The 72,089-nt window shown below is 42.4% G+C and overlaps 1 protein-coding gene across 2 annotated transcripts; it reads right to left on the minus strand.

Moving 5' to 3' along the window:
* Window positions 1-11,691: 11,691 nt before the first annotated feature.
* Window positions 11,692-30,083, minus strand: ccdc13 (coiled-coil domain containing 13). 2 transcript variants are annotated; one of them, XM_041896410.2, is made up of 16 exons: window positions 29,948-30,083; window positions 26,505-26,725; window positions 26,003-26,151; window positions 24,229-24,371; window positions 22,641-22,727; window positions 22,333-22,446; window positions 22,143-22,247; window positions 21,828-21,998; window positions 21,370-21,513; window positions 17,037-17,243; window positions 16,709-16,806; window positions 16,439-16,501; window positions 14,539-14,685; window positions 13,875-14,029; window positions 13,652-13,745; window positions 11,692-12,166 (listed from the first exon to the last, which is right to left on the minus strand). In XM_041896410.2, the coding sequence occupies exons 2-16, from the start codon at window positions 26,687-26,689 to the stop codon at window positions 11,992-11,994; spliced, it is 2,037 nt and encodes a 678-aa protein (XP_041752344.1). In that variant the 5' UTR covers window positions 26,690-26,725; window positions 29,948-30,083; the 3' UTR covers window positions 11,692-11,991. The 2 variants fall into 2 exon arrangements, with proteins under 2 accessions (XP_041752344.1, XP_041752343.1); XM_041896409.2 differs by having other exon boundaries at window positions 21,370-21,546.
* Window positions 30,084-72,089: the final 42,006 nt, after the last annotated feature.

Consider the following 72,089-nt stretch of genomic DNA (forward strand, 5'->3'; position numbering starts at 1 on the left):
TCTCACTTTAAATACACATCACTTAGATAACATGATGAGTTAATTGTCCAATAGAAACGCTTGCTGAGTTCACAGGGGCAATTAGTCACACCTCTGAAGCGACAAAATCAGGCCTGATTTTTCTGACAGTAAAGCCTTGTTCACACTGCAGGCCTTAATGCTCAAATCAGTTTGTTTTTCAAATCCGTTTTGGAGTACTAACTGTCCAAACAGCAAGTTACAAGTGGCCAAATCGGATATGTGTGTGTTCAGACAGCAGTCATTTGCTGACATGGCTACGCTAGTTGTCATTTACATTTACATTTTAGTCATTTAGCAGACGCTCTTATCCAGAGCGACTTACAGTTAGTGAATACATATTTTTTTATACTGGCCCCCCGTGGGAATCGAACCCACAACCCTGGCATTGCATCCCACAACCCCACAGCTCTATCAACTGAGCTACATCCCTGCCGGCCATTCCCTCCCCTACCCTGGACGACGCTGGGCCAATTGTGCGCCGCCCATGAGTCTCCCGGTCGCGGCCGGCTGCGACAGAGCCTGGAATGACGGGTGTGTGCGCAGTGGTGTAGGCTGATTGGTGGTGGTGCTCCTGCTTCCTATCACTCAGAAGTTATGTAGCAAGCTAAGGTGACAACAATGCCTGCCATGGACATTTCCCAGCTGCTTTGAATGTTCAAAATCATAGTGTAAGAACACTTTTAAAGCCTCAAAGGATAAGATGATCCAACTTTCAAAACAAGTATTTTTTTGGGCTAGCCACAGCAGTCAACTAGCTAGCTAGGTATCTGTTTAGCTTTCTAGCAAATGCACTAATTTGTTTGTAAACAATTAACAAGCTAGTTAGCTACCACATGTTCTTGTCAAACTGTCAACAGAGTAGCTAGCAAGCAACAAGATATGCCAATATCAGTCTAAAAACCACTTCAGGGCAAATCAATCTGATTTGACCATTCAGACATGTCACATGGCCAGGAATCAGATTTGTATCTGGCTTCAAACCCCCTACGAAGGTGATTTGAAATGTGTCTTGAAATATCTGATTCCATGTGCTTTTTGGCTGTTCAGACTGCAGGAAAAAGAACAGATTAGAATAGGATATGCCAAAAAATAGGATTTGAGTAATTTCAAACTGAAATGTGAACAAGGCTTTAGATGGGAGAATAACTGGGCTAAAATAATCTAAACGACACCAGCAGATTGGTTGAAGGGTCATTACCGGAGATTTTCATTTGTGGGACGGATCAAAAAACAACATCACTACTATGATTCAGTGAAATCTTCCCAACCCCATAATCCATTGTGTTCAATTCTGAAAACTGAAATAGATTTAATCAGATGAAACATGTAAAAGCATTACAGACACAAAACATTAGTCTACCTGCTATTGTAGGGCTGTCATAGGTTGATAAGCAAAAGCACAATGACAGTATGTCTGCCTGCTTCTCTCCCATCACCTCCTACTAACGCTTTCGGATAATAATTATATCTGCCGCTTGTCTACCTCACTTGAACTCAGACTGCATCTCTTGTTTAATAATTATTTCAAGGCATCATACAAACATTTCATCACCTAGTTTTATGACCCCCTGAGCTCTAAGATGATATGAGAGTCAATATCCACAGCATGAATATGGTATTTGAGGAAACATTTGTACATTTGCATGGATACTAGATGCAACAGCAGCAAAACAATTGAACGGATGTCAATGGTATATTTCATTCAGAATTGCTGTCGCGGCCAGTTCTCCACTCCAGGCCTGTGCTGTACTTTGTGTAGACACTAGACAGTGGACAGTCAGCCTTGTATCAAATAATCAGATATATGAATAGGAGGCATACTGTAGCACAGCTGATTTGATGTGTTGTTCCCAGTAATGCCAGCATGCTGAAGACTCCTTCCATTAAATCAAATCAAATGTTATTTGTCACATGCTTCGTAAACAACTAACAGTGAAATGCAGATCAATTTTTTTGAAGGTTCTAAATGGAACATTTATGATGCTATCAAGAACCCTTTCCTAAGGTCCTATAAAGAACCATTAATAAAAGGTTCTATATAGCACCAAGAAAGGGTTCTGCTATGGTTACAATCCTTTTTAGGGCTTCTGTATATAGAACCCTTTTTAATGGTTCTTTATAGAACCATTATGAAGAATGGTTCTATAAATAACCTTTCTCAATCTCAAATGGGGCGGCAGGTAGTTTAGTGGTTAAGAGCGTTGTGCCAATAACCGAAAGGTCGCTGATTCTAATCCCCGAGCCGACTAGGTGAAGAATCTGTCGATGTGCCCTTGAGCAAGGCACTTAACCCTAATTGCTCCTGTAATTCGCTCTGGATAATAGCGTCTGCTAAATGACTTAAATGTGAAGAACCATAAAGGGTTATTTTTTCTGCTTAGCCATATTATACAGTATTGTTAAAATTCCATAGGCTATATTATTGTGTTACTTGACAAGTTGAATCAGGTGTGCTAGATCTGGAACTGCTGAAGGTCCCTGAGGAGAGATTTGAGAACCATTGATTTAGACATCAGTTCTTAAACGACACAAGGCCATACATGTCTTTCACAAGACACTGACACTGGCCATAGTCATATTTAACATGTAATGGCATAACACAACAGATTACATTAACTGGAATGACATTCTCATGCACGGTTGAACAAATAGATCTGTGCGCAAACCATTCCCCCAAATATTCGAATGAGACGCCACACCTACATTTTCATTATCACTAAAACAGCAAAGAACCCTTTTGTGGACTGCAAAGAACCATTGAGAGTGTCACGATCGTCTGAAGAAGCGGACCAATACGCAGCGCGTGGAGTGAACATGATGACTTTATTAAATAAAGCAACCACAAAAAACAACAAATGACGATAGTGACAGAAAAACCCACCATAGAAGGACCAAGCAGCGTGTCCAGGAGCAAGACAGCTGGACATGGGAGGAAGCGCCTGGTAAGGAGCTCGAGAGGCTGGCGATGGCCCAGGTGGGCAAATCGTGGTCCTGGGAGGACATGCTCGGGGGCAAGGGACCTTGGGGGAAGATCAAGGCCCTGGCGAGAGAGGAGCAACGAGCGTCAGCAGGGCCATCATCGTTGGAAGGACGAGAGGCAACCCCAAAAAAGTTTTTGGGGGGCACATGGCTTAGGCGGCTGGGCAGCAGGAGGCTGCTACAGGGAGACGTGGAGAGAAGGCTATCGGATTACGGGAGCCATTGGCGAGTAGAGGAAGGGAAGTTGTTGCGGCACGGCGTGAGAGACTGATGTGTGTTACCAGTCCGGTCCGGCCCGTTCCTGATCCCCAGTTAAAGCCAGTGGTGTGTGTTCCCAGTACGGACCGGCCTGTTCCTACTCCACGCATCAAGCCCACGGTGTGCGTCGCCAGCCCAGCCCGGCCTGTTCCTGCTCCACGCACAGAACCTACGGTGTGCGTCACCAGCCCAGCCCGGCCTGTTCCTGCTCCGCGCACCAAGGATACGGTGTGCGTCGACAGCCCTGCCCGGCCTGTTCCTGCTCCACGCACCAGGCCCGCGGTGTGCGTCGCCAGCCCAGCCCGGTCTGTTCCTGCTCCACGCACAGAACCTACGGTGTGCGTCGCCAGCCCAGTCCGGCCTGTTCCTGCTCCACGCACAGAACCTACGGTGTGCGTCGCCAGCCCAGCCCGGCCTGTTCCTGCTCCACGCACAGACCCTATGGTGTGCGTCGCCAGTACGGACCGGCCTGTTCCTGCTCCACGCACCAAGGATACGGTGTGCGTCGACAGCCCTGCCCGGCCTGTTCCTGCTCCACGCACCAAGGATACGGTGTGCGTCGACAGCCCTGCCCGGCCTGTTCCTGCTCCACGCACCAAGGATACGGTGCGCGTCGCCAGCCCGACCCGGCCTGTTCCTGCCACCCGCACCAAGTCTACGGTGCGCGTCGCCAGCCCGGTCCGGCCGGTTCCTTCTCCCCGCACTAGCCCTGAGATGCGTGTCCTCAGCCCGGTACCTCCAGTTCCGGCACTACGCGCCAGGCCTAAGGTGCGCCTCAGACGGCCAGAGTCTGCCGTCTGCCCAACGGCGCCTGAACTGCCCGTCTGCCCAACGGCGCCTGAACTGCCCGTCTGCCCAACGGCGCCTGAACTGCCCGTCTGCCCAACGGGCGCCTGAACTGCCCGTCTGCCCAACGGCACCTGGACTGCCCGTCTGCCCAACGGCGCCTGAACTGCCCGTCTGCCCAACGGCGCTTGAACTGCCCGTCTGCCCAACGGCGCTAAAGCCGCCCGTCTGTACTGAACCTGCAAAGCCGCCCGTCTGCCATGAGCCTTCAGAGCCGTCCGCCAGACCGGAGCCGCTAGAGCCTTCCGCCAGACAGGAGCCGCTAGAGCCTTCCGCCAGACAGGATCAGCCAGAGCCTTCCGCCAGACAGGATCAGCCAGAGCCTTCCGCCAGACAGGATCAGCCAGAGCCTTCCGCCAGACAGGATCAGCCAGAGCCTTCCGCCAGACAGGATCAGCCAGAGCCTTCCGCCAGACAGGATCAGCCAGATCCGTCAGCCAGCCATGAGCAGCCAGATCCGTCAGCCAGCCATGAGCAGCCAGATCCGTCAGCCAGCCATGAGCCGTCCAGCCAGGATCCGCCAGAGCCGTCCAGCCAGGATCCGCCAGAGCCGTCCAGCAAGGATCCGCCAGAGCCGTCCAGCCAGGATCCGCCAGAGCCAGCCAGCCAGGATCCGCCATTCAGTCCGGTGCTGCCCCTTAGTCCGGTGCTGCCCCTTAGCCCGGTGCTGCCCCTTAGCCCGGTGCTGCCCCTTAGTCCGGTGCTGCCCCTGAGTCCGGTGCTGCCCCTTAGTCCGGTGCCGCCCCTTAATCCAGTGGGGTTTAGTTGGGGGGTGGTCATATGGAGGAGGCGACGTAAGCGGGGAGTGACTATGGTGGGGTGGTGGTCTAGGCCGGAGCCAGAGCCACCGCCGAGGAGGTATGCCCGCCCAGCCCTCCCTTGTTTAGCCTGGATTGAGGCGCGGTCGCAGTCCGCGCCTTTAGGGGGGGGTACTGTCACACTCTGGCTCTGGGACTTTGTATGTTGAGTCAGGGTGTGTTCGTTTTGTTGTGTTTTTGGGTATGTTGGCTTTGTAGTCATATGACTCCCAATCGGAGGTAACGAGTGTCAGCTGTCGGCTCGTTATCTCTGATTGGGAGCCATATATATACTGGGTGTTTTCACTTTGTCTTTGTGGGTTTTTGTTCCATGTTTCTGTCAGTGTTACAGAGGACTTCACTATCGTCATTTGTTGTTTTTCGTGGTTGCTTTATAAAATAAAGTCATCATGTTCACTCCACGCGCTGCGTATTGGTCCGCTTCTTCAGACGATCGTGACAGAGAGGCCAAAAGGGTTCTTTGAGTCATTATTGTTCCACATAGAATCATCACCCTTCTCAAAGAATACTTGAGGAACCCACTTTTCTTAGTGTGTAGGACGACTAGTAGAGCTTAAGAAGCCAAAATAACCAAAGAAAATATCAAGAGAAACATGCAAAAATGTAAAAATACCTCTATCCTATATTCTTAAAATACAAATGAAAATAACTTTAGACCTTGTCAACCACTTTGAAAAAAAGGTTGATGACATCTGCTCCTCATTCACTCAGCCTACTGGATCCACAGGTCCCACTCACACAGAACTACCCTACGCCTTGACCTTTTTCTCCCCTCTCTCTCCAGGTGAAATCCTGCTACTAGTGATGTCCAGCCACCTGACAACCTGCCCACTCGACCCCATCCCCTCTATCCTTCTCCAGACTATCTCTGGAGACCTTCTCCCATTCATCACTTCCCTCATCAACTCATCACTGACCATCTGACTTCCATATGGCCAGAGTTGCTCCCATCCTCAAGAAACCAACACTTGACAGCTCTGAAAACTACAGACCGGTATCCCTTCTTTCTTTTCTTTCCAAAATACTTGAGTGTGCTGTCTCTGACCAACTCTATCTTTTTTCTTGACCCTAACCAGTCAGGCTTCAAGATGGGTCACTCTGCTAAAGCTGACTCTCTCTCCTCTGTTCTCATCCTCCTAGATCTATCCGCTGCCTTCGACACCGTAAACCATCAGATCCTCCTCTCCACCCTCTCAGGGCTGGGCATCGCAGGCTCTACACACTACTGGATTGCATCCTACCTGCAGGTCGCTCCGACCAGGTGGCCTGGAGAGGATCTGTGTCTGCACCACATGCTCTCACTACTGGTGTCCCACAGGGCTCGGTTCTAGGCCCTTTCCTCTTTTCTCTATACAACAAGTCACTCGGCTCCGTCATATCCTCTCATGGTCTCTCCTATAATTTCTATGCAGATGACACTCAACTACTTTTCTCATTCCCCCCTTCTGACACCCAGGTGGCGACACACATATCTGCGTGCCTGGCAGATATCTCAGCATGGACGTCGGCCCACCACCTCAAGCTCAACCTCGACAAGACAGAGCTGCTCTTCCTCCCGGGGAAGGCCTGCCCGTTCAAAGACCTCTCCATCATGGTTGACAACTCCACGGTATCTTAAGATGAATGCACTAACTGTACATTGCTCTGGATAATAGCTCCTGCTAAATGACTAAAATGTAAATGTAAAAAAGAGTATTCCCTCAATGCTTCTCTTCCTGTCATTTGCTATAAACAAGGTAATACCACTGTATCTGTTTTGCCATGGCACCGTGATATAACACAACACCAGTCATATCCGCCATACATTTGTTGGTGTGGTGCCATGGAGCAGTGTGTAGAGGAGTTGAGCAAAAACAGGCGCTTGGCCTGATCCCCATCGATCCTGCTTCACTTGTTAAGAGATGACTCATGGCTGCTTTCACATGTCAACAGGGGTAAAAAGGACATCTGCCTCAGTGGCTATAGCTATTGCTGTGGCAGACATAAAGAAGTCAGTGATTCAGACTTCCAGGCAGCTTGAGCCCAGCCTGCTCATCCTTAAATCCTCAGCCATGAAAAGTACATGCCACTTTGACATGAGTGGGATTATTGGTAATAACGTGTGTGGAGTCTGCTCAGTGAAAGGTGAAATAGGTTAAAGGTAATTTTCTATAAAGATTGCTATGATAGTAGCTTCTGTGAAGGCTACTATGATAGAGTTGCGGTCAGCTGACAAGGTGTGCGCCCACTGACATCTAATAAAATAACTTTGAAAAACAGGTAGAACTAGAGGACAGGGTCATATGAGGACAGAGCAGAGGAACTGTCCAAGATAACAGACAGGTATATTGCAGCCTGGGGTTTGGTCACACACAATGTTGTGCTTCCATTCATTTTCAGAATAAATGTGTTTATTTGTAGACTGGCACATTTGCCATTGAGTGAATGCTCAGAAAACATATTATCTTTGATTATTTCAGAGAAATGTTTTCTTCCTGGAAATAAAAGCAGTGCATGTTGTACATGTTAAAATATTAGTCTGGAACACATAGCCCACTGGGCACACACTGGTTGAATCAACGTTGTTTCCACATCATTTCAGTTGATTTGACGTCTGGGCCCAGTGGGAGGCTATGAATAAAAAGTGACAATTGAAGGGATAATAATTGTATTGTTTAGAAAAAGAAAGCTGCACAAATGAATGTATTTTGTCTGTAGTGAAATCAGATTAAATTAAATGATAATTCATTGTCAACGTAGTTTCATCAGGGGTGGAAAATGAAAATACAGTATTGACCATACTGCCGTCTAGTGATATGCACTGAATGTAAATTGTGACCCTGCACGTTGTCAGCTAACCTGTCTACACATTTTAAGTTGATGGGGCACTATAACCACATAGGAGTTAAATTGGTACAGCATTCTCACTCACGGTTGCAACAAATATATTATCTTACAAGGCACGCCTCAAAATATGTTAATGAGACAGAATCAACAATACCATGCACCCACTAGTGGTCAAAAGGGTTTTGCCACTCCAAAGACACGGTACGGTACTGTATTCTGTGGGGAGGAATTACAGTACCATTCGAAATACAAACAATTTCCCACCATGCACCATCATTTACAGTATGCTGCAAGAAAACGTTAGTTTTTTAAACTGTTGATAATACCTAAAATTACCGTATAAATTAGTTTTAAGTTACAGTGTAACCTACACCTTTGTTGTAAAACCACGGCCTTGGCTTGCTTTCCTCCCTACTTACTGTAAATGAACAGATTAGGACTCAGCTGAAGCAGCGTGTTTATTTTCTTTCCATTGCATGTAAATGAGAAAGTTGCTACAGTGGGAATGAATGGACTCATAGAGGGGCACACATACTGTCCATTCGTTTTCAGGGCCTAGAGAAATGTTCACACACACACAGTATCCCTCAAATACTGATGGCTAACTTTAACCTCTGCGTTCACAGCTTGGGTTGTTGACTTTAGTTTCTGGATGCAGTCAATGGTCTGGAGGTAGCACTGGTCCAGAACGAGGGGGAATACCTCTGAGGAGAAGGATGGAGAAAGGAGTCATTGAAACCTGGAATGACAAATAGGTCAGCCTGTTTATGTACTTCTGTGTTTACACAAGTTTGTGTTTGGCTTGGTGGGTTATTAGGCATTTTGGAATAAATCTACACCTTTCTGCGTAATCCAACTTTCATACAACAATATAAAAACTGTTTGGTTAAAATGTAATTTATTTGAAAGTGATGACACCCCTTTAAGTACTAAAGTAATCAGGAATAGACATATTAATGCTAAGACTACATGGGGGTTTGTTTATTCCTTGGTGACACAGGCGTGACTGACAGCTCATATAAATTGCATATGAATACAATTTCATATTATATATAACTATATTCATATGCAACTTATATGAGCTAACTGAAGTGAGCAATTACTTTAGAGGAAATTATGGTTTAATTTGTACAGATTGACTTGAAAAGGGATCCCAACCACGATCATGCATGTTTGGTACAGCACAAGTGTCAAATGTAAATTGGTTATTGAGGGATATTCAGAATGCACACATCATCCATTGAGTAGTCTAGAAACATCATTTGAGGATGTTTCTATATTGTGATGATGCATTTATTGGATATAACAACTATTTGCTCCATCAACAAAAGCTGTGAAGTTCCTTTTATACAAAACCAGCACTGTTGCAGTGAGAGCCAAAAGTAAAGCCCTTTGCTTTCTTTGCTGTCTTACCTAGTCAAAGTCATAGCTAACTAAAACGCTGGTAGTAGAACACTACATAGAGAGAGTGCCTCACCTTCAATCCTAGGAGGTGTGCATTGCAACACAAGCAGTGTTTTGTTTCTCGCAGTATAAAGGCTTTTTTCATCACGTCCCAAAGTCTGATATTTTTGTCTTGTGGCACTTTTTCTCTCTTTCGCTCAGTCCAGCCGGGACCCGCCAATCTCCCACAGGGTTCTGGGAGAAATAGTGTGGTATTTCAAGCAGCACACTAACTCAGCCATGGGTTTAAATTAAGCGTGATGTGGAGGGGTGGAGGGAGGGAGGAAGAGTAGAGGGGGAGCAGGGGGTTCTGCTGAAATCCTTTTGGCTAACATAGTAAGAAAATAACTCGGATGTTAGGTTAGGGGTAGGGGCCACTCCCACAAGGATACACAGTCCAGTAGACAGCTTTTTGGAATCCACTAGTGGAATGAGATGCACAGGTCATATATATATATATATATATATATATATATACAGTGAGCTCCAAAAGTATTGGGACAGTGACACATTTTTTGTTGTTTTGGCTCGTGTACTCCAGCACTTTGGATTTGAAATAATACAATGACGATGAGGTTAAAGTGCAGACTGTTAGGTTTAATTTGAGGGTATTTTCATTCATATCGGGTGAACCATTTAGAAATTACTGTACTTTTTGTAACCTTCTCACTCATCATTATTCACGATTCATTCAGGACTATCCGTAATCATGGTAGCATCCACATTAATGTAGAAGTGTTTAGAAATATATTCTGTTCTTATTTACAATAAATGTGACTCCAAATTGACACAATACATTATTTACCATTCATTTCTATTAGGCACAGAATAATCTGAAACACAACCAAAACAAACAGCAAATGCATCCAACAAATTTGTAGAGTCACAAGCTTGATGTAATCATTGTGTGCTAGGAACATGGGACCAAATAGTAAACTTTGGACTACTTTAACACGCATATAATTGAATTTGTCCCAATACTTTTGGTCCCCTAAAATGGGGGGACTATGAACAAAAAGTGCTGTAATTTCTAAACGGTTCACCCGATATGGATGAAAATACCCTCAAATTAAAGCTGACAGTCTGCACTTTAACCTCAAAGTCATTGTATCATTTAAAATCCAAAGTCCTAGAGTACAGAGCCAGAACAACAACAAATGTGTCACTGTCCCAATACTATTGGAGATCACTGTATATACAGTATGCATTGGGAACATGCTCTAGGGAACCTAAAGAGTGGCAGAGTGGGGAGTTTGTGTAGCTTAAGGTCTGCATTCTTTTTCAACCACTATTCCCCCACATCTGGTTTTAAGTCAGAAGTGATTAGCCGCGATAGCTTTGAATAAGGTTGAACTATTGAGGGACTTTACTTTATTTACTATTTGGTTTGGGGCTGTCAAATATTTATGTGTGATACTGTAGCCAAGTTTAAGGACTGGATTCAAGTATCTCGGAGGATCAATGTTGAAATGTAAAGGTCATTTTAGATTGAGCCGACATATGCAGCGTTTACCATGAATGCAGTCTCCGAGACCGCGGGAACATTGCCTTTAATTGTCAATCGTGCTATAAAGCGGATCTTCAGCGCTATGGATTTAATAGAGCCTTAACTAATCATTAGCATCTTAGCTGTGACGGTGAAAAAAATATGTTATATTTGGGTGTCAAATGTCCTTTATTGTTACATGTTGATGACTCTATTAGTGGAATGCAAACACACTACGGCACTCTATACTATATCTTACAAACACAGGTGCTAAAACGAGGACACTATTTTGATATGACAGTGACATTTAGTCCATACATAAACATCAAATCATACAGACACATTCTATATGCACTGACCAGTCATGCAATCAACAGTAGGAACCACCGTGTGACATCTTCATGTCAAAGTTGATAAGCCTTTTGGTCCGCAGGTGCCTAGTTGGCTTTGATAGGCTTGCTCATATTCACTACATCAATAAATAAAATAAAAAATCTAACACATTTTATTGATAAAGCCCTTTTTACATCAGCAGATGTCACAAAGTGCTATACAGAAACCCAGCCTAAAACCCCAAACAGCAAGCAATGCAGATGTAGAAGCACTGTGGCTAGGAAAAACTCCCTAGAAAGGCAGAAACCTAGGAAGAAACCTAGAGAGGAACCAGGCTCTGAGGGGTGGCCAGTCCCTTTCTGGCTGTGCCGGGTGGAGATTATAACAGTACATGGCCTTTAAGGCCAGATTTTTCTCCAAAATGTTCAAACGTTCATAGATGACCAGCAGGGTCAAATAATAATCACAGTGGTTGAAGAGGCTGCAACAGGTCAGTACATCAGGAGTAAATGTCACTTGGCCTTTCATAGCCGGGCATTTAGAGGTTGAAATAGCAGGTGCGGTAGAGAGAGAGAGTTGAAAACAGCAGGTCTGGGACAAGGTAGCACGTCCAGTGAACAGGTCAGGGTTCCACAGCCGCAGGCAGAAGAGTGGAAACTGGAGCAGCAGCACGACCAGGTGGACTGGGGACAGCAAGGAGTCATCAGGCCAGGTAGTCCTAAGGCATGGTCCTAGGGCTCAGGTCCTCCGGGATGGCAATCAAAGCAGGTAATTGTCTTTTCGTGGTCAACAGAGTTCGCAGGAAGCAGTCAGGAAACCAGGAACCAGTAATTACATTGTATTGCTGAAACAGACAGGCCTGTTTCATTTCTGTCCTTCCTCAGAGCTGATATGACTGGACAAGAGGAACTAAAGCTTTTTTGGGGACATTGTTGAAGTCCAGCAGGTTCAGCAGCCAGGGCCTTTAATATAGCTAGCTAACTAACTCTCCTGGTTTGTGTCCTCTTCCTGCTTGTGTTGTCGCAGCGCCTGCAGGAAGACGTGGTTGACTCGGTTCATCATGTCACTGCAGAGCTGCAGGTCCTCAGCCTTGGCCTGGAGAGTGCTCCTCAGCTCAGCCCTCAGAGCCTCGTTCTCCCCCTGCAGCACCGCCAGCCTGGGGGACAGAGGGAAGGAAACACACAACAGCACTTACATCAACATGGTTGTGTGCTTCACTCATTTAGGAGTTTGTAAAGTTTGAATACCCTCTGCGTTTTTTCCAGCTGTTCTTATTCTTCATAGAAAGTAAAACTCCAATGTATACATGTACAATGTATCTGACTCCCAATTGGGCTTATACAGTACATGTGCAGTATTTCTAGTATGTCATACTCAGTATTCTTGTATGTTATACAGTGAGGGAAAAAAGTATTTGATTCCCTGCTGATTTTGTACGTTTAATTTTAATGGTAGGTTTATTTGAACAGTGAGAGACAGAATAAAAAAATAAAAAATAAAAAATCCAGAAAAAATGTTATAAATTAATTTGCATTTTAATGAGGGAAATAAGTATTTGACCCCTCTCAATCAGAAAGATTTCTGGCTCCCAGGTGCCTTTTATACAGGTAACGAGCTGAGATTAGGAGCACACTCTTAAAGGGAGTGCTCCTAATTTCAGTTTGTTAACTGTATAAAAAGGCACCTGTCCACAGAAGCAATCAATCAATCAGATTCCAAACTCTCCACCATGGCCAAGACCAAAGAGCTCTCCAAGGATGTCAGGGACAAGATTGTAGACCTACACAAGGCTGGAATGGGCTACAAGACCAACGCCAAGCAGCTTGGTGAGAAGGTGATAACAGTTGGTGCGATTATTCGCAAATAGAAGAAACACAAAAGAACTGTCAATCTCCCTCGGCCTGGGGCTCCATGCAAGATCTCACCTCGTGGAGTTGCAATGATCATGAGAACGGTGAGGAATCAGCCCAGAACTACACGGGAGGATCTTGTCAATGATCTCAAGGCAGCTGGGACCATAGTCATCAAGAAAACAATTGGTAACACACTACGCCGTGAAGGACTGAAATCCTGCAGCGCCCGCAAGGTCCCCCTGCTCAAGAAAGCACATATACAGGGCCGTCTGAAGTTTGCCAATGAACATCTGAATGATTCAGAGGAGAACTGGGTGAAAGTGTTGTGGTCAGATGAGACCAAAATCGAGCTCTTTGGCATCAATTCAACTCGCCGTGTTTGGAGGAGGAGGAATGCTGCCTATGACCCCAAGAACACCATCCCCACCGTCAAACATGGAGGTGGAAACATTATGCTTTGCCAAGAGTGTGCAAAGCTGTCATCAAGGCAAAGGGTGGCTATTTGAAGAATCTCAAATATAAAATGTATTTTTATTTGTTTAACACTTTGTTGGTTACTACATGATTCCATATGTGTTATTTAATAGTTTAATGTCTTCACTATTATTCTACAATCTAGAAAATAGTAAAATAAAGAAAAACCCTTGAATGAGTAGGTGTTCTAAAACTTTTGAACGGTAGTGTAGATTGACAGTTTGTATCTCCAGACTGTGACAGACAGGGTCACCACCCAGGACTTCCAGGAGAGAAAGAACAGAAGACAAAAAAACACTGTAAGTCAGACTCACTGGGTACTTAGTTCAATGACTTGGGCCTCCCTGGAATGGTCAGGAGGGCTTCGAGGGGATGATGATTCCCTCGGTCTCCCACTAGACAAGGCTCCTGGGAGGGTAGAAAATAAATAACAACAAAAATAAGACAGAAATAGCAGTTATGGATCAATATAAATCCCATTCTCAGCCTTGTCACTGTGTTACTGTTATAGATCAGTGTGCCTACCCTGAGACTTACCTCCAGTGCCCTTGTTGCTAGTTTTTCTGGGAGTCAATCCTTTGCCCAGATCCATCTTAGCCTTCTCTAGCTTCTGCTCTAGGGCTACGGCCCTTCTGCGTTCTCCTTGGAATTTCTGCTCTGCCCCTAGGCACCTCTGCTTCCCTTCCTCCTCCCTGTCCCATCAAACACACCAGCCCAGTCTCTTAGTACTATATCCCATTCATACCAAGACAAAAACCTGCCAACTTTAAAATGCTGTGTTCTTTTTATATATCTGTAAGGTGAAGCCAGTAACAAAGCCTGTACTTTTATTTCTGCCAACCGAAGGTAGTCATGATTGCGGTATTATGTTTAAAAACTGCATGATCATCATGAAAATTCCTATCAGGTACTGTAATCTGGTCATTACAAAGTAAGGAGGCTTACATTTCCATGCCGGAAAGATGTAAAAACACAAAGGTTAACAGAGAGGTTGAGAGAAAACACTCATACAATGGTTTGAAAGCAGTAATACATTTTTTAAAATCTGACAACAAAAGGAAAACACCCAATAATAGCAATCTAAACACCCACCCATATAATTTAGTAAAGGACAGGAAAGGAAACTAAACGAACATACTGTATACAATACACCCAGAAATGTGTGTTGTAGAAATGAAATCCATGGGAGTTGATGTAATACCTGGATTGCTGGAGCTTGACTAGCTCTAGGAGCCTATCTCTCTCCACACATGCAGCCTCACAAAGGGTCCGAAACGCTGTACACTCTGCCTTCAGGGACCTCACCTCCTCTGAACAGTTCTGACAACCCGAAGGAGCTGCTGCATCTCTGAGATAATAGTGGTAAATTGAATCAGTAGGTGTAGTCCACCAAAAACAGGTTTTATTGTACATCTAATAACAGTTATTATCATAGGACAGTTATTGAGAAAGATACAGTGAGGGAAAAAAGTATTTGATCCCCTTCTGATTTTATACGTTTGCCCACTGACAAAGAAATGATCAGTCTATAATTTTAATGGTAGGTTTATTTGAACAGTGAGAGACAGAATAACAACAAAAAAATCCAGAAAAACGCATGTCAAAAATTGTATACATTGATTTGCATTTTAATGAGGGAAATAAGTATTTGACCCCCTCTCAATCAGAAAGATTTCTGGCTCCCAGGTGTCTTTTATACAGGTAACGAGCTGAGATTAGGAGCACACTCTTAAAGGGAGTGCTCCTAATCTCAGTTTGTTACCTGTATAAAGGCACCTGTCCACAGAAGCAATCAATCAATCAGATTCCAAACTCTTCACCATGGCCAAGACCAAATAGCTCTCCAAGGATGTCAGGGACAAGATTGTAGACCTACACAAGGCTGGAATGGGCTACAAGACCATCGCCAAGCAGCTTGGTGAGAAGGTGACAACAGTTGGTGCAATTATTCGCAAATGGACGAAACACAAAATAACTGTCAATCTCCCTCGGCCTGGGGATCCATGCAAGATCTCACCTTGTGGAGTTGCAATGATCATGAGAACGGTGAGGAATCAGCCCAGAACTACACGGGAGGATCTTGTCAATGATCTCAAGGCAGCTGGGACCATAGTCACCAAGAAAACAATTGGTAACACACTACGCCGTGAAGGACTGAAATCATGCAGCGCCCGCAAGGTCCCCTTGTTCAAGAAAGCACTTATACAGGGCCGTCTGAAGTTTGCCAATGAACATCTGAATGATTCACAGGAGAACTGGGTGAAAGTGTTGTGGTCAGATGAGACCAAAATCAAGCTCTTTGGCATCTACTCAACTCGCCGTGTTTGGAGGAGGAGGAATGCTGCCTATGACCCCAAGAACACCATCCCCACCGTCAAACATGGAGGTGGAAACATTATGCTTTGGGGGTGTTTTTCTGCTAAGGGGACAGGACAACTTCACCGCATCAAAGGGACGATGGACGGGGCCATGTACCGCCAAATCTTGGGTGAGAACCTCCTTCCCTCAGCCAGGGCATTGAAAATGGGTCGTGGATGGGTATTCCAGCATGACAATGACCCAAAACACACGGCCAAGGCAACAAAGGAGTGGCTCAAGAAGAAGCACATTAAGGTCCTGGAGTGGCCTAGCCAGTCTCCAGACCTTAATCCCATAGAAAATCTGTGGAGGGAGCTGAAGGTTCGAGTTGCCAAATGTCAGCCTCAAAACCTTAATGACTTGGAGAAGATCTGCAAAGAGGAGTGGGACAAAATCCCTCCTGAGATGTGTGCAAACCTGGTGGCCAACTACAAGAAACGTCTGACCTCTGTGATTGCCAACAAGGGTTTTGCCACCAAGTACTAAGTCATGTTTTGCAGAGGGGTCAAATACTTATTTCCCTCATTAAAATGCAAATCAATTTATAACATTTTTGACATGCGTTTTTCTGGATTTTTGATGTTGTTATTCTGTCTCTCACTGTTCAAATAAACCTACCATTAAAATTATAGACTGATCATGTCTTTGTCAGTGGGCAAACGTACAAAATCAGCAGGGGATCAAATACTTTTTTCCCTCACTGTAAGATGATTTGTACCAGATGTTTGGAGGCTAAGACTTACCTGACCTCTAAACTGATCCCAGCTGCTGACTCCACTAGTTTATGTCCAAGTTTAGATACTGAACTACATGGGAGAGAAAAACATCAATTGAGATCAATAACACATCAATATAGTCATTGCACAATCAATGACACTATCAACTGATAATTGAATAATTTGTAGGCAAGGTATATGAGTCACATATACAGGAAATATGCATGATGTACTATAATATTTGACATTTATGACACAAGATTATCTTATATTTATGACTTCCACATGCACACATACCGGGCTGAGATGATCCTCTTACTGCTGTCTCCCCCTGCTGTCAATGGCCGGAAACTGCCAGTGGTAGTCTTGGGGCCTGATTGACCGCCATCCTCTCTCTGCAACACATTTACAAAATCCATTCTGTTTAAATTCCAACCCTGAATTCCATAGGTCAGTTGCATATGAAGAAATGCTACCATAAAGCATTATTGCTACATTTTTCTATATCGGAAGGGACTGGAAATAAATGGAACTTGCCCAAAACACTGAAGACAAAACTCTCAGTCAATAGCACTGACATCACTAGAAGTATTTTTATTTCCTTGCAGAATCACAGTCAGTTTACCATTAAGGACAGTTGCTGTATCTCGTCCTCCAGCTCTTTGACTTTGGCCTCCCTCTCGGAGACCATGTGTTTGAGCTGATGAATGAGGGATGTGTGTCTCTGGGCCTCACTGCTCAGCTGCTGCCCCAGGTTCTGCTGGCTCTCTTTGGTCTGCGCGTCCTGCTGGCTCAGCCTGCCCAGCACCTCCTGCAGCTGGCTCTGCTGCTTCTACAGTACCCACGACAGGACAGACATGGGGACAGGGTCAGGAGAGGGGGCAGGGAACAGGGGGACAGGATTAGGGGGACAGGGGGAGAGGGGACAGGATTAAGGGTAGAGTTAGGGGCAAGGAAGGGGACAGGGAGACAGGGTTAGGGGCAAGGAGGGGGAGGACATGTCAAGGGACACTTACATTTTAGTCATTTAGCAGACGGCTTACAGTTAGGGGACACTTCACTCTATACACTTCGGTGTACTACTGTATGTGTTGGTAAGTGAAGTGAAGCATCAGCATATTACTAACTAAAGAGTAACTGATGCATCAAACTGATGGATTACTCTGTGATATGAATATGTATTTGATGTTGGCAAATGAAGTAGGTCTACAGCATTATTTATTTACCTTTATTTTTAATTATAAAAATCCTCTGTCCGCTGCCTGAACTGCCTGAACTACACCAACACATCTATTTGAAATGTATTTAGGAGATCATTCCAAACATGTGGAATAAAGAAAACGAAATGCTGACTTACCTAACTCTGTAGACACCAAAGGAGTCACCAGACTTAACCAACCCTGTAAATAGGTCTGATAACTTGTAAATGTAAACCTTAACAGTGAACAGGGACCACCCATACGTAAAAATGTATGCGCACATGACTGTAAGTCACTTTGGATAAAAGCGTCTGCTAAATGGCATATTATTATTAAGTTAGGTAAGTCGGAAGCTTGTGGAGCAGGGCTTTGTAAATAAAGACTAATGATGTGATCTACGGAACTTCAAAGAGGTCCAGCGAAACTTTTAGTAAAGAATACAGTAATGAGTACTAAAACTCTCCCCGGATAAAAAGAAGGGCGCTATGAAAAAGGGCATCCAGGGGTTTAAGAGTAGAGGTAGAACAGGTAGAAATGTTGACTGCTTCCTGCTGACTAGTGAGAGACAATACCTGTTTCTGTAAAAAAAAAGAAATCTTTAAATCTTAAGTTTCTTAACAAGGTCATTTGTATGTTTTTTCAACGATAAATCATTGTCAATCCAAATACCAAGGTATTTGTATGCAGGGACTCGTTCAATTATAGAACAATCCGATGAGTGAACTTGAAAACATGAAGCTGTCATCAAGGCAAAGGGTGGCTATTTGAAGAATCTCAAATATAAAATATATTTTGATTTGTTTAACACTTTTTTGGTTACTACATGATTCCATATGTGTTATTTCATAGTTTTGATGTCTTCACTATTATTCTACAATGTAGAAAATAGTAAAAATAAAGAAAAACCCTGTCCAAACTTTTGACTGGTACTGTACTTCCCCAGAGTCAGATACCATAGACTTCCAGTCATTATGCTAACACTAGTCAGCAACTGCGCTAGCGCTAGTTAGCAACTCCCTTCAAACTGCACGCAGAGACATAAAAATGGTATCCATGAGTTCATCTGACTCTGGGGAAGTAGATAAAGAGCCTCATTGCTAACATACTGCGGTAAAGAGTACCTGATAAGTAGTGTTTATAACCAAGACTATTATCAGACATAATTATCCAGATGGTATTTTAATCAGGCTAGGGTAGGATTTCATTTACATTTATCCTGAAGGGAGCACCTAACCAGATGTCTCTAAACTTACTATACATACCCTAACAAACCATGATCATCTGGACTGAATACATCTAAATATTATGGGGCCTGATTCAGACTTAGTAAATGTACGCCTTTGCTACGCACGCCTTTCCTACATACTTCTCAGTAGCTGGTATTCAGACTTACCTTATGCAGGTGCGTAACAGGCTTTTCAGGCGTGGTTCCATTGCGTGCATTGAATAAATTGAATTCAACCGCTGAAAACACTCCCACTTGCTGGCCAACATATTTTTCCATGGAGTTTTCATTCAATAGGGTTTTCAGTACATTTACTGTATCTAAAGCCATTCCTTTAAATTTGGTGTACATTCAATTAAAATTTTCTCGACAGACTCACTAGCATACAATGAGTGTACAAAACATTAGGAACACCTGTTCTTTCCATTATATAGACTGACCAGGTGAATCCAGGTGAAAGCTATGATCCCTTATTGATCTAACTTTTTTAATCCACTTCAATCAGTGTAGATGAAGGGGAGGAGACAGGTTAAAGAAGGATTTTTCAGCCTTGAGACAATCGAGACATGGATTGTGTATGTGTGCCATTCAGAGGGTGAATGGGCAAGACAAAAAATGTAAGTGCCTTTGAATAGGGTATGGTAGTAGGTGCCAGGTGCACTGGTTTGAGTGTGTCAAGAACTGCAATGCTGCTGGGTTTTTCACGCTATACAGTTTCCCGTGTGTATCAAGAATGGTCCACCACCCAAAGGACATCCAGCTAACCTGACAAAACTGTGGGAAACATTGGAGTCAACATGGGCCAGCATCCCTGTGGAACGCTTTCGACACTTTGTAGAGTCCATGCATGCCCCGACGAATTGAGGCTGTTCTGGGTTCATAAGGGGGTGCAACTCAATATTAGGAAGGTGTATGTACAGTAAGAATGTTTTGTACAGTCAGTGTATATGGAGAGAACGGTTCAGAATATTAGTGATCAATGAAAGAAAACCATGAAAATACACGCATATTCATCTACTTTTTAGTACCAATTGGTAGATTTAAAAATACTCTGATCTTGTATATTATTTAGGGTTAGGAAAGTATTTATGAATAATTTTAAAAAACAGGGTTGGAGAGCCTTTACTCACAAAATATGTTGGTGAATAAAAAATACAGTGGTTTGATTCACCCTGAAATTGCCATATTTAATTGTTCAATCCATTAAATATTGGAAGGTGAGAAAAGTGTACAATAGGGGTTGAACAGTAGTCCTATAAATCTCCCCTAATCAACCTCACTAACCATGGAACTGTGATTACATTGGTCCAGTTGTTGTGAACCGTGCACTGGTTTAAACTGCTACGCATGGTCTGCATTCCATAATTATTCATATAGGCTACATTTACATTTACATTTTAGTCATTTAGCAGACATGTCCCAAATTATTGCTTGTAATGCGTTAGCCTAATATGATCCACTATTGCTAGCGATCCTCAGGAACAACCACACAAACGTGACAAGAGGAAAGAAAGGTAAACTAACGATGTAATGGAATGATGCAAAATGTAAGGATACTAACACTAAGGTGACAGTTATAAATATATATAATAATAGTATGTGGGTATAACTGACGGTGGCTACCGATAGTGGGTGATATTTAACACGATACAAATTGTAAAACATTACAGTGAAAAGTCAGGGCACATAATTAAAACATTCTCGAAATCATAAATCAACTCGGTAGGTTTGGCGCTATACTGGCATTTGCGTATGGCTACAGAAGCCTATAGCTTGGGTCTCCAAATTTCATCCCTGCAAGTTATAAGGCCAGCTTTTCATAAACTTCACTGTGGAAAAGGTGATATGTTGATATGCTTCAGTTAGCTGCCATATGACTGGTTTCACATTTGTCTCCAGCAATCATAAGGTAAAATAGATCAAAAAACAATTGTCATTTATATCTACAATTGCCTTATCCTAACAGCTAACTCATTTACTTAGCTCTTATCAATTTGTAAACTACAGTGCATGGAGAACGGTGTTATTTCTATCAGAAAAATTTAAGTAGATGTTGTTCCACTTTAAACCGATAGGTAGCGCAACCTTATTCATCACTTCATCGCGCGTAAAGGTGGTGGAATTATTAGGGAATTAAGTCAAGGTCAGAATATGGCGTATCAGTAGACACACCTCCGCCACACCTTCATTTCTCTGATCTCCACCCCAAACGAATAGCGGGTGAATAGCATGCTATTCTCATGCCTATATTCAAGGTCAGAATACGGGTAGAGAGCGAAAAGTGCATAAAAAGGCAATTATGTTCAATTTATGCGCGCTTAACTCGGGTCAAAATTCCTACCATGATGCACTCAAAGTTCTAATATGATATACCAATATACTGTACATGGGTTCATACTAGTATTTGAAACTTATCTTTAGAATGGAAAAGTCGCAAAAGTGCAAACCATGCCCATCTGGCACTCGAGACAGGCTCAATCAAACGCTCAAAGCAGTTCAAAGACAACTATTTGAACCCAGGTCTGCTTACATACCAGTAAGGCATCCACCAGTTCATCATCATGCTTTCCTTTGTCCAGCAGTGTGGAGATCTGGGCCTTCAGTGATTTCACCTCAGTGCTCAGGTTTTGGTTTCTGGCCTTGGAGCCCTCCAGCTTCTTCTTCACATCCTTGTGGTCCTTCATGAGGGAATCATAGTCCCCTGTCATCCTCTAACCACACGTCAGGAGGAGAGAAGCAGAACTAAGACTAGAGTTCAATTCAACCCATCGTAACGATGTTTAGTTTAAAAACTACTGCCAACGGACACATACATTCTGAAAACTGAAAGCATCTACCTATAAGGAGAGCCAACCTGGTAGTAGTGGAAGTAGGAGTCTACAGTACCAAAACCATTCTATGATTCTATCTCAAAAGAGCTACTGTGTAAATACCACAATGCAGGTTTGATTGAACTGTCAATCAATTGTCAATCAAGTCTGGCTCTTCCTACCTCCAGAGTTTCTCTCTTCTCCCTCTCCATATTGCGGATGTAGCTGAGGTTCCTGTCCTCGGGGGGTGTCTTCTGCATGCCCCCGCCCCCCAGTAGCTCCTCCTCCACGCTGACGACTGACGGCTGCTTCCTCTGAGCTGATTGGCTCAGCTGCTGCTCCAGGTCCCGAACCTGGGGACAAAAAAACAACGGAGAAACATTGAGATGGCTACACTGCAGTCTACAAATCACCTTGTATGTCAATTAACATCTTATTATGTGATCAATATTCTGTGCCTCGAAAGCTCTTCCAATGACAGCAGTCAGTCAGCGCACCCTGCTCTGGAGAGCCAGTATCTGCTGGGAGCGACCTCTCCAGTTCCCTGAGCTGGTCAGTAGCTGCTGGATATTGACTTCCTCTCCTACCTCACTGGATAACACCTACAGTAGGAACAAAAACAGGCCTGGAATTGTATGTCATAGCCTTTGAAATGTTTCAGCTTTTAACAAACGGCTCTATACACACCTTCTGAGCTATTTTCAATTCCTGCTTGACAGCTTGAATCTGGTTTCGATATTCTGTCATCTTGAATTGGGCAGCAGATAGTTTTTCCTGTAGAGATTTTACCACTGGACTGTTCTATTGGTGAGAGGAACACAGTCATAGCTGTCACTGAAAAGTCACAATATTGACACCAATACAATTAGCCAGGTTTCCTTAGAATAAACATGTACAAAAGTTTTGCTAAGCTGCATTTCAATCAAAGCTACAACAACATAAGCATTTCTAAGTTCATGGCTTAAAAATGATGATCAGTCATTAAGACTAATTACCTCCAGGAAGTCCTGAGATGACCTTATGTCTTGTGGCTTTACATCCATCTTTTTCCCAGGAGGACTAAGCAACAAAGCAGCCTGGAGCTAGAGGATTTAGCATAATTGCAATTATTTTAATTATTTATCCATTCAGTCAAGAGCTTACATCCTCAGTCTATAAAGCAATACCGCTGACACATGGCCGATTGAGTCAACAAGTGGAAAGTCTCTGGCATTTACAGTGCTATGAAAAAGTATTTGCCCCCTTTCTAATTTTCTCTACTTTTGCATATTTGTGATACTGAATGTTATCAGATCTAATATTAGATAAAGGGAACATAAGTGAACAAATAACACAACAATTACATATTTATTTCATTTATTTAGAATTCTCTGATACAGAGCAGAATTCATGGTTCCTTCTATTAAGGCAAGTCGTCCAGGTCCTGAGGCAGCAAAGCATCCCCAAACCATCACACCACCACCACGCTTGACCTTTGGTATGATGTTCTTACTGTGGAATGCAGTGTTTGGTTTTCGCCAGACATAATGGGACCCATCTCGTCCAAAATATTTACTCAAGTTTGCCAAAAAGCACCTGGATGATCATCAAGACTCTTGGAAGAACGTTCTATGGACAGATGATTCAAAAGTATAACTTTTTGGACGACATGGTTCCAGTAATGCCTGGCGAAAACCAAACTCTGCATTCCACAGTAAGAACATCATACCAAAGGACAAGCATGGTGGTGGTGGTGTGATGGTTTGGGGATGCTTTGCTGCCTCAGGACCTGGACGACTTGCCTTAATAGAAGGAACCATGAATTCTGCTCTGTATCAGAGAATTCTAAATAAATGAAATAAATATGTAATTGTTGTGTTATTTATAATTCTACACGAGAATGTCAGACCATCCGTCTGTGAGCTGAAGCTGAAGCACAGCTGGGTCATGCAGCAAGGCAATGATCCAAAACACAATCAAGTCTACATGAAAATTGCTAAAAAGCAACAAATTGGAAGTTTTGGAATGGCCTAGTCAAAGTCCAGACCTAATCCCAATTGAGATGTTGTGGCAGGACTTGAAACGAGCAGTTCATGCTTGAAAACCCACACGTCAATGAGTTAAAGCAGTTCTGCATGGAAGAGTGGGCCAAAATTCCTCCACAGTGACGTGAGAGACTGATCTACAACTACAGGAAGCATTTGGTTGGAGTCATTGCAGCTAAAGGTGGCACAACCAGTTATTGAGTGTAAGGGGGCAATTACTTTTTCACACAGGGGAATTGGGTGTTGCATAACTTTGTTTATGAAATAAATATATAATTGTTGTGTTATTTGTTCACTTATGTTCCCTTTATCTAATATGAGGTTTTGGTTGAAGATCTGATAACATTCAGTATCACAAATATGCAAAAGTGGAGAATTAGAAAGGGGGCAAATACTTTTTCATAGCACTGTATGTATAACATTTGGATTTTGTATCCAAATGTCATTGTCAATTAACAGACTGGATATGAGATGGAATTCTGTTTGTTAGAGTTGTTGATTCTTTGTTTTAGCAACGTGAAATGTTAATATTGATAAGTTCTTTAAACATCCCATTTACCTCTTTCTCAAGCTCTTTTACCCTGTTGCTGGTTTGCTTTGCTTTAACTTTTTCTCGTTCCATTTCAGAAGCAAACTCTCGATTCCTCTTAGAAAGCTCAACAATCTTGGTAGCTGCCGCATCACCCGCCAAGCCAGATGTGCCTTGGACAAGATAGTCATGAAGTTAATAAAAAAGGACATATGCCACTTTAGACAACATTCAAAGTCAAATGGAGCTCTGAAAGTAAAAATAAAACAAAGACAAAAACATATACAGTGAGGGAAAAATGTATTTGATCCCCTGCTGATTTTGTACGTTTGCCCACTGACAAAGACATGATCAGTCTATAATTTTAATGGTAGGTTTATTTGAACAGTGAGAGACAGAATAACAACAAAAAAATCCAGAAAAACGCATGTCAAAAATGTTATAAATTGATTTGCATTTTAATGAGGGAAATAAGTATTTGACCCCTCTGCAAAACATGACTTTTTCTATGGGATTAAGGTCTGGAGACTGGCTAGGCCACTCCAGGACCTTAATGTGCTTCTTCTTGAGCCACTCCTTTGTTGCCTTGGCCGTGTGTTTTGGGTCATTGTCATGCTGGAATACCCATCCACGACCCATTTTCAATGCCCTGGCTGAGGGAAGGAGGTTCTCACCCAAGATTTGACGGTACATGGCCCCGTCCATCATCCCTTTGATGCGGTGAAGTTGTCCTGTCCCCTTGGCAGAAAAACACCCCCAAAGCATAATGTTTCCACCTCCATGTTTGACGGTGGGGATGGTGTTCTTGGGGTCATAGGCAGCATTCCTCCTCCTCCAAACACGGCGAGTTGAGTTGATGCCAAAGAGCTCTATTTTGGTCTCATCTGACCACAACACTTTCACCCAGTTCTCCTCTGAATCATTCAGATGTTCATTGCCAAACTTCAGACAGCCCTGTATATGTGCTTTCTTGAGCAGGGGGACCTTGCGGGCACTGCAGGATTTCAGTCCTTCACGGCATAGTGTGTTACCAATTGTTTTCTTGGTGACTATGGTCCCAGATGCCTTGAGATCATTGACAAGATCCTCCCGTGTAGTTCTGGGCTGATTCCTCACCGTTCTCATGATCATTGCAACTCCACGAGGTGAGATCTTGCATGGAGCCCCAGGCAGGAAGGAGATTGACAGTTATTTTGTGTTTCTTCCATTTGCGAATAATTGCACCAACTGTTGTCACCTTCTCACCAAGCTGCTTGGCGATGGTCTTGTAGCCCATTTCAGCCTTGTGTAGGTCTACAATCTTGTCCCTGACATCCTTGGAGAGCTCTTTGGTCTTGGCCATGGTGGAGAGTTTGGAATCTGATTGATTGATTGCTTCTGTGGACAGTTGTCTTTTATACAGGTAACAAACTGAGATTAGGAGCACTCCCTTTAAGAGTGTGCTCCTAATCTCAGCTCGTTACCTGTATAAAAGACACCTGGGAGCCAGATATCTTTCTGATTGAGAGGGGGTCAAATACTTATTTCCCTCATTAAAATGCTAATCAATTTAGACAATTTTTGACATGCGTTTTTCTGGATCTTTTTGTTGTTATTCTGTCTCTCACTGTTCAAATAAACCTACCATTAAAATTATAGACTGATCATTTCTTTGTCAGTGGGCAAACGTACAAAATCAGCAGGGGATCAAATACTTTTTTCCCCTGACTGTATCATAATTTCACTTTGAATGTAGTCCAATCCAATGTTTATCAACCTAAAAGATGAATTGTTCATTCAAGTTTTGTAATATACTGTACAATACCTGCTAAGGCCAGCCTGTCTTCCTCCCTCTTCTTCTTCAGATGTTTAATCTCAAAGTCTTTCTCACTCACTAGTTTGAATAGTCGGCCATTTCCATCCCTCAGCTCCCTCACCTGGTCCTGCAACTGTTCATTTTCATTCTGTAACAGCCTGTGGGGATTAAAAACCCATTAAAGTCAACATTTTAATATGGAGGATGATTAATTCCCTCCAATTACAAACGACAATAACAACTCAGTCTTATTTCGGCTTATGAAAGTTCTCCCCTAAAGACCCACAACTTGCATTGTGCTACAATTGCTATTCCAAAGCTAATGAAAGCCTTAGTCCAAAATAATTGTTTCAAACACTAATCCATTTGGGTAATAATGAGATAGGTACATATAATGAATTCATAATGCTCCAATGCCTACGGTAAGCATAATGTTAGGCTGTATTGGAGAGGAAACTTTGTCTAACTTTAATAATATAGACCTAACTTTATAATATTTCATAGAGCTCACTTTATACTACGATCATCCGCGTGATGAATGTCTAGCTGGGACAGGTTCAGGTCGTGCAGGATCTCAGTGGCCTTCTGATCTTTCTTCTGTTTCTCTAGTCTTCTCTGGAGACGCTTCTCTTGCTGCTCCTGCAGAGCCTGGAACTGTAGACGGAGGTTATCCTTCAGTCCATCATCTTCCTCCATGTTGTACCGAAGTGTCCAACACAGCAATTGCAGTCCCTTGGTGTTGAAAATAAATATTAACACTTAATTTGGGTGACATACCAAAAAATGGTAGCTAGCTAACTAACACTGCTATTTTTGGGGCCATTTAAATTAGGTAATGCATTCTTAATTATATATATTTACATGGTAGTTACATAGGCAGGTACAGTTGAGATAGGCATGAATCTGAAATGTCAATGTGTAAGGTTACAGTTACATGCTAATTTCCATGAAACACAAACAGGAGCTAGAACAGATCAAGGTCAAATTAGTTTTATATTGGATATTCGGTTTTCTCTCGTCAATAGCTTTTGAATCAAGCATGCCATGACCATGAAGATGGTATATTCTAAATCAGGGGTGGATGGAGAAAAATCCACGGCTTTGTTTTGGGTTAAATTTCTTTTTTTACTATTATTTTTAGCTTCAATCTTCAATAGCTCTTCAACAAAGTGTGCCATGACTATGAAAATGATATATTCATAATTGGGGAGGATGCAAAAAAATCCACTGCTTTTTTCTCTCTAGAAATTGCATTTTTATTTAATTTTGATATTCAATAGCTCTTAGACAAAGCGTGCCATGACTATGAAAATGATATATTCCGAATCAGGGAGGATGGACAAAAATCCACGGCTTTGTTTTGGTTGAAATTTCATTTTTTATTATTATTTTTAGTTTTCAATCTTCAATATCTCTTACACAAAGCGTGCCATGACTGAGAAAAGTATACAGTGCAGTCAGAAAGTATTCATACCCCTTCCCTTTTTCAACATTTTGTTACGTTACAGCCTTATTCTAAAATTGATTAAATTAGTTGTTCTCCTCATCAATCTACACAAAATACCCAATAATGATAAAGCGAAAACTGTTTATGTATAAAATTAAATAAACTGAAATAACTTATTTACATAAGTATTCAGACCCTTTGCTATGATACCTGAAAATTGAGCTCAGGTGCATCCTGTTTACATTGATCATCCTTGAAATGTTTCTACTTGATTGGTAAATTCAATTGATTGGACATGATTTGGAAAGGCACACACCTGTCTATATAAGGTCCCACTGTTGACAGTGCATGTCAGAGCAAAAACAAAGCCATGAGATCGTGTCGAGGCACAGATCTGGGTAAGGGTACCAAAAAATGTCTGCAGCATTGAAGGTCCCCAAGAACACAGTAACCTCCATCATTCTTAAATGGAAGAAGTTTGGAACCACCAAGACTCTTTCTAGAGTTAGCCGCACGGCCAAACTGAGCAATCGGGGGAGAAGGGCCTTGGTCAGGGAGTTGACCAAAAACCTGATGGTCACTCTGACAGAGCTCCAGAGTTACTCTGTGGAGATGGGAGAACCTTCCAGAAGGACAACCATCTCTGCAGCACTCCACCAATCAGGCCTTTATGGTAGAGTGGCCAGACGGAAGCCACTCCTCAGTAAAATGCAAGTGACAGCCCGCTTGGAGTTTGCCAAAGGGCACCTAAAGGACTCTCAAGATTCTCTGGTCTGATGAAACCAAGATTGTAGCTCAGTTGGTAGAGCATGGCGCTTGCTTGGGTTCGATTCCCACAGGGGACCAGTATGAAAAAATTGATGCACTCACTAACTGTAAGTCACTCTGGATAAGAGCGTCTGCTAAATAACTAAAATGTAATTGAACTCTTTGGCCTGAATGCCAAGCATCACGTCTGGAAGAAACCTGCCACCATCCCTACGGTGAAGCATGGTGGTGGCAGCATCATGCTGTGGGAATGTTTTTCAGCTACAGGGACTGGGAGACTAGTCAGGATTGAGGGAAAGACGAAGGGAGCAAAGTACAGAGAGATCCTTGATGAAAACCTGCTCCAGACTGCTCAGACTGGGGCGAAGGTTCACCTTCCAACAGGACAACGACCCTAAGCACACAGCCAAGCCAACACAGGAGTGGCTTCGGGACAAGTCTCTGAATGTCCTTGAGTGGCCCAGCCAGAGCCCGGCCTTGAACCTGATCTAACATCTCAGGAAAGACCTGAAAACAGTTGTGCAGCGACACTCACCATCCAACCTGACAGAGCTTGAGAGGATCTGTAGAGAAGAATGGGAGAAACTCCCCAAATACAGGTGTGCCAAGCTTGTAGTGTCATACCCAAGAAGACTCGGAGGCTGTAATCGCTGCCAAAGGTGCTTCAACAAAGGACTGAGTAAAGGGTCTGAATACTTATGTAAATGTGATATTTCCGTTTTTTATTTGGAATACATTTGCTAAGAAATTCAGAAAACTGTTTTTGCTTTGTCATAATGGGGTATTGTGTGTATATTAATGAGGGGGGATTGAATCCATTTAAGAATAAGGCTGTAACGTAACAAAATGTGGAAAAAGTTGAGGGATCTGAATATTTTCAGAATGCATTGTATATTCTGAATCTGGGGAGGATGGACAAAAATCCACAGCATTTTTTTTTTTACAGGGAAGGTGTAAATCCTACACATTATTCTCGAAAAATAAATACATAATTAAATACTACATCCCCTGAAGATTTTATCAGCAGTTCATTTAAGTTCTTCAACACCATTACCTCTTAAATCTAATAACAATATCTCCCTTTCCCTCCCATATTGCTGGCACTGAAATAGAAGGCGTTCCACTAAATTAGTTATATATACACAAACAATAAGTTAATTTCTGTCCATCCTCCCCTGATTCTGAATATATCATTTTCATAGTCATGACACAGTTTGTATAAGAGCTATTTAAGATTGAAATCCAAAAATCTTATTATAAAAAATAAATAATAAAAAGGTGTGGATATTTCTCCATCCACCCGATTCAGAATATTCCATCTTCATAGCCATGGCATGCTTGGTTCAATAGCTATTGATAAGAGAACCCCGAATATTCACAAAATATCCTACATAAAACTAATTTTACCTCGGTCTACAACCGTTGTATAAACTGTAACTTAGTGGAGAGAGGAGGGGTGGGGTGGTTAAGGTTACAAGACACTAGACCTACATCCAAACAAAATATGTTTTAATAATTAACAATTCACTTCGTTTATAGTATGCTTAGGCCTAGTCTCAGAGGTGTTAAACCTCACTAGCATCATATTTTAAGATAGCAAGGTGCTGTAACTTAGCCCTGCTTGGCTAAGGACGGTGGACGTTAAGGTTAGCTAACTAGCTAGCTAAGTCAGCTAATTTAGCTAGCTAACGTTAGCTGTTATAACAGGCAGGGGATGTTGATGAATAGTTTCAACTCACCTTTGTAACAACGTTCTGCGTTGATCTACAACATAACAATAAACAGCTTGTTAAACATTTTAGATATCTGTGGTTATAAGCTTTACATGTCACAGTTCGCGAAACGTGTGTGCATCTGTTTTGGTATTCGTACACTTCCTTGTCCGATGAATGCTACTGTATCCATGGCAACGTGTTGCTCCTTGGAGGCACGTACCGCGCAACTGGTGGGGGAGCATGGATGTGGGGAATAAAGGTGGCACATGCAAGTCTGCCTCTGTTTTTGCCAGGCACACGGATGATCAAATCATAGACACACAGTAGAGTAGGCGCCTACATCATTGGATCTCAAACCCATATGTCAGTGTATTCATCAGTATTATCACACGTTAGTTTGTATGTATGTATGGCAAACCAGCACAGGTGGAACACATACTGACTAACGAGGTGACACCAATCAAATCAAATCAAATCAAATTGCATTGGCCACATGCGCCGAATACAACAGGTGCAGACATTACAGTGAAATGCTTACTTACAGCCCTTAACCAACAGTGCATTTATTTTTGGCGGAGTGGGTGGGGTTATATCCTTCCTGTTTGGCCCTGTCCGGGGGTTTCTTCGGATGGGGCCACAGTGTCTCCGGACCGCTCCTGTCTCAGCCTCCAGTATTTATGCTGCAGTAGTTTATGTGTCGGGGGGCTGGGGTTAGTTGGTTATACCTGGAGTACTTCTCCTGTCTTATCCAGTGTCCTGTGTGAATTTAAGTATGCTCTCTCTAATTCTCTCGTTCTCTCTTTCTCTCTGAGAACCTGAGCCCTAGGACCATACGTCAGGACTACCGGGCATGATGACACCTTGCTGTCCCCAGTCCGCCTGGCCTTGCTGCTATTCCAGTTTCAACTGTTCTGCCTGCGGCTACGAAACCCCTACCTGTCCCAGACCTGCTGTTTTCAACTCTAAATGATCGGCTATGAAAAGCCAACTGAGAGACCTGAGCCCTAGGACCATACGTCGGGACTACCGGCCGTGGTGACTCCTTGCTGTCCCCAGTCCGCCTGGCCTTGCTGCTATTCCAGTTTAAACTGTTCTGCCTGCGGTTATGGAACCCCTACCTGTCCCAGACCTGCTGTTTTAAACTCTAATGATCGGCTATGAAAAGCCAACTGAGATTTATTCCTGATTATTATTTGACCATGCTTGTCACTTATGAACATTTTTGAACATCTTGGCATGGTTCTGTTATAATCTCCACCCGGCACAGCCAGAAGAGGACTGGCCACCCCTCATAGCCTGGTTCCTCTCTAGGTTTCTTCCTAGGTTTTGCCTTTCTAGGGAGTTTTTCCTAGCCACCGTGCTTCTACACCTGCATTACTAGCTGTTTGGGGTTTTAGGCTGGGTTTCTGTACAGCACTTCGAGATATTAGCTGATGTAAGAAGGGCTATATAAAATAAAATTGATTGATTGATTGATTGATTTAACAAAAAAGTAAAAATTAAACAACAACAAAAAAAGTGTTGAGAAAAAAAGAGCAGAAGTAAAATAAAATAACAGTAGGGAGGCTATATATACAGGGGGGTGCCGGTGCAGAGTCAATGTGCGGGGGCACCGGCTAGTTGAGGTAGTTGAAGTAATACAGTGGGGAGAACAAGTATTTGATACACTGCCGATTCTGCAGGCCTTCCTACCTACAAAGCATGTAGAGGTCTGCAATTTCCACCATAGGTACACTTCAACTGTGAGAAACGGAATGTAAAACAAAAATCCAGAAAATCACATTGTATGATTTGCAAGTAACTAATTTGCATTTTATTGGTGCACCCTACGTGCTAAAATGCTATACATGCAAAAAGTCCAACCTCAAAACATAAATGGAAAAACCAAAGCCTAACAATATCCCTTTGAGCATGGTGCAGTTATTAATTACACTTTTGAAGGTGTATCAAAATACCCAGTCACTACAAAGATACAGGCATCCTTCCTAACTCAGTTGCCGAAGAGGACTGAAACAAGGCAGTGTAAAAAATACCAAAACAGATGCACACACGTTTCGCGAACAGTGACATGTAAAGCTTATAACCACAGATATCTAAAATGTTTAACAAGCTGTTTATTGTTATGTTGTAGATCAACGCAGAACGTTGTTACAAAGGTAAGTTGAAACTATTCATCAACATCCCCTGCCTGTTATAATAGCTAATGTTAGCTAGCTAAATTAGCTGACTTAGGTAGCTAACCTTAACGTCCACCGTCCTTAGCCAAGCAGGGCTAAGTTACAGCACCTTGCTATCATAAAATATGATGCTAGTGAGGTTTAAAACCTCTGAGACTAGGCCATTCCTAAATTTAAAAGAAACTGGTACATCATTCATAAAATTACATTGTAGCTTTGTACTGTAGTTATTGTAACTATTAAAGGGTAAAGTGTACATATAGCAACACAATTATGTCACATCTTTAGCGTGAGAAGCTTTAAGACTAAATGTATCAAAATAAATCTGTTTCTACAACTTGTGAGATCTGAATACCAGAATGGCGCCAGAGGAGATGGCTGCAATTTTATGGGCTCCTAACCAATTGTGCGTTTTTTTTTCGCGTTGTTTGTAACCTATTTTGTACATAATGTTTCTGCCACAGTCTCTTATGACCGAAAATAGCTTCTGGATATCAGAACAGCGATTACTCACCTCGAACTGGATGAAGATTTCTTCTTTAACGAGTCGGACGCGAAGGATTTACTCGAGATACCCGACCAGGACCAAAACTCTGTCATTCGCATGAAGAGAAAACGCCGATACAGGGGACGAAGGTCGGGGTGCCTTGTGAGAATTCGGCAGCGAGTGGGTAACCCGCCTCTACCATCCGTCCTATTGGCCAACGTGCAATCATTGGAGAATAAACTGGATCAGCTCCGTTCAAGACTGTCCTACCAGCGGGACATTAAAAACTGTAATATCTTATGTTTCACCGAGTCGTGGCTGAATGACAACATGGATAATATACAGTTGGCTGGTTTTTCCGTGCATCGGCAAGACAGAACAGCTGCCTCCGGTAAGACAAGGGGTGGCGGTCTGTGTCTATTTGTCAAGAACAGCTGGTGCGCAAAATCAAATATTAAGAAAGTCTCGGTTTTGCTCGCCTGAGGTAGAGTATCTCATGATAAGCTGTAGACCACACTATATACCAAGAGAGTTAGTATATCTTTCGTAGCTGTCTATTTACCACCACAAACCGAGGCTGGCACTAAGACCGCACTCAACGAGCTGTAACCAGAAAATGCTAATCCAGAGGCGACACTCCTAGTGGTCAGGGACTTTAATGCAGGGAAACATATCCATTTTACCTCATTTCTACCAGCATGTTACATGTACAAAAAAAACTCTAGACCACCTTTACTCCACACACAGACACACGTACAAAGCTCTCCCTCGCTCTCCATTTGGCAAATCTGACAATAATTATATCCTCCTGATTCCTGCTTACAAGCAAAAACTCAAGCAGGAAGTACCAGTGACTCGCTTAATACGGAAGTGGTCAGATGTCGCAGATGCTAAGCTACAGGACTGTCTTGCTAGCACAGACTGGAATATGTTCCGGCACTCATCCGATGGCATTGAGGAGCATACCACGTCACCGGCTTCATCAATAAGTGCATCAATGACGTTGTCCCCACAGTGACCGTACGTACCCCAACCAGAAGACATGGATTACAGGCAACATCCGCACTGAGCTAAAGGGTAGAGCTGCATCTTTCAAGGAGCGGGACTCTAACCCGGACGCTTATAAGAAATCCCGCTATGCACTCAGACGAACCATCAAACAGGCAAAGCGTAAATACAGGACTAAGATTGAATCCTACTACACCGGCTCAGACGCTCGTCGGATGAGGCAGGGCTTGCAAACTATTACGGACTACAAAGGGAAGCCCAGCCGCGAGCTGCCCAGTGACAAAAGCCTATCAGACGAGCTAAATGACTTTTTTGCGCTCTTCGAGGCAAGCAACACTGAAGCATGCATAAGAGCACCAGCTGTTCTGGATGACTGCGTGATCACACTCACCGTAGCCGATGTGAGCAAGATCTTAAAACAGATCAACATTCACAAGGCTGCAGGGCCAGACGGATTACCAGGACGTGAACTCAGAGCATGCACTGGCAAGTGTCTTCCCTGACATTTTCAACCTGTCCCTGGCTGAGTCTGTAATACCTACATGTTTCAAGCAGACCACCATAGTCCCTGTGCCCAAGAAAACCAAGGTAACCTGCCTAAATGACTACCAACCCGTAGCACACACGTCTGTAGCCATGAAGTGCTTTGAAAGACTGGTCATGGCTCACATCAACACCATTATCCCAGAAACCCAAGACCCATTCGCATACCGCCCCAATAGATTCACAGATGATGCAATGATTATTGCACTCCACACTGCCCTTTCCCACCTGGACAAAAGCAACACCCACGTGAGAATGCTGTTCATTGACTACAGCTCAGCGTTCAACACCATAGTGCCCTCAATGCTCATCACTAAGCTAAGGACCCTGGGACTAAACACCTCCCTCTGCAATTGGATCCTGGACTTCCTGACGGGCCGCCCCCAGGTGGTAAGGGTAGGCAACAACACATCTGCCACGCTGATCCTCAACACGGGGGCCCCTCAGGGGTGCGTGCTTAGTCCCCCCCGTACTCCCTGTTCACCCATGACTGCATGGCCAAGCACGACTCCAACACATTTACATTTACATTTGAGTCATTTAGCAGACGCTCTTATCCAGAGCGACTTACAGTTAGTGAGTGCATACATTATTATTTTTTAAATTTTTTCATACTGGCCCCCCGTGGGAATCGAACCCACAACCCTGGCGTTGCAAACGCCATGCTCTACCAACTGAGCTACATCCCTGCCGGCCCTTCCCTCCCATACCCTGGACGACGCTGGGCCAATTGTGCGCCGCCCCATGGGTCTCCCAGTCGCGGCCGGCTACGCCTGGATTCGAACCAGGATCTCTAGTGGCACAGCTAGCACTGCGATGCAGTGCCTTAGACCAACACCATCATTAAGTTTGCTGACGACAACGGTGGTAGGCCTGATCACCGGTAACGATGAGACAGCCTATAGGGAGGAGGTAGGAGACCTGGAAGTGTGGTGCCAGGACAACAACCTCTACCTCAACGTGATCAAGACAAAGGAGATGATCGTGGACTACAGGAAAAGGAGGGCCGTGCACGCACCCATTCTCATCGACAGGGCTGTAGTGGAGCAGGTTGAGAGCTTCAAGTTCATTGGTGTCCACATCACCAACAAACTATCATGGTCCAAAAACACCAAGACAGTCGTGAAGAGGGCACGACAATGCCTATTCCCTCTCAGGAGACTGAAAAGATTTGGCATGGGTCCTCAGATCCTCAAAAAGTTATACAGCTCACCATCGAGAGCATCCTGACTGGTTGCATCACAGCTTGGTATGGCAACTGCTCGGCCTCCGACCACAAGGCGCTACAGAGGGTAGTGCGTACGGCCCAGTACATCAATGGGGCCAAGCTTCCTGCCATCCAGGACCTCTATGCCAGGCGGTGTCAGAGGAAGGCCCTAAAAATTGCCAAAGACTCCAGCCACCCTAGTCATAGACTTTTCTCTCTGCTACCGCATGGCAAGCAGTATCGAAGCACCAAGTCTAGGTTCAAAAGGCTTCTTAACAGCTTCTACCCCCAAGCCATAAGACTGCTGAACAGCTAATCAAATGGCTACCCGGACTATTTCCATTGAACCTTTTTTACCTTGCTGCTACTCGCTGTTTATCTATTATCTTAGCATAGACAATTTACCCCTACCTATATGTACATATTATCTCGACTAACCTGTACCACTGCACATTGACTAGGTACCGGTACCCCTTGTATGTAGCCCCGTTATTGTTATTGATGCTCTTTTACTTTTTACTTCAGTTTATTTAGTTAATATTTTTCTTAAAACTGCATTGTTGGTTAAGGGCTTGAAAGCATTTCACGGTAAGGTCTACACCGGTTGTATTCGTCGCATGTGACATAACATTTGATTTTGATTTGATTAGTGGCCAAATCTGCTAAAACAGGAAAGGGCTTTCCCCAAACTGTTGCCACAAAGTTGGAAGCACATAATTGTCTAGAATGTCATTGCATGCTGTAGCGTTAAAGACTTCCCTTCACTGGAACTAAGGGGCCTAGCCCGAACCATAAAAAACAGCCCCAGACCATTATTCCTCCTCCACCAAACTTTGCACTATGCATTGGGGCATGTTGCGTTCTCCTGGCATCCGCCAAACCCAGATTCGTCCGTCGGACTGCCAGAGGGTGAAGCGTGATTCATCACTCCAGAGAGCGCGTTTCCACTGCTCCAGAGTCCAACGGCGGTGAGATTTACACCACTCCAGCCGACGCTTGGCATTGCGCATGGTGATCTTTAGGCTTGTGTGCGGTTGCTTGGCCATGGAAACCCATTTCATGAAGCTCCCGACAGACAGTTATTGTGCTGACATTACTTCCAGAGGCAGTTTGGAACTCTGTAGTGAGTGTTTTAACTTAGGACAGACAATTTTACGCGCTACGTGCTTCAGCACTCGGCAGTCCCGTTCTGTGAGCTTGTAAGGCCTACCACTTCGCAGCTGAGCCGTTGTTACTCCTAGACATTTCCGCTTCACAATAACAGCACTTACAGTTGACCGGGGAAGATCTAGCAGGGCAGAAATGTGACGAACTGACTTGTTGGAAAGGTGGCATCCTATTAAGGTGCCACATTGAAAGTCACTGAGCCCTTCAGTAAGGCCATTCTACTGCCAATGTTTGTCTATGGAGATTGTATGACTGTGTGCTCGATTATATACACCTGTCATTAACGGGCAAGAGTGTGCAAAGCTGTCATCAAGGCAAAGGGTGGCTACTTTGAAGAATCTCAAATATAAAATATATTTTGATTTGTTTAACACTTTTTTCCATATGTGTTATTTCATAGTTTTGATGTCTTCACTATTATTCTACAATGTAGAAAACAGTAAAAATAAAAACCCTGTAATGAGTAGGTGTGTCCAAACTTTTGATTGGTACTGCACACACATACATATACACACATATATATATATATATTTTAATATACACACACACATACACACACTGAACAAAAATATAAACGCAACATGGAACGTTTTGGTCCCATGTTTCATGAGCTGAAATAAAAGATCCCAGAAATGTTCCATATGCACAAAAAGCTTATTGCTCTAAAATGTTGTGCACACATTTGTTTACATCCCTGTTAGTGAGCATTTCTCCTTGCCAAGATAATCCATCCACCTGACATGTGGCATATCAAGAAGCTGATTAAACAGCATGATCATTACACAGGTGCACCTTGTGCGGAAGACAAAAGGTCACTAAAATGTGCGGTTTTGTCACACAACACAATGCCACAGATGTCTCAAGTTTTGAAGGAGCGTGCAATTGGCATGCTTACTGCAGGAATGTACACAAGAGCTGTTGCCAGATAATTTAATGTTCATTTCTCTACCATAAGCCACCTCCAACATCATTTTAGAGAATTTGGCAGTACGTCCAATCGGCCTCACAACCGCAGACCACGTGTAACCCCACCAGCCCAGGACCTCCACATCCGGCTTCTTCACCTGCGGGATCGGGGATCGTCTGAGACCAGCCACCCGGACAGCTGATGAAACTGAGGAGTATTTATTTCTATAATAAAGCCCTTTCGTGGGGAAAAACTCATTCTGATTGGCTGGGCCTGGCTCCCAAGTGGGTGAGCCTATGCCCTCCCAGGCCCAACCATGGCTGCACCCCTGCCCAGTCGTGAAATCCATAGATTAGAACCTAATGAATTTATTTCAATTGACTGATTTTCTTATTTGAACTGTAACTCAGTGAAATCTTTGAAATTGTTGCATATTGCGTTTATATTTTTATTCAGTGTGTATATATACAGATTTTAAGTTTTAATACCAGTGAGATGTTTCAGAAAGCAAGATCATTAAGTTAGCCTGCTAACTTTGATAAGCAGTCAAATATATCTCTAGATTTTCTGATTAATTTTGAAAGCTAAACTTGCAAATGCGTTGTTAGGATGTCGAGTCAATTATACCTAGTCTCGGAAATCCAGAACTAAAATATGTATAACTAAACTATGATGATATGGTGTGTGTGTGTGTGTTGTATACTAATCACCAATTGCGACAAAAGGATTCTCCATCATATTCAACTGCAGACATCTTGGCTGAAATCAGAAATAAAATATGAGAATTACTTTAGAACATGAATCTAGAATTCACAATGATTGTCTCACTACATCAATTACATTAAATAGGCTGCAAATCATATTCTTGGAAAATATTGGGACATAGGTCTCAGTATTTGAATTTGTAAAACCTACAACACCAAATTAATGATGAATAACTTACATTTTATTCATTTAGCAGACGCTCTTATCCAGAGCAACTTACAGTTAGCGAGTGCATACTTTTTTCATACTGGCCCCCCGTGGGAAACGAACCCACAACCCTGGCGTTGCAAGCGCCACGCTCTACCAACTGAGCTACACGGGACTTGAAATAGAAGTTTAGATATCAGTGACATGGTGTTCTCTTGGAAAGTACAGTAAAACCTCGATGTCATCTTTACATTAGAAATGATATCGGAGATTGTAACAATGTAGCAATAAATACATAACATCATTCAACCTTAGAAAAGCCAGTAGCCTATAAAATATAAGTCGAGGACACTTTCAAATGAAGGTCAAACAAAAGGAAATGTTTCTTATGAAAAATTATGTATAATTATTAGAGAGGGATATCTGAAATTAAAATAAATGTTTGTTACCGTTTAATTTTGTCAAACTTCTATTGAAGATAATGGACCACGAAAAATTATGTAGGTCTACACAGCGAGCAGACAGCATACTGTCCTTTCATTGAGCAACTCAGCAATCCAACAAGTGACGTAAGTAACATTCAACTTTTCCAATGAATTCTCTCATGCGTTTAGCCAAGAAAAACCTCAAACATCTCAAATGAATTGTTAAATCTATATATCTTACTATCCCTTGTTTATGGACCACTGTCAATTCTACTCCTGCTCCCTCCCTCCGGTGCTAAACATCACCGGTCTACTAACCATCGGTACTGGCAACCCATCTTTATGCACACCTGGCAACCTTCATTACGCACACCTGTGCCTCATCATTAGGCACACCTGGACTTCCCTGATTACTCCCCCTTTATCTAGCACTCTGTTGTTGTCACCCATCAGGCAGTATTGTTTCTGGTTTATGTTCAGACGCTACTCTTGTGCCTCTATCCATGCTATGTTTGTTCTTATTAAACTCACCGACTGCACCTGCTTCTTGCATCTTCGTTACAAACACTTTATTATGCCTTTCACGGGAGATATTGACCTTGCTGTGCAAATAAGATCAGTGTCCTCAGAGGAAAATCTACTACTCAATGACTAACTGTAGTTCGGGGGAATCTACAAAATAGATTGACAGAGCACATGCCTCCAAATAAAACGTGATTTACCCCATGAGATACATTTTTGTACGCATGTATTTCAAGATCAGGTTATAGATTCATTTTTGAGATAATACCATTTTAAACATTTTAATATTCACTGTAACACCATTTCCCAGAGTGCAAAACGATACACGGAGGAAGCGGGACAAGGGAGGCATGGCGTTCTATAACCAGTTGGCTCCACCAATGCGCCGCATGCACATAGAGAATGAAAGGCTGTTATAGGATGGGCAGCGCCATTGAGGGCTTCCACTATGTTGAAGTAGTCAAAGTAGTCAATTGGGTGGGGATTCCCATGGGTTCTAGCCTCAATGGAGCTCCCCATGCTGTCACATGCGCTATAATGGCACAGATCTCTATGGGCATGCACTGCTTGCTGGAACATAATGGGTTAGTGCTATAAGGGATCCTTGGGGCGTCCATACCCTAAACTCTAACCCTAACCTTAACCCCTACCTTTCCTTACCTAACCTTAACCATTTTAAATGTCAACTTCAGTGATGTCAGAGTTGGATGTCCCAAGGATGTTTGATAGCAAGGACCGAACAGAATGTACCAGAGTCAGTCGATTCAGATCTCGTGATATTAATAGATTTTCATGAATCTGATTATTTTATACAACTCACTTATCTATACTAGACCTACATATTCTACATAGATGGAACTGACTAACAGACTGATACACTTGGTTCATTAACAGTAAGCATTTCAATGTTAGTCTACACCTGTTGTCTACGAAGCATGTGACAAATATAATTAGATTTGATTTCATGCTATAATATTCTGAAATATCTATTTCTAGGCTATTTCATAATATTAATAACTTTTAGGATTAGAGGTGTATATATATATATATATATATATGATTTTTGCTGATTTTGTACGTTTGCCCACTGACAAAGAAATGATCAGTCTATAATTTTAATGATAGGTTTTGAACAGTGAGAGACAGAATAACAACAAAAAAACTTGAAAAACGCATGTAAAAAATGTTATGAATTGATTAGCATTTTAATGAGGGAAATAAGTATTTGACCCCTCTGCAAAACATGACTTAGTACTTGGTGGCAAAACCCTTGTTGGCAATCACAGAGGTCAGACGTTTCTTGTAGTTGGCCACCAGGTTTGCACACATCTCAGGAGGGATTTTGTCCCACTCCTCTTTGCAGATCTTCTCCAAGTCATTAAGGTTTCGAGCCTGACATTTGGCAACTCGAACCTTCAGCTCCCTCCACAGATTTTCTATGGGATTAAGGTCTAGAGACTGGCTAGGCCACTCCAGGACCTTAATGTGCTTCTTCTTGAGCCACTCCTTTGTTGCCTTGGCCGTGTGTTTTGGGTCATTGTCATGCTGGAATACCCATCCACGACCCATTTTCAATGCTCTGGCTGAGGGAAGGAGGTTCTCACCCAAGATTTGACAGTATATGGCCCCGTCCATCGTCCCTTTGATGCGGTGAAGTTGTCCTGTCCCCTTGGCAGAAACCCCCCCCCCCAAAGCATAATGTTTCCACCTCCATGCTTGACGGTGGGGATGGTGTTCTTGGGGTCATAGGCAGCATTCCTCCTCCTCCAAACACGGCGAGTTGAGTTGATGCCAAAGAGCTCGATTTTGGTCTTATCTGACCACAACACTTTCACCCAGTTCTCCTCTGAATCATTCAGATGTTCATTGGCAAACTTCAGACGGCCCTGTATATGTGCTTTCTTGAGCAAGGGGACCTTGCGGGCGGTACAGGATTTCAGTCCTTCACGGCGTAGTGTGTTACCAATTGTTTTCTGGTGACTATGATCCCAGCTGCCTTGAGATCATTGACAAGATCCTCCCGTGTAGTTCTGGGCTGATTCCTCACCGTTCTCATGATCATTACAACTCCACGAGGTGAGATCTTGCATGGAGCCCCAGGCCGAGGGAGATTGACAGTTCTTTTGTGTTTCTTCCATTTGCGAATAATCGCACCAACTGTTGTCACCTTCTCACCAAGCTGCTTGGCGATGGTCTTGTAGCCCATTCCAGCCTTGTGTAGGTCTACAATCTTGTCCCTGACATCCTTGGAGAGCTCTTTGGTCTTGGCCATGGTGGAGAGTTTGGAATCTGATTGATTGATTGCTTCTGTGGACAGGTGTCTTTTATACAGGTAACAAACTGAGATTAGGAGCACTCCCTTTAAGAGTGTGCTCCTAATCTCAGCTCGTTACCTGTATAAAAGACACCTGGGAGCCAGAAATCTTTCTGATTGAGAGGGGGTCAAATACTTATTTCCCTCATTAAAATGCAAATCAATTTAGAAATGTTTTTACATGCATTTTTCTGGATCTTTTTGTTGTTATTCTGTCTCTCACTGTTCAAATAAACCTACCATTAAAATTATAGACTGATAATTTCTTTGTCAGTGGGCAAACGTACAAATTCAGCAGGGGATCAAATACTTTTCCCCCTCACTGTAGCTTATAAAATAGGTACATAGAGATCAATTAAGTAACATTTCATAAGCCTGTATATATGAGTGAAGTGTTGAGTTCAAACCTAACTAAAATGTTAATTCAGATGTTTTCAAGAAGATTTAGAGTGGCTTTAAGGGATATAGGGTCAAAATTACAACCAGATATGAGATTGACACTAGGCCTAATGAAAAAGAGCCACCAACTGGTGGTGGACTCCAATACAGGTGCCGGTTTAATATATATAAGTACAACTGTCCCGGCGGCTCTGTTCGAAGGCGGATAATGACCAGTAGTAGACAGATGTACAGAACACGCTTTATTCCACACTCAAGACAGACAGGCACACTCACACACAGCGATAAGACTTGGGCTGATGGTAGTCGTGAAAGTGATCGTGTATGTGGTCGTATGGTTAGTGACACACTAACACACTGTCAGCTTTCATTTGAGGGTATTTTCATCCATATCGGGTGAACCGTTTGGAAATTACAGCACTTTTTGTACATATTCTTCCCATTTTAGGAGACCAAAAGTATTGGCACAAATTCACTTATGTGTATTAAAGTACAGTCGTGGTCAAAAGTTTTGAGAATGACACAAGTATTGGTCTTCGCAAAGTTTGCTGCTTCAGTGTTTTTAGATATTTTTGTCAGATGTTACTATGGTATACTGAAGTATAATTACAAGCATTCCATAAGTGTCAAAGGCTTTTATTGAGAATTACATGAAGTTAATGCAAAGAGTCAATATTTGCAGTGTTGACCCTTCTTTTTCAAGACCTCTGCAATCCGCCCTGGCATGCTGTCAATTAATTTCTGGGCCACATCCTGACTGATGGCAGTCCATTCTTGCATAATCAATGCTTGGAGTTTGTCAGAATTTGTGGGTTGTTTGTTTGTCCACCCGCCTCTTGAGGATTGACCACAAGTTCTCAATGGGATTAAGGTCTGGGGAGTTTCCTGGCCATGGACCCAAAATGTCTATGTTTTGTTCCCCAAGCCACTTAGTTATCACTTTTGCCTTATGGCAAGGTGCTCCATCATGCTGGAAAAGGCATTGTTCGTCACCAAAATGTTATTGGATGGTTGGGAGAAGTTGCGCTCGGAGGATGTGTTGGTACCATTCTTTATTCATGGCTGTGTTCTTAGGCAGAACTGTGAGTGAGCCCACTCCCTTGGCTGAGAAGCAATCTCACACATGAATGGTCTCAGGATGCTTTACTGTTGGCATGACACAGGACTGATGGTAGCACTCACCTTGTCTTCTCCGGACAAGCTTTTTTCCGGATGCCCCAAACAATCGGAAAGGGGATTCATCAGAGAAAATGACTTTACCCCAGTCCTCAGCAGTCCAATCCCTGTACCTTTTGCAGAATATCAGTCTGTCCATGATGTTTTTCCTGGAGAGAAATGGCTTCCTTGCTGCCCTTCTTGACACCAGGCCATCCTTCAAAAGTCTTCGCTTCACTGTGCGTGCAGATGCACTCACACCTGCCTGCTGCCATATTACTGGTGGTGCCCCAATCCCGCAGCTGAATCAACTTTAGGAGACGGTCCTGGTGCTTGCTGGACTTTCTTGGGCGCCCTGAAGCCTTCTTCAGAACAATTGAACCTCTCTCCTTGAAGTTTTTGTTTTTTTTGGGGGGAAGGGGGGCAAAGAGGGACTTTGCAATTAATTGCAATTCATCTGATCACTCTTCATAACATTCTGGAGTTATATATATATATATATATATATATATACACAGTGGGGGAAAAAAATATTTAGTCAGCCACCAATTGTGCAAGTTCTCCCACTTAAAAAGATGAGAGAGGACTGTAATTTTCATCTTAGGTACACGTCAACTATGACAGACAAATTGAGAATGTTTTTTCCAGAAAATCACATTGTAGGATTTTTAATGAATTTATTTGCAAATTGTGGTGGAAAATAAGTATTTGGTCACCTACAAACAAGCAAGATTTCTAGCTCTCACAGACCTGTAACTTCTTCTTTAAGAGGCTCCTCTGTCCTCCACTCGTTACCTGTATTAATGGCACCTGTTTGAACTTGTTATCAGTATAAAAGACACCTGTCCACAACCTCAAACAGTCACACTCCAAACTCCACTATGGCCAAGACCAAAGAGCTGTCAAAGGACACCAGAAACAAAATTGTAGACCTGCACCAGGCTGGGAAGACTGAATCTGCAATAGGTAAGCAGCTTGGTTTGAAGAAATCAACTGTGGGAGCAATTATTAGGAAATGGAAGACATACAAGACCACTGATAATCTCCCTCGATCTGGGGCTCCACGCAAGATTTCACCCCGTGGGGTCAAAATGATCACAAGAAATCACAAAAATCCCGCCCAGGGGGACCTAGTGAATGACCTGCAGAGAGCTGGGACCAAGTCTACCATCAGTAACACACTACGCCGCCAGGGACTCAAATCCTGCAGTGCCAGACGTGTCCCCCAGCTTAAGCCAGTACATGTCCAGGCCCGTCTGAAGTTTGCTAGAGTGCATTTGGATGATCCAGAAGAGGATTGGGAGAATGTCATATGGTCAGATGAAACCAAAATATAACTTTTTGGTAAAAACTCAACTCGGTCGTGTTTGGAGGACAAAGAATGCTGAGTTGCATCCAAAGAACACCATACCTACTGTGAAGCATGGGGGTGGAAACATCATGCTTTGGGGCTGTTTTTTCTGCAAAGGGACCAGGACGACTGATCCGTGTAAAGGAAAGAATGAATGGGGCCATGTATCGTGAGATTTTGAGTGAAAACCTCCTTCCATCGGCAAGGGCATTGAAGATGAAACGTGGCTGGGTCTTTCAGCATGACAATGATCCCAAACACACCGCCCGGGCAACGAAGGAGTGGCTTCGTAAGAAGCATTTCAAGGTCCTGGAGTGGCCTAGCCAGTCTCCAGATATCAACCCCATAGAAAATCTTTGGAGGGAGTTGAAAGTCCGTGTTGCCCAGCGACAGCCCCAAAACATAACTGCTCTAGAGGAGATCTGCATGGAGGAATGGGCCAAAATACCAGCAACAGTGTGTGAAAACCTTGTGAAGACTTAGAGAAAACGTATGACCTGTGTCATTGCCAACAAAGGGTATATAACAAAGTATTGAGAAACTTTTGTTATTGACCAAATACTTATATATAAAAAATCTTAGTCAAAAGTGTTTGTTCTCATATTCCTACCATGCAATGATTACATCAAGCTTGCTTCTACACATTTTTTGGATGCATTTGCTGTTTGTTTTGGTTCTGTTTCAGATTATTTTGTGCTTAATAGATATTAATGGTAAATTTATCATTGCGTCATTTTGGATTACATTTTATTGTAAATAATAACATATGTTTCTAAACACTTCTACATTATTGTGGATGCTACCATGATTACAGATAGTCCTGAATGAATTGTGAATAATAATAGTGAGAAGGTTACAGACGGCCAAATATGATATTTGTGCGTATTCCCAAGAGGTATTGGGTCATAATTGGTAACATAAAACAGGAAGCAACTTTGACCGATCAAACTTTCCACTCCAATTCCTGCCAGGACAGGACACAATCATTGATAAGTAGACGTAGACAGATTGGACTACTCTAAAATACCCCCTAGAAGACTGTCAATAGGCAAACAACATGGACCATTTTACTGTGACCCCTTTGTAAAGAAGAATGTATGGTCAATAGTGATGGGTCGTTTGCGAACGAATGGCTCTTTTTGAACAGATGTTTTTGGTGTCGGGAACTGAAGTCACTTCTAGGCAAATCCCGCCTTATCTTAGATCATTGGTCACTATAGCAACACCCACACGTAGTATGCGTTCCAGCAGGTATATCTCACTGGTCATCCCCAAAGCCAACACCTCCTTTGGCCGCCATTCCTTCCAGTTCTCTGCTGCAAATGACTGGAACGAACTGCAAAAATCTCTGAAGCTGGAGACACTTAGCTCCCTCACTAACTTTAAGCATCAGTTGTCAGAGCAGATTACCGATCACTGCACCTGTACACAGCCATTCTGAAATTAGCCCACCCAACTACCTCATCCCCATATTGTTATTTACATTGTTATTTATTTTGCTCATTTGCACCCCAGTATCTCTATTTGCACATCATCCTCTGCACATCTATCACTCCAGTGTTAATACTAAATTGTAATTATTTTGCACTATGGCCTATTTATTGCCTTACCTCCATAACTTACTACATTTGCACACACTGTATATAGATTTTCTATTGTGTTATTGACTGTACGTTTTGTTTTTGTTTATTCCATATGTAACTGTGTTGTTGTTGTATTTATCGCACTGCTTTGCTTTATCTTGGCCAGGTCGCAGTTGTAAATGAGAACTTGTTCTCAACTGGCTTACCTGGTTAAATAAAAGGTGAAATAAATAAAAAATAAAGTTAGAGCAATTAATTTGGCTCCCTGATTTGCATACTGCTATTACTTCTTTTTGATTTAAAAACAAAGTTTTCTGCAAATAACTTACAAAATAATTCTCCAAAGAGGGTGAATCCTCACTGTAGCAAAAATAAATTGTGAGAAAATCACGTTAATCTAGTCACGTTAATCTAGTAATTTGGCCAGGTAAACATTTATTTTAACGCGCATTTCACGATCTGACATAATGATAGCCTACCTTTTGGGCTTTTCATTGGATGTTAGAAAAATATTAATGGTTCTAGGCCGATTTTTAAGCATTTTGAACTAAGAGCTGGTTGGGAGCCAAATGAGCCGGAAATAAGAGCTGGTTGGGAGCCAAATGAGTCAGAAAGACTCGGAATGCCCATCACCAATGGTCAGTGGTGGTATAGTAAAACACATGTATACTATTATTGGCCAGATGGGGGCGGCATGAGGCAAGAGAAATTAACACTGTTATCCTGTAGTACACAGATCCTTAAAAATATATATATTCTAGGCTCCTCAGTGAAAAGATAAGGGATATTCTGTGCTTAGTGCTGTAGTAGGTTGCTGCCCTACAGTTACACTTAAGGTTTGAAGTCCATGGACTTTCACATATCCAAATGAGCCCATACTACGTACACTGTTTTTATCTTTTTAGAAAAAAAATATTTAGACTTTGTTACATTTACTGTGTCTACATTTCAACAGCACATCAAATCCTCTTTATAAATTGTTACCGCACTGACGTTTGTGAGGTTCAGAAAGACATTGTGGTATTAGAGACGGTAATAACAAATATCCAGAACATTCTTGTGCAATGCCTGAAAGTTTATGTCAATGGCCTAGAGTTAGTTGCCCTTTAGAAGGATAGCAGACAGTATTTCACAATACTCTTATCTTTTAGATAAAACATACTGCACCTTAAAGCAGGGATGTCAAACTCATTCCACGGAGGGCCGAGTGTCTGCGGGTCTTTGTTTTTTCCTTTCAATTAAGACCTAGCCAACCAGGTGAGGGGAGTTCCTTACTAATTAGTGACCTTAATTCATCAATTAAGTACAAGGGTGGAGCGAAAACCGCAGACACTCGGCCCTCCGTGGAATGAGTTTGACACGTGCCTTAAAGAGTTCACTTTTCCAGGCCAATTAAATGTTCAGAAGACCAGCTTATCATACACAATATTCTAATCATTAGATCTTTATCACTGACCTCTGACGTAAAATAAAAAAATATATATATATTTGTACTTTTATCACACCCAAAATAGAGATTTTAATGTACTGTAAGGCCTAGGGGTGTGTATGTAAATTCAATCTGGAGTGCCAGAGTGCGCTCAGAGTGTGCTCTGGACGTTGGTCAATTCAGAGCGTTTCGCTCTCAGAGTGTACAGAGGGCACACTGGATGCTCTGGAAAAGGAGTAGGGTTGATACGAGCGTTCTGACCTCACAACGGCAGTCAAGCACCCAAGCTAACTGGCTAACGTTGGCTAGCTTGCTAGCTACTTCCAGACACAAATAAGAGAACACCTCACTCTGACCATTTTACTCGCCCTAGCAGAGCTGGTTAGGCTGTTTTCATGTTTTCCAGAGCGTTAGTGACTGTAACTGTGCTGCTGGCAACAACTTAATTACGTTTTTTTGCCTACGTTTAACTGACACCAGTCATATTCAACAGGTGTTGAGCGTTTGTAAATTCATCAGTCATTTTGTGCTCTGGAACGTTCAGATGAGAGTGCTCTGAAATCAGAGTAGATAGCCAGAGTGAATTTACGAACGCACCCTAGATTGAATCCTTGGATGTACGTTTACTATAATATGTCTACTTTATGAGACCAGGCTGTTGATTCCGGAGGGTGGAAGATCAGCACTATAGCGAGATTTAAATTTAAAGGCAAAGTTCTGGCATTCCTGGAGACTGCATTCACCGGCAAATGCTGCAAATTTCGGCTAAATCGTAAATAACCCTTAAAATTTTAACATGGTTCTTCCGCCACTACGGATTCAATCTAGCCCAAAAGCTGCTTACTTATATTCCTTTCATACACAGACCAAAATCCCACTAATTGACCATGCCTGAATTTTTATAGCAGCTTTTTCATATATCTGAAATGGGTAGGGGGTATAAAAACATTTAAAAATAAAAGCCACAAATACCTAATTCATTGCGGTATGTTGTGTGAAAGGCATTCACTTTTTATATCGCCATTGCTTTTGCTGGGAAGGAACAAGAGACATTAAACTTTGACCATGTTGTTGTGATAGTTGTCATAGTAACCTGAGAGACAGCAAGCTCGTGACTCAGCGAACCGAAATATACCTTCGGAGAAGCTCCCAAGCCATCAAGACCCACGCCTCAATCTATTGGCTTTTTGATAGCCAATGTGCTCTCAGCAACGCTTTCACCGCCGCGTTTGAGGAGAAGCAGTCTGCCTGCCACAGTGCCGTGTCCTACCAGCTAGTACAGGCAAAGATTTTTATAACTAAACCAAGAATAGACCACAACCTGTCGTTTCAAAAGAGAACAAATCAGCCATAGTGGGCAGAACAAGCAAGGAGGTGGGCAGTGCCAAGCACGAGCTAGCTACATCCTATTGTCGTGTTTTAGCATACATTTGCATGTTTCCGTTGGGGAACGCCTACTCTGAAGTGCACGTGTACAATAACTCAATTTGCCTTTGCACTCCTAAACTATGCAATTGTTTTAAACTTTGAAAAAAGGGTAAAGTCTACAAAACTTAGTCCACTCTGTTTGTAACGGATTGTAGTTTTCGGAACAGAAAACTGTATTAAGATCAAATGTTTTATCGATGAGTAAGTTATCAGAATGTAGGCCAAAATCCATCTCATTCCATCTTCTCCCACTGCTGGCCACTGGGCTTCCTCTCACTACCATATTTGGTAGTGAGTGGAAACGCCAACCGGATCTGGTTAAATAAATATCTGTGGTACAGGGGTTCCCAAACTTTTTTGGCCCACAACCCCTTTTTGATATCTGAAATATCTAGCGACCCCAACCATGTGAAAAAAATTATGTAATTAACAGCCAATGTTTACTTTCTTATTTAGGGCTATGGCAGACAATTGAAAAACATTCTAACAGTATTTCTGACTGTCTTAACTCACCAGAACATAGGCTACTTTTAATGTGGGGCTATGACAGTCAATTGCAAATTAGTCTGAGATACTGTATCTTATTTCACCACCACTAATGAGATGGGTGTGCTTGATGCATGTCGCGTCAGAGCTTCTCAAAGTCAGGGTGTGGTCGACAGTGCGCACCTCATCTCTGCTATCACATCCAACCTGGATCGATATTTGGTTTTAATGCAGGCGAGAGCACTGAATCCAGATTCACACAGATATTAGCTGGCGAAGGGTACCATTAGTTTTATGGTGCTTTCAAGACAACAGGGAACTCTGAAAAATACGAGGTCAAATCATGACATCAGTGATCTTCAGGTCAGAAAGTCGGAGCTCTAGAAAGAGGCTTGAGTTCCCGAGTTGGATGACGTAAAAAAAAAATGTCCCAGCCGGAGCTAGTTTTTTTCTGTTTCCAGTTGTCTTGAATGCAGCATTAATGCTCAGAGGGAGACAGCATGGTATTATTCCCTTTGAGTCAGGAACCAAAACTCCTCCGTAGTGACCTGTGAATGCGTTATTTGCAGCATTCGGTCACATGACAGCTCGATCAGCTGTTCGATTTCACTTACCGGCATGTCAACTGAGCCAGGATCACAGTCAAACCGATTGGGAAGTAGGTCCCAAAGTGCTCTTCCAAGCATTGGAGGTGAGCAGTCATCACTCGTGTGGGACACTTACTGATGCTGTTTTCTGTTAGAAACATGCACAGCTGAGGGAAGGTGGCATGATTCGCTTTTGATAGACTCTCTCTCTCCAATAAGAATTATTTCCTCTGAATCTACTGATTCGGTCACTCATCTGTAGAATGTTTTTGTATTTCCCCTGCATGCTTGCATTCAGTTTGTTCAGTTTCCCAAATATGTATGTTACATAGACAAGGAGACATATTTTATTTTCATTACACAGAAAGTCAACCAAGTCTGTTTTTTTTTTTTTACATCCACTGTGAATGACAACAGTTCCTCTCTCAATGCGAACAATTTTTGCAAAACTCCCCCTCCATAACCACCAAGCCTCAGTGTGAAACAGAACATTGTCATGCTCTGATCCCATATCTTCACATAGTTTTGCGAACAGGCATGCATGCAGTGGATGTGGTTTGATGTAGTTTACAATCTGTTGTGGAAAATTCTATCCAAAGATCAAGGCAGAGACTATTTAATGATATAAAGGCAAAAGGCCTCCTGCGGGGACGGGGGCTGGGATTTTTATATATATATATATATATATATATATAGATAGGACAAAACACACATCACGACAACAGTTCCGGTACACAATGGCCTTGTGTTAGGGTGCAGACATACCAGGAGTCTATGAAAGGCATAATATCACAGTCCAACACAGAACATATCCCTTGAAGTTACAACCGCTCACCCCAAATTCTGCCACCACAATTCCCCTTCTGATGCCATGAAAACCATAGGCATCACCATACATGACATATCTGAGCTGTTGTCAGACAGAATTGAATACCTTCTGGTTTCTGAGAAATTGGCATTTTACACAGAAAGGGGTGGTCTGAGTGAAACTCTGAAAAGCTAAAATTAATAATAACAATCCAGGGAAAAGGGAGGTTCATAGGGATCGGGGTCATTTCGAGGGAAGTAGGTACTATCATATCCATTGGGGCAATTTGGATCCCCAATAAAGGGTGAAACAGTGACGAGGTCCATCAGGTCTTTGAAGTGGACTTCGGTGGTCATGACCATCTGGTGGGGAGGAGATATTGCTGTTTCACACAATCTCCTCACCAAGGTTGTCAGGCATGAGAACAGGCAGAATGATAGCACAAGGACTCCAACCAGGCCTAGGAGACCTTGCCACACGAGAGTTCCAATGTTCCCCAGGCTAGTTTTCACCCATGCAAACAGATCCCAACCCCACTCATTATCTTGCTTGTTTACAGTAGCTACCACCTGTCTGATAGTGGCCACAGACTCAGCAACCCCATTGGAGGAATCCGGAATGTAAGTACAACACTCTGCCCCCCCTTATCCGCTAGGTGAATATCCAAAGACAATCTATTTTGTAAGACCATGGTACGTGTAGCCAAATGTTCAGCAGTCAGTGCTTCCAAAGCAGTGGCAGTAGCATTCCCCATTCTTCTACTTTATTGGCTAGTTCTCGAATGGAATCAAGCACAGTTGTCATGCCGTAATTGGGAAGTAATGCAGAGAAAAAAAGTTTTGCAGGGCCGGCTATAATGGTCCTCCTATACAAGTGGGAGAAAGGGTGATTTGGGGGTACGGGGGTAGCACGCATAGCAGGAATATTATAGGCAGCATAGCAGGATCCTGACCAATTCGTAGGCAGATAATAGTAGGTTTTCCCCCCACACACATACATAGTTCCATTTACTGAGGAAGAAGGTTAACCATACACACTGACATTCTTAAGTTTATAATGTATTATAAAGACATGTTAGGGTGGAATGTAACATTTTTCAACAGTAAGAGCAGGGTTATGTTTGCTATATAACACAAATAACCAGGAGGAGATTAGGCCAGGGTGATGGCTTGCTTGGGCAGAGAGGTGGGATTATTAAAATATTCTCATATAAAACACCCTATCCTCCACCCAATCAAGCTTCCTGTCTGTAAGGTTACCTGCTTTGGTCCACATCAATATTTCATAAGCCCCAAGGGGTATAGCTAATAATGGCATAGTTTCAGCACTGTCTGGTAACAATCCACAAATCCAACAATCTGATACATTCTGTAGTATCTTGACATTACTAGTTATTGTAAGAAAGTGTTTGACCCAGGGAAAACCCCATAATGTTCATGTCCTCTTTTTCTCCTCTTCAAGTCGGCGGGGTCATCAGAGTCCAGGTTCAGGTCGGTGGTGTCATCTACTTCAGGCCTTCCCCCTGTGGAAGCCGGGCCTCGTTGGAGCAGAGAGGTCGGGGAGAGGTTACTAGCACGTTCACCCTCCTCTTGCTCTGAGTCTGCTACCACCCAGAGGATGCCCACAGCCACAATGGCTGCGAGTCCCAGGGTAAGCAGAATGCCCCTACTTGGTTGTAGGAGTAAAAGGAGTAACATCTTCTGGCTCTGCTACCTACTTACAGTGGGAGGTGTGGATCCAGGTGTCTTTCCTAAGCACTTTACCACTGTTGGGGTGGTGAGAGCGATCTGATGTGGTCCTTTCCACATGGGTTTCAAAGGTTCTTTACCTCTGTCGTGCCTCCTGACCATTACCCAATCTCCAGGCTAGAGATCGTGATGGGGACGGTCGTCTGGAGTTTGGGCAGCAGAGACCTGTGAGTGAACAGCTCGAATACAGTTAGTCAGAGGTATACAGTACTTCATCATAGTGTCATGCTGGTGGTGCTACAAAAGCACCTCATATGGACTGAAGCCAGATTTAAGGACTGGGGTGGAACGCATTCAAAACGAGGCTATGAGTACATATTTTTGCCAGTTTCTTTTTCAGAACGCCATTATAGCGTTCTACAAGTCCAGAACTTTGCGGGTGAAACGGTACATGCCAATTCCTCCTAACTTGCATCATGACACACAGTTCTTTCATTATCTTCGAGGTGAAATGTGTCCCCTTATCGCTATGTAAACTTTGTGGGACACCGAATCGTGGAACAATGTCTTGTAACAGGCCCTTAGCCACAGTCCTTGCTTCCTCATTTGTTGTGGGGAAGGTTTCAATCCATTTGGAGTAACTGTCAACCGTTACCAGCATATATATATTAAATTACAATTTGATTTGATTTGATTTGACTTACCATTACAAGCACTTAGCATTCCCCCTTTGGACACATTACACACACCGTGATTCATGCGTCCAAAAAAAACAACACTGCAAGCTAAATTAAAAATAAACGAATCAGAATAACAATTAGAATTACAACCCTTTAACTCCATAAGGAAATAATTTTATTCCATAAGGGAATTCAAGGAATAGTAAAATAGACTAGAGACAGGTTTCCCTCATTCAGGGGCAGCGCTCTCTCTCTCCTTCTCGTGGTCCGAATCACAATTAGAACTATTATATTATAAACTTCTTCCGAATTATCAGTGTTTACATATTACATTTAAATGTAACCAATGTCCCTAATCGTTCTAGTGAGGGTGATCAGACCTCACCAGAAAGTCAGAACAGAGGTAATTCAAAACCATTAAGTGAGTCTGTTCTTTCCCTTTACTTCAGACTCATTGTTTTAAGACATTTAAAGCATTCTCTATACCAGGTTGACATTGGGTTTTTCAGTACATTTCTCATCAGGAGAACTAACGTGTTCAACCAAAATTCAGACAATAGATGCCCTTTAAGGTGAATCCTTTTTAACCCCTGAAGAATCTACTAAAACAAAATAGAAAAAAAATCTAATAAATATTAATAAATATAGAAGGGTGGGGTGTGTGTGTATGCCCTACATTTTACCACCCACCCGGGTGGTAAAATGTAGGGCAAAAACAAAGAAATGGGCAGGCCTTACTTAATTTGGTAGCTCCCTTAACAGCCGGATCCGGGTACCTTTATACTGTATAGTACTATGGAGTGTCACTAACTGCTCTCCTAAAGCACCTGCCTCAGGAAGCCTTAAAAAAAGGGAGAGATACAGAATCATTGTTAAACTCATCAGCAAACTCAGTCGTGGAAGATTACATTTTTTTTACATGTACAGCTTTCACTATGCTACATCTTAATCAATCCTAAAAAAGTAATAATCTTAATCGAGTTTACTGCATTTTGGGCAGGAAGCCTTGATAAAAACATGCGTATACATCATCAAACTGGAGACATTTCAGATGATACAGGGTCCCATTAAGCGGAATAGGCACCTTCTAAAGTAAACAATCCCAGAGCCCCTTTCTTGTAATCTTATCATCTAGACCTGTCACATTGACATGTTCTGTACTTTCTGTCCCTGGGACAACAACTAGTCAAAATATGAAACCTGTTGTTTAACAAATCTGCTACGGCCTTCAAAAGGTTGGTGCTGGCTTATCAGCTCAATATTCAGTACTAAAACATTTACTTGGATCTATTTAAATTTTTGCATTGAAACCTTAGCTTTTGCAATTTACTAAGATATCGCATTATTAGAGTCTGAAAGCCACTAATAACATACAATGCATTCGGAAATTATTCAGACACTTTGAACTTTCCCAAATGTTGTTACGTTACAGCCGTATTCTAAAATTGATTCAATTGTTTTTCCCCCTCATCAATCTACACACAATACCCCATAATGACAAAGCATAAACCTTTTTTTTGTGTGCAAATGTATAATAACAAAAAAATTGAAATATCAAATTTACATAAGTATTCAGACCCTTTACTCAGTACTTTGTTGAAGCACCTTTGGCAGCGATTATAGCCTCGAGTCTTCTTGGGTACAATCTTCTTCCATTTAAGAATGATGGAGGCTACTGTGTTCTTGGGGACCTTCAATGCTGCAGAAATGTTTTGGTACCCTTCCCAGATCTGTGCCTCAACACAATCCTGTCTCGGAGCTCTAGGGACAATTCCTTCGACCTCATGGTTTGGTTTTTGCTCTGACATGCACTGTCAAATGTGGGACCTTCTATAGACGTGTGTGTCTTTCCAAATCATGTCCAATCAATTGAATTTACCACAGGTGGACTCCAATCAAGTTGTAGAAACAGCTCAAGGATTATCAATGGAAACAGGATGCACCTGAGCTCAATTTTGAGTCTCCTAGCAAAGCGTCTGAATACTTATATAAATAAAGTATTTCTGTTTTTAATTTTTAATACATTGGATTCTTTTTCTAAAAGCCTGTTTTCGCTTTGTCATTATGCGGTATTGTGTGTAGATTGATGAAGATTTGTATTTATTTATTCCATTTTAGAATAAGGCTAACGTAACAGAATGTGGAAAAAGTCAAGGGGTCTAAATACTTTCTAAAGGCACTGTATTACCATTCACAGACTGTTAAATTTGACATCAATCAATAGAGTACCATGAATCTTTCCATTTTACTGTCTTTATCACTTTCACTAATCTCCATATCTGTTTGCTTCAACTAGGACCCTTCTACTCTTTCCATTAGGCAAACCCTCTCAATCACTGCTGCTAATATGCACAGATCACTCTCAAACAATGTTCTGCTTTTACCCCTATTGTAAGGTTTAAAAACAAGCATGATAACTTTCTTCTCATTGGAAGGCATTGTTTGCATTTTAATCTACCCTAACAATGTTACTCTATATATTTATTACGAATTTCTGTTGGATAATCACTTTCTGTCTCTCACACATTCACTGTCTATTATTTTGAGGTTAATAAGCCTATGTAAGCCGCCAAAATTGTAAAATGAATCGGCCAATTCAGAAGGGGAGAGATACACTATAGAGGGAACTTCCTTTTTAAGGTATTGTAGCCCCTGGGTGGAGGAAATCCCATAAGCATTTATAGTTTTATTGGTTAGGGGTAGGTCAAGTCCCTTACCTTTACCAAAAGTGGAGGTAGTAGCACTGGTATCTACCAACATAGGAATTTCCTTCCCTTGAATTTTTACCATAATGTTTGGGCCAGATTGGTCTACTTTTACCTGCAGGCATTGCTGTATTAAAGATGTTGCTTCCCCTAAGGGGCCTCCCTATTCTGAACTAGCCACTCTCCTATGTGGTTCCCATCTCCTTGGACACTCATCTCTCCAGTGGCTGGGGTCGTGACAAAGGAAACAGCCTTCATCTTTATTATACATATTCCTATTACTCCTCTCTGCTCTGGTGTCACCACCCCTGCCACACCCGCGCCCACGGCCCCTGCCACACCCGCGGCCCCCAGGTTGGGAAACCCCTGTCATGTAAAACTGCAGCCGAGCTGCCTGTAAGCAACAGTCAGTTTTGGTGGATTTATCCTTAATAGTTTCCATGCAATGCTGAGCTAGGACAGTAACTTCCGGTAGGGTTTTAGCTTGCCAACCTGGATTAATTTACTTAAGTAGCTCAGAAACCTTCTTAGATAACCCACACACATATGTTGATACCAGGGGGCCATTAACCCCCTCCGCATCAGATACCATGCCAGAGTGCTTGAAAAAGAAGTCTCTCATTCTGCTCGAGAAACCATGGGCATCTTCCCCCTTGTTCATAACACTGAATGTTATTTTGGTCCGATCTACCCGTGTAGGGTAGCGGTGTAAGACTAGTACTTTTGATGCTTCTATTTTCTCTGGTAGGTGCTGTGGTGTCTTAGCCTGGTGCAGGTCTAAGCCTCCCGAGTGGCGCAGTGGTCTAAGGCCACTAGAGATTCTGGTTCGAATCCAGGCTCTGTCGTAGCCGGCCGCGACTGGGAGACCCTTGGGGCGGCGCACAATTGGCCCAGCGTCGTCTAGGGTAGGGGAGGGAATGGCCGGCAGGGATGTAGCTCAGTTGGTAGAGCATGGCGTTTGCAACGCCAGGGTTGTGGGTTCGATTCCCACGGGGGGGTATGATTTTTTTTTATTTATATATATATAATAAATAAAAAAACTATATAAATAAAATAAAAAATAAATAAAAAACTGTAAGTCGCTCTGGATAAGAGCGTCTGCTAAATGACTAAAATGTAAATGTAATGTAAAATGTCTCCAAATCAGCGTCCCTGGCCAATTGGGTCCAGCAACTACAGTGGGGAAAAAAAGTATTTAGTCAGCCACCAATTGTGCAAGTTCTCCCACTTAAAAAGATGAGAGAGGCCTGTAATTTTCATCATAGGTACACGTCAACTATGACAGACAAAATGAGAAGAAAAAAATCCAGAAAATCACATTGTAGGATTTTTTATGAATTTATTTGCAAATTATGGTGGAAAATAAGTATTTGGTCAAAAACAAAAGTTTCTCAATACTTTGTTATATACCCTTTGTTGGCAAAGACACAGGTCAAACGTTTTCTGTAAGTCTTCACAAGGTTTTCACACACTGTTGCTGGTATTTTGGCCCATTCCTCCATGCAGATCTCCTCTAGAGCAGTGATGTTTTGGGGCTGTCGCTGGGCAACACGGACTTTCAACTCCCTCCAAAGATTTTCTATGGGGTTGAGATCTGGAGACTGGCTAGGCCACTCCAGGACCTTGAAATGCTTCTTACGAAGCCACTCCTTCGTTGGCCGGGCGGTGTGTTTGGGATCATTGTCATGCTGAAAGACCCAGCCACGTTTCATCTTCAATGCCCTTGCTGATGGAAGGAGGTTTTCACTCAAAATCTCACGATACATGGCCCCATTCATTCTTTCCTTTACACGGATCAGTCGTCCTGGTCCCTTTGCAGAAAAACAGCCCCAAAGCATGATGTTTCCACCAACCTGCTTCACAGTAGGTATGCTGTTCTTTGGATGCAACTCAGCATTCTTTGTCCTCCAAACACGACGAGTTGAGTTTTTACCAAAAAGTTCTATTTTGGTTTCATCTGACCATATGACATTCTCCCAATCCTCTTCTGGATCATCCAAATGCACTCTAGCAAACTTCAGACGGGCCTGGACATGTACTGGCTTAAGCATGGGGACACGTCTGGCACTGCAGGATTTGAGCCCCTGGCGGCGTAGTGTGTTACTGATGGTAGGCTTTGTTAGTTTGGTCCCAGCTCTCTGCAGGTCATTCACTAGGTCCCCCCGTGTGGTTCTGGGATTTTTGCTCACCGTTCTTGTGATCATTTTGACCCCACGGGGTGAGATCTTGCATGGAGCCCCAGATCGAGTGAGATTATCAGTGGTCTTGTATGTTTTCCATTTCCTAATAATTGCTCCCACAGTTGATTTCTTCAAACCAAGCTGCTTACCTATTGCAGATTCAGTCTTCCCAGCCTGGTGTAGGTCTACAATTTTATTTCTGGTGTCCTTTGACAGCTCTTTGGTCTTGACCATAGTGGAGTTTGGGGTGTGACTGTTTGAGGTTGTGGACAGGTGTCTTTTATACTGATAACAAGTTCAAACAGGTGCCATTAATACAGGTAACGAGTGGAGGACAGAGGAGCCTCTTAAAGAAGAAGTTACAGGTCTGTGAGAGCCAGACATCTTGCTTGTTTGTAGGTGACCAAATACTTATTTTCCACCATAATTTGCAAATAAATTCATTACAAATCCTACAATGTGATTTTCTGGATTTGTTTTCTCAATTTGTCTGTCATAGTTGACGTGTACCTATGATGTAAATTACAGGCCTCTCTCATCATTTTTAGTGGGAGAACTTGCACAATTGGTGGCTGACTAAATACTTGTTTTCCCCACTGTACGTCCTAAGCAGCTCTGGAGGAGATGTACAACATCTCCAGTGGTGCAGGAGTAAAGGTCTACAATGGTTCAAGCCATTCCAACCATTTACTCCATTATGTAAATGTGATATTTCAGATATTTTTATTTGATACATTTGCAAACATTTCTAAAAACCTGTTTTTGCTTTGTCATTATGGGGTATTTTGAGGAAACAACATCTTTTTAAATCCATTTTAGAATAAGGCTGTAACATAACAAAATGTTGAAAAAGTGAAGGGGTCTGAATACTTTCCGAATGCACTATAGGTGTTAAATATACAAGTAGGTAATTTAACATTTGCTTTATTGGAATGTTAAGTTGAATAAGCTATATGAATGTAAAACAAAAACAGGGATGGACAGTTATGCTACCACGGGGGCAGCAACATAAAATGCTAAGTTAAACAGAGCTAGTTGGCTAGCAGATAGCTATCTCATACTATTATTGAGTCATAGAATATAGCTAGCTTGCTATGTCTCAAATATACCAGTAATTCAGCTCCCACTTGCTTAATCATAATATTTAGTTGAATAAACTATATGAACTTAAACATGGGAATGGACTGTTTTGCTTCCCAGGGGGGAAAAAACGTAAAATTCTATGCTAAACTGAACTAGCTGGCTAAGCAGATAGCTACTTCTTACTAATGTTGAATTCTAAAATACATCTAGCTAGCTAGCTAGGTCTCAAATATGCCAGTAAATGAGAACAATTATAAGAAGCAAAAGTTATTGGTATGATTAAGCTTAATAAACTAGAAATTGGAATGCACTGTTTATATTTATTTATTTATATCGCTTATTCAACTAAACTTAGAATAAAACAAATGTTAACTATATCCCATAATCTGATATTGCGCATTCTGATATTTATTTAATCAACATTTTCTTCTTCTTTCTTTTGTAATTTATGGGGGGGATTATTTGTGTATTAGTATTGTACTGTTAGACATTTACTGCACTGCTGGAGCTCGAAACTAAAGCATTTAGCTGCACCTGCTTTAAACTCTGCTAATCTGTGTACTCGACAAATAAACTTTGATTTGAACTGACCTTCTGGCAGATGTGAGACCTAAGTTGCTAGCTATTTCTATTTTATAATCCAACATTAGTAGGAGGTAGCTTTCTGCTCAGCTAAGCTACATTTAGCTTAGCATTTTCCGTTTCTGCCCCAGGGAAGTAGAACAGTCCATTCCAATGTTTAAGTTTATATATCTTATTGAACTAAATTTGTTGATAAAGTAAGTGGGAGATGATTTACTGGTATATTTAAGACCTACCTAGCTAGCTAACTCTATTATATGACTCAATATTAGTAAGAGACAGCTATCTGCTTGCCAATGGAGCAGCATAAGTGTCCATCCACGTTTCCTTAAGTTCATATAGCTTATTGAACTTAACATTTCAAGAAAGCAAATATTAGTTTGACTTACTTGTATATTTGACACCTAGCTAGGTAGCTATCTCTCTTTATTAATTGAACATGAGTAGCCAAGAGGTTGCTAAATGCTTAGCGACCTAGCTTGCGATGATTGGCTTAGCATGTTGCTGCTAGCTTGCTACATTTTACTCTTTGCTTCAAGTCAGGAGACCAGTTGTATGTTAGAGATATTGTCACATTTGTCTGACTACTGTAACACAATAATGATTTCAAAACATTAGAACTTCTAACTCAACGTTTTATTTACAAGATTCTCAGTTCAAACTTCTGCCATGTTTTCAAAAGTTGTGCATCTGTTAAACTCCGCCCATTGACCTTTTAGAAACCAATCAGATTTCTTCATCCATTAAAACAAAGTTGACTACACGTTATGTCAATCTGCTGAATGCATTATTCAATGCATTTCTATGGGCTAATAGCAGTAAACCCAAATTCAATGTTTCATGAAATATGTTACAATATTTTTGAGGGTTACCTACAGTGGTCCTAAAATTCTACATCAAATAGCTAAATTATCATTGGTATGACCAAACCTAAAACAATTCCATATGTTATCTTAGTAGAAACCCAGCCACGGGCCCTTAGACTCTATTATAATAATAATTTGGGGGGTGCTTATATTTGTACTGTTACACACGACATGTGTTTCTTGCATATCTCAACTCCCCCTGAGACACCTGCAGGTAGTGAGGTCACGGCCAGGGTCACCATTGCGCAGCTCCCCTGTGCAAGTTAAATTATGTTTTTCAAAATGTTGACAAATTATTTACAAATGAATAGCTGAAATGTCTTGAGTCATTATGTATTCAAACTCTTTGTTATGGCAAGCCTAAATAATTTCAGGAGTAAAAATGTGCTGAACAAGTCACATAATAAGTTGCATGGACTCACTCTCTGTCCGATAATAGTGTTTAACATGATTTTTGAATGACTACCTCATCTCTGTACCCCACACAATTATCTGTATGGTCCCACATCGAGCAGTGAATTTCAAAAACAGATTCAACCACAAAGACCAGGGAGGTTTTCCAATGCCTCGCAAAGAAGGGCACCTATTGGTAAATGGGAAAGAAGAAACAAAAGTTTGAATTGAATATCCCTTTGAATATCCCTTTGATCATGGTGAAGTTATTAATTACACTTTGGATGGTGTATCAATACACCCAGTTACTACAAAGATGCAGGCGTCCTTCCTAACTCAGTAGCTGGGGAGGAACGAAACCACTCAGGGATTTCACCATGAGGCCAATAGTGACTTTAAAACAGTTAGAGTTGAATGGCTGTTATGGGAGAAAACTGAGGTTGGATCAACAACATTGTAGTTACTCCACAATACTAACCTAATTGACAGAGTGAAAAGAAGGAAGCCTGTACAGAATACAAATATTCCAAAGCATTCATCCTGTTTTCAATAAGGCACTAAAGTAAAATTTGGCAAATAAATGAATTTTATGTCCTAAATACAAAGGGTTTTTGGGGCAAACACAACACATCACTGCGTACCACTCTTCCTATTTTCAAGCATGGTGGTGGTTGCATCATGTTATGGGTATGCTTGTCATTGGCAAGGACGTTTTTTAGGATACAAATAAATGGAATAGAGCTAAGCACAGGCAAAATCCTAGAGGAAAACCTGGTTCAGTGTGCTTTCCAACAGACACTGGGAGACAAATTCACCTTTCAGCAGGACAATAACTGAAAACACAAGGCCAAATATACACTGGAGTGGCTTACCAAGACAGTATTTATTCCTGAGTGGCCTACACTCTAAAAAGTAAAGGTTCCTGGAGGATCCTTTAGGGGTTCTTCAAATTGAAACTGTGGGGGAACCCCTATAAGTTATTCAAAGAACCCCTTTTAATGGATCCTCAAATAACCTTTTTATAGAACCTTTTGGGGTTAATTTTTAAACTACACCCCCTCCCCTATTATTATTATTATTATTATTATTATTTAATAATAATGTGCATAACAATAACAACAATAACACAATATTTTAGTTGTCAGTGTTTATTATGATTTTAGTAGCAAAGCAGAATAAAAAAATCCAAATATGAGGTCAACTCCCAGCAGAGCCCCAAGTCCGATGTGTATTTCCTCTGGCGTGTTGATGTTCTCTGTATCCATAGCCATAATGATTTTTGCAGTGTGTGGTGATCGAACAGGTTTCCTGTTATATTCATCAGAGACGTAGGGAGGGTGAAGTCTGTGAATCCAACAAATAGTAATTATACAGATGTTTAACAAAACATGCACACAACAGTATTCATACCTTGGTTTTTGTGGTAAATGTGAATGAAAAAAACTGTTTTGATAATGGTTTTCATACACATACCTTGTCCATAATGTAGAGGCCTATGGGATTTTCATTGAAGAGGTAAGGGAGGAGGATGGTACATGTGATCTGCATAACATACCAATACCAATTGACATACCTTTGTATGCCTCCTCGTCTGTATACCTACAGACACAGACACAAAAGTGAGCAGTTCATTCATCTGCACCCAATACAGCTAGCCTTCAACATATTCTTATAGCACAAATATTCTTACCTCTTTGTTGATTGATATCCATTGAATTCTGTCCATTTTCTGTTTTAGAAAGATTTGCACAAATATGAAAAGATAGATGGTATCATCATAAATCAATATCAATTTAGATCATACAAGGGACAAAAATGTCCTTCAATTGAGGAGATCTTTTAAAAAATTGTTAAGTGCCTGCACCTGCTGTACTTTAAAATCCAAATGTTTCAGTTGGGCAGTTAGGTTCCTGCAAGAACCCCCACCAACTAAGGAGGTTCCTAGATGAACCCCACCTCCTACGGAGTTCTTGGAAGAACCTTTTGGGGGCAATTTTCAGTGCCAAGAACCCTAAGGTTCTTCAAAGAACTTTAAGGATCTTAGAAAAACCTTTGTTGAACCCCTAATTTTTAGATTATAGTTAGTTTTTACTAAAAATCTATGGCAAGACTTGAAAATGGCTGTCTACCAATGATCAACATCCAACATGACAGAGCTTTAAGAATTTTAGAAAGAATAATGTGCAAGTATTATACAGTCGTGGCATTGGTCTTTACAAAGTTTGCTACTTCAGTGTTTTTAGATATTTTTGTCAGATGTTACTATGGTATTCTGAAGTATAATTACAAGCATTCCATAAGTGTCAAAGGCTTTTATTGACAATGATATTAAGTTTATGCAAAGAGTCAATATTTGCAGTGTTGACCCTTCTTTTTCAAGACCTCTGCAATCCGCCCTGGCATGCTGTCAATTAACTTCTGGGCCACATCCTGACTGATGGCAGCCCAGTCTTGCATAATCAATGCTTTGAGTTCGTCAGAATTTGAGGGTTTATGTTTGTCCATCCGCCTCTTGAGGATTGACCACAAGTTCTCAATGGGATTAAAGTCTGGGGAGTTTCCTGGTCATGGACCCAAAATGTCGATGTTTTGTTCCCCGAGCCACTTAGTTATCACTTTTGCCTTATGGCAAGGTGTTCCATCATGCTGGAAAAGGCATTGTTCGTCACCAAAATGTTATTGGATGGTTGGGAGAAGTTGCTCTCGGAGGATGTGTTGGTACCATTCTTTATTCATGGCTGTGTTCTTAGGCAAAATTGTGAGTGAGCCCACTCCCACACATGAATGGTCTCAGGATGCACACGGGGAAAATACCCCGGCAATACAAAATACTGAGCTCAACCGAGCTATTAATCCTCACAATGAACAATCACCCACAAGGACAATGGGGGCAGAGGGAACACTTAAACACGTACTAATGAGGGGAATATGAACCAGGTGTGTGTAATTGACAAGACAAGACAAATGGAATGATGAGATATGGAGCGGCAGTTGCTAGAAGGCCGGTGACGACGAACGCCGAAGCCTGCCCGAACAAGGAGGGGAGAAGGCTTCGGAGGAAGTCTTGACAGTTGCAAAGAAAACAGGAGCTGCCTCCACTATTCCAGCACCATTTTAACTTCAACATTTCAACATCATCAAATCACCGATGCTAAGTCTAATACAGTGGCAAATAAAAGATACCAAAAACTATTTAGTCCAATCAACGTCAGCTAAATACACTACATGACCAAAAGTATGTGGACACTTGTCAGTCAAACAGCTCATTCCAAAATCATGGGCATTAATATGGAGTTCGTCCCCGTTTTGCTGCTATAACAGCCGCCACTCTTCTGGGAAGGCTTTCCACTAGGCGTTGGAACATTGCTGTGGGGACTTCCTTCCATTCAGCCACGAGCATTAGTGAGGTCGGGCACTGACGTTGGCCGATTAGGCCTGGCTCGCAGTCGGCGTTCCAATTCATCCCAAAGGTGTTTGAAGGGATTGAGGTCAGGGCTCTGTGCAGGCCAGTCAAGTTCTTCAACACCGATCTCGAGAAACCATTTCTGTATGGACCTCACTTTGTGCATGGGGGCATTGTCAAAAGTGTTGCCCCAATGTTGGAAGCACAGAATCGTCTAGAATGTCATTGTATGGTGTAGTGTTAAGATTCCCCTTCACTGGATCGAATGGGCCTAGCCCGAACCATGAAAAACAGCCCCAGACCATTATTCATCCTCCACCAAACTTTACAGTTGGCACTAAGCATTCAGGCAGGTAGCGTTCTCCTTGCATCCGCCAATGGTGAGGCGTGATTCATCACTCCAGAGAACGTGTTTCCACTGCTCCAGAGTCCAATGGCGGCAAGCTATGCACCACTCCAGCTGATGCTTGGCATTGCGCATGGTGATCTTAGGCTTGTTTGCGGCTGCTCGGCCATGGAAACCCATTTTCATGAAGCTCCCAACTAACAGTTCTTGTGCTGACGTTGCTTCCAAAGGCAGGTGTGTGGGCAGAACTGAAAAAGCATGTACGAGCAAGGAGGCCTACAAATCTGACTCAGTTACACCAGCTCTGTCAGGAGGAATGGGCCAAAATTCACCCAATTTATTGTGGGAAGCTTGTGACAAAACAACAAACAAACTGAAACGTGAAGTCCAAGGCAGCGCAGCACAACATACCTTAACTGGAACAAGATCCCACAACCCACTAGTGCCAATAGGCTGCCTAAGTATGGTCCCCAATCAGAGACAACGAGCTACAGCTGCCTCTGATTGGGAACCACACTGGCCAACATAGAAATACACATAATAGAACACCAACATAGAAATACCCAACATAGAACATACACACCCTGACTCAACATTTAAGCGTCCCCTGAGTCAGGGCTTGACATACCTACAGTGTGCATCAGGAATTTGGATGGAAATCATAGAAAGAGAGGATGATTTTGCCTCCGTAGCACAGCAGCTAGCAAACATTGACACAGCCAACGAAGTGAATGCTGACAAGAATGAGGTGGCAGATCAAAGACCTGTAGAGCCGGAGGTAAAGAGAACAATGGCTTTATAACAATGTAAAATATATGTTTTTGATGACAAGCAAGAAAACTGGGCAACTTATATTGAACGACTGGATCAGTACTTCATTGCAAATGACATTGCTGATAACAAGAGAGTACCAACATTGTTGAGTTTAATTGGCGCAAAAACGTACAGTTTACTAAGAGATCTGACTGTCCTTCTGAAGCCCTCCAATAGAACATTCAAGTAGATTGTGGACATATTGCAATATCACCGATCACCTAAACCACTCGTCATCGCAGAGCATTTTCAATTCCGTAAGAGAGACCAGAACGAGAGGGAGGGTGTTAGTACATATGTAGCAGAGCTGAAGAAACTCAAAGTTACTTGTGTGACCCAGGTTTTCTAATATTATGAGTGAGATATCTCACATGTGGGATTCCCCAGAATCTCAGAAGCTCAAAGATACCCATCACACATGTTTGCCTCAAGTGAAAATGAGGTGAGCCCCTCCCCCACCCTCTAGTCATTCTCGAGCATGCCAAACTTCCTCACACTCTTGCGAGTAGGGGAATGCAGTGATATATCTCACTCATGATATCAGAGAACCTGGTTTGCACAATTAACCTTGAGTTCTCTTTCAATTATTCATTTCGATATCTCACAAGTGGGATATAGCCAACTCCCGTATCGCAAACATGCTTTCCAAAGCCAGGTAGTCTCAATGTATCAAACCTCAGAGGCCCCGACACTGAGGACAGTATGTACTAAAGAAGGCGCAGTGACGTCTAGCTGGTAGAACCTCATAAAAGTATGAGGGGATGCCCAACAAGCCTCATCACAAATCTCCTGTAAGGAGATGCCCATAAACAGTGTCCAAGAGGTAGCCATACCTCTGGTGGAGTGAGCCCTCAGGCCCTCCGGAGGCTGTAACCCCTTACTATTATAGGCCAATATAATAGATAGCTTCCACAATCAATGTGATAACCTTTGATTAGAGAAGGGCCTCCACTCTCCTTCCAGACTCACATTAAGAATCTCCAATCCAAAGTTAAATCTAGAATCGGCTTCCTATTTCGCAACAAAGCCTCCTTCACTCATGCTGCCAAACATGCCCTCGTAAAACTGACTATCCTACCGATCCTTGACTTCGGCGATGTCATTTACAAAATAGCCTCCAACACTCTACTCAGCAAATTGGATGTAGTCTATCACAGTGCCATCCGTTTTGTCTCCAAAGCCCCATACACTTCCCACCACTGTGACCTGTACGCTCTTGTTGGCTGGTCCTCACTACATGTTCGTCGTCAAACCCACTGGCTCCAGGCCATCTATAAATCACTGCAAGGCACATCCCCGCCTTATCTTAGCTCATTGGTCACCATAGCAGCACCCACCCGTAGTCTGCGCTCCAGCAGGTATATCTCACTGGTCATCCCCAAAGCCAACACCTCCTTTGGCCGCCATTCCTTCCAGTTCTCTGCTGCCAATGACTGGAACGAATTGCAAAAATCTCTGAAGCTGGGGACACTTATCTCCCTCACTAACTTTAAGCATCAGTTGTCAGATCACCTTACCGATCACTGCACCTGTACACAGCCCATCTGAAATTAGCCCACCCAACTACCTCATCCCTATATTGTTATTTATTTTGCTCTTTTGCACCCCAGTATCTCTATTTGCACATAATCTCTTGCACATCTAGCATTCCAGTGTTAATACTAATTGTAATTATTTTGCACTATAGCCTATTTATTGCCTTACCTCCATAACCTGCTACATTTGCACACACTGTATATATATTATCTGTTGTATTTTTTTACTTTGTTTTTTTACCCCATATGTAACTCTGTGTTGTTGTTTTTATCGCACTGCTTTGCTTTATCTTGGCCAGGTCGCAGTTGTAAATGAGAACTTGTTCTCAACTGGCTTACCTGGTTAAATAAAGGTTTAAAAAAAAGTAGGTGCCCAGGACACAAAGAGTTGGTCGCTCTTGTGCAAAGCTCTTGTTCTATCCAAATATTGGTATGCGCAAAGCGGTGGAGATTCTATTCTACCACAGAAGGTAAGGGCGGCGGGTGGAATGCCACAAACTGGAAGGTGAGACCATTGTAATTGCAGCTGACCTTAGGCATAAAGGCGGGGTTGGGCAACAAGGAAACCTTGGAAAAACCCTGGGCAAACTGTAGGCACAAATGGTGAACTGACTCGCTTTTCAGACGTAAGGGCGACCATTAAAGCGGTCTTAAAGGAGCAATATTTCACCTCCACGCTTTCCAGTGACTCAAAAGGCTTCTGTGAAAAAACCCCAAGCACAATATACAGATCGCAAGATGGGGCTAAAGGCTTGGAAACTGGATGTAAGCACGCGCTCCCTTCATAAAACGTCATAACATGGGGAGTTTTCCCACGTGTCGTTGTCAAAGCCTATATGACAGGCCGAGATAGCGGCTAGATAGACTTTAAAAGTGGAGAAAGCCTTCCCTCTGTCCATAAGGTCCTGCAAAAAGCTTTAAACCCTGGATATAGAGCAGTGGTAAGGAATGATCTGTTTTTGGACAAATCACTTCTCAAAAACGTATTTCCATACAGTGAGCATGTAGAATGGACCTTGGCACTCTGGATAGTCTCAATGACTCCAAGAGTCAAGCCTGTCGCATCCAAAATTCAACCTCTCATGGGCCAGACCCAGAGGGTAATGTTGTCAAGGTGAGGGTGGAAATTCTCTCAGTTCACTTGGGTCAGAAGATCCCTGCGTAATGGGAGTTGCCAGGGCTCGCCGTACAGCCAGAGAATGATTTCCACTACCCAGAGCTTGCCTTGCCATCGAGGAGCTACCAGAATGAGGGAGGAGCCTTCTTCCCTCACTCTGACTAGAGTGGGGAGTATGAGGCTTTGAGGAGAAAAAGCGTAAATCACCCTCGGCCAATGGAGTGCCAGCGCATCCACACCCAATGGTGTGTCTCCTGCTAGCATGAACAACAGAGGGCAGTACGCTTTTTTAGTAGGATGGGAAGAGATCTACAGATGTTTGACCGTATCTCTCCCAGATCTGTTTCACCACTTGGGGATGGAGTCTCCATTCCCCGTGATGGGGATTTCCTCTGGACAATAAGTCCGCTCCTACGTTTAGTAGGCCCGGGACATGTGTTGCGTGTAGTTAAATTAGGTGTGCTCTGCGCCTAGGGCTGTCACCTTATTACTGCCACACCAGTAGTCACAAGTCACGACCGCACCGTTGGTCAAGGTAATCCCATCCAAAACTGTGCAAATTAATGGTGCTGATGGGTAGCGTACCAAACTTGCTAATGGCCCTAGCTAATGGCCTGGTACTCAGCGCTCTATTGTCCTTCTAATCACTTTCTAAACACTTCATGATTGAATTGGAATAATTGGAATGATGAGGACAAATGGTGATGGGAGTTAGAGCTCCCGTTCCGAAATGGACACGGGAATGCCCCGGACACACTATAAATTCAGTTGGAAAACTAGTTCCCAAAGGATCTAAAGGACAATCCGAGTGAGGGAAGCAGCAGAAAAGCCAATTGTTTTGCTACTTTATTAAACCAGAGAGTGAGATCGAGAGAGAGAGATAAGGGTGCGGAAGCCGTGCTGTGTGTGTGAATAAGACACTGGAGGCTTGCAGCACAGGAACAGGCATAGAGGGAGAGACCACAATCACTATTATCTCGCGCTAGACTAACTTCTTGCTAGTTATTTATTATCCCCCCAATGACTAAAATGATTACATAGTACCTGTCTTGGCTGCATCAAACAGAGAGAAGCTAGCTAACTAGGCTAATTGAGGCTAGCCATAACATTACTGCGCTTCTTCCCATACTACAGTTAGCCTACACATAACAACTCCATTCAGATTATAGCCTAAATAGCATCCTACCTGTTGGCTTTTGGTCATTGTAGCCTCTCTTTCCCATTTCACTTTTAATTATATCATTTTAATTCCATCTTCCATTGATAAACTATCCCCTAACTTGCTTGCCACACAAGGAAAGCCGCAATGCAATTGTCTCTCTTGCTCTGCGGGAAGTGCAAGGATCAGAGCGCATTACCTTTTTTTGCGACTCTTTCCAAATCCTCAATATAGTGTCGCATCATGCAGCCCATATGTTTTGATTTCTAAGACATTGCTGGGTTTAAAGGCCTATCACAACTAAATAATAATGGAATTTATTGTGATGGTGTAAGGTATATTACATTGATTTATTCAACTGTAGATGTTCCAAAGGCGTACATTAGCAGCATGTATGCGTGGAAGCCAGGAGATGCTAAACATGTTTGTTAATTAACGGTCAATTACCATGAGACCGGCAGTCATTTGCGTGACAATTACAGCTGACGCCTAGGTATTCTATTCTCTTTTTCTGACTGTGTCTCGTAACGTTTGCTTTCGAGATGGGGAGCAAAGCAGGTATCGTATATGAAGATTATGTCTTTGTTAAATGTTTTTCATGAAGAAATGGAATGTTGTTTATGTTAGTATCAAAAGGGAATGTTTTAGTGTAACGTCACATACAACAGACAGGAAGTGTGTTGTAGACAGGGGAGACTGGTGATTGGCCAGAAGAGGGAGCATCTTTTTGCATTGTTTATAAATAGGGGCTAGACTACAGAAAGGGCAGAACGGCCATGACAATCTGGGACGCCGTTCTCCGGACACCGCGGGTCTGTAACTTATGCTGTAACCTTGTGATATTAATAAAAGCCTCTAAATCATTGTGCAGCATAAGCGGACTCTTTGTTGACAGCAATAATTGCCACCATTCACCCGATACGACAAATGGCGCCCAACGTGGGGCTGGTCTGCACCTCTCCTTTGGTTCATTCAGTCGCCAGGCTAACTCGCTTTGAAGCATGGCCAGACAAGGGTGAGTTTTTCTTACCGCTTCGGAGCTTGTTAGATTGGATACGACTTGTGTACACTGGAGAGATGTACCATATGACCGTGCCTCGGGTGGCGTTGTTGCTGTCGACTAGGAGGCTGCCTAAAATGTTATTCCATTGTAAACGGCAGGTAATTGGAAGTTTAGAGCATAAAACGGTAGGAATTAAGTATTGGCAGGTGTACAATTAAGGCAGATATGCGCATTCATTAGGGCACTGTACCGCTTAAGACCCCGGGGGGGCCATTTAGAAAATGATGGGCCGACAAATCCAATTTTAGGGGAAAAAATACTTATTAGAGATAGTTATGGAGAAGAAGTATATGTGTACTTATCTAGTGCAAGCATGAAATTTTTTTCCGGTTAAGAATTATTGGTTAAAAGGCTATGTAATTCATAAAGTAACGCTTATAATGGAAGAGTTGAGGTCTGTTGTAGCCTCCACAGTCACCAAAGGAGTTCAGGAAGAATATGTTACAGTAGTCACTCCAACAGTGAATAATACACATAGGATATCGGTAGCTTTGCCACTAGAAATAATTAAGGTTAATAAATCAACTACTTTAATGGTAGCTTTGGAAGGGATTAATGATACGATGGCAATAGCAAATGTAGGAAGTATGACACCGACAACAACTTTTCTGAAATTAAAGGGGTAGTAAGAAGGACTCAGGGGTTATGTTACGGATGGAGAGTGCTGTCAATGATAGCAAGACGAATAGGGTTAAAATAGGAGAACAGATAGTAGTAGAGAATATAGATTCATCTGAAATAGTGATACTATCATGGAAGTACAGGATGAGGTCTTTGATTTTAATGACAGACAAGGAGAGGTATCTGATCAGTACCGCTCGTTAGGGAAGAGAGAAACTATATGCATGTGGTTTGATTCTTCTGTTGTGAAAGTTAGAGATAGATGGCAGGTAGGAATCTTTGGTTCCAGCGGTTAACTCATTCTGTAAGATCAGTGAGGAATCTTGAGGGTCCATGTCTGTTGAGAATTCCAGCAACAAACATGTTAGAGACGGTCGCTCGACCTCTATCAAGTATGTGTCAATCTTATGCGTTGTCATGACTGTGGTATCAGCAACAATAATCAGTAACAGATAAAATAATGTTGTTGTCAAAACATTTGTTTAAGCCTAGGTTTAGGTGTTATTGGGTTAAGTGAATTAACTTGTGTGAATTTGTTGGATGGTAAAGAAAAATCAGGTAACAGCGTAACTGAAGTATTGGAGGTGTAACCATTGAGGGCTAAAAGTTGTTTTTGTTCTAATAAAACATATGAGGTAAGGGGTATGTTTATGGGAATATCAGATGGTGATGTTATATGATAACTTTGGGTATGCATGACCTTAAGGGTAGTAATGAGAAATATGTTACTTTTTATGTACCAGTTAGTAGGAACAGCAGGACTTTGATGGTTAAAAGATTAGCTTTTGCCTGACAATGTGACTATGGGGAATTTTAGAGATATTTGGAGGGTTTGTGGTGATAAAGCATATATATTCTTACCCTATGGATAGACAGGATGTTGTTACATGTCAACGTTGAAGCTTCCATATGAGGTTTCTACCATTATAAGAGGGGTAGCACCGGACACAGAAATCTGAAGCTAGGTTTGAAATTGGATGAAAAGAGACATGGCTACATGTCATAGTCTTCAAGCCTATCATTGAAGGATAAATCTA

The sequence above is a fragment of the Coregonus clupeaformis genome, chromosome 14 (genome assembly GCF_020615455.1).
Source record: "Coregonus clupeaformis isolate EN_2021a chromosome 14, ASM2061545v1, whole genome shotgun sequence".
Classification (NCBI taxonomy): domain Eukaryota; kingdom Metazoa; phylum Chordata; class Actinopteri; order Salmoniformes; family Salmonidae; genus Coregonus; species Coregonus clupeaformis.

Bases quoted from the DNA above. Each gene is read 5' to 3' on its own strand.
- ccdc13 (XM_041896409.2), bottom strand. From the start codon at position 26,689: ATGGAGGAAGATGATGGACTGAAGGATAACCTCCGTCTACAGTTCCAG. The intron at 16,807-17,036 runs GTAAACTGACTG...AATGTGTTGCAG, and splicing joins TACAGCAACTGTCCTTAATG to AGAGAGGATGGCGGTCAATC. The intron at 12,167-13,651 runs GTGAGTCTGACT...TCTGTCCCCCAG, and splicing joins GTCATTGAACTAAGTACCCA to GCTGGCGGTGCTGCAGGGGG.